The sequence below is a fragment of the Peromyscus eremicus genome, chromosome 1, assembly GCF_949786415.1.
Source record: "Peromyscus eremicus chromosome 1, PerEre_H2_v1, whole genome shotgun sequence".
Taxonomy (NCBI): domain Eukaryota; kingdom Metazoa; phylum Chordata; class Mammalia; order Rodentia; family Cricetidae; genus Peromyscus; species Peromyscus eremicus.
In genome coordinates this window covers 161945132-162017220 of record NC_081416.1, presented here as the reverse complement: position 1 = coordinate 162017220, position 72089 = coordinate 161945132, and the positions used below count along the sequence as shown (strand labels likewise).

General features: G+C 42.3%; 1 pseudogene; it reads right to left on the bottom strand.

Moving 5' to 3' along the window:
- Positions 1-12990: 12990 nt before the first annotated feature.
- LOC131926070 (small ribosomal subunit protein uS5-like) lies at positions 12991-68427 on the bottom strand (annotated as a pseudogene).
- Between the last annotated feature and the right edge of the window lie 3662 nt (positions 68428-72089).

Below are 72089 nucleotides of genomic sequence, written 5' to 3'. Positions count from 1 at the left end.
CAGAGACAGGCAGATCTCTGTGAGTTCGAGGCCAGCCTGGTCTATGGAGGAAAGGTGCAAAGCTACACAGAGAAACCCTGTCTCAAAAAAAAAAAAAAAAAAAAAAAAGTGAATACATACAATGTTTGTCCTTCTGAGTCTAGGTTACGTCACTTAGGATATTTTTCTAGTTCCATCCATTTGCTTGCAAATTTCATGATATCATTGTTTTTTACTGCTGAGTGGTACTCCATTGTATATATGTGACACATTTTCTTTATCCATTGAGGGGCATCTAGGTTGTTTCCAGGTTCTGGCTATTATGAATAATGCTGCTATGAACATAATTGAGAATATGTCCTCGTGGTATGATTGAGCATTCCTTGGGTGTATGCCCAAGAGGATCTTGAGGTAGATTGATTCCCAGTTTTCTGAGAAATCGCCATACTGATTTCCAAAATGGCTATACAAGTTTGCACTCCTACCAACAGTGGAGGAGTGTTTCCCTTGCTCTGCATCCTCGCCAACAGAAGCTATCTTCAGTGTTTTTGATCTTCATCATTCTGACAGGTGTAAGATGGTATCTCAGGGTCATTTTGATTTGCATTTCCCTGATGACTAAGGATGTTGAGCACTTTTTTAAATGTCTTTCAGCTATTTGAGATTCTTCTATTGAGAATTCTCTGTTTAGCTCTTTAGCCTATTGTTTAATTGGTTTGTTTGGTATTTTGATGTCTAGTTTGTTGAGTTCTTTATATATTTTGGAGACCAGCCCTCTGTCAGATATGGGGTTGGTTAAGATCTTTTCCTATTCTATAGGCTGTTCTTTTGTCTTGTTTTATTGACGGTGTTGTTTGCCCTACAAAAGCTTGTCAGTTTCAAGAGGTCCCATTTATTCATTGTTGCTCTTAGTGTCTATGCTACTGGTGTTATATTTAGGAAGTAGTCTCCTGTGCCAATGCATTCAAGACTACTTCCTACTTTCTCTTCTATCAAGTTCAGTATAACTGGATTTATGTTGAGGTCTTTGATCCACTTAGACTTGAGATTTGTGCATGGCAACAGATATGGATCCATTTGCAATCTTCTGCATGTTGACATCCAGTTATGCTAGCACCATTTGTTGAAGATGCCTTCTTTTTTCCTTTGTACAGTTTCAGCTTCTTTGTCAAAAATCAAGTGTTCATAGGTGTGCGGATTAATGTCAGGGTCTTCAATTCTATTCCTTTGGTCCACATGTCGGTTTTTATGCCAATACCAAGCTGTTTTTATTACTGTTGCTCTATAGTAGAGCTTGAAGTCAGGGATGGTGATGCCTCCAGAGGTTGCTTTATTGTACAGGATTCTTTTAGCTATCCTGGGTTTTTTGTTTTTCCAAATGAAGTTGAGTATTGTTTTTTCGAGGTCTATGAAGAATTGTGTTGGGATTTTGATGGGGATTGCATTGAATCTGTAGATTGCTTTTGGTAAGATTGCCATTTTTACTATGTTAACCCTACCTATCGATGAGCATGAGAGATCTATTTTCTGATATCTTCTTCAATTTCTTTAGAGACTTAAAGTTCTTATCATACAGGTCCTTCACTTGTTAAGTTAGTGTTACCCCAAGGTATTTTATATTATTTGTGGCTGTTGTAAAGAGTGATGTTTCTCTGATTTCTTTCTCAGCTCATTTATTATTTGTATATAGGAGGGCTACTGATTTTTTTGAGTTAATCTTATATCCTGCCACATTACTAAAGGAGTTTATCAGCTGTAGGAGTTCTCTAATAGAATTTTTGGGATCACTAATGTATACTAACATATTGTCTGTAAATAGTGAGAGTTTGACTTCTTCCTTTCCAGTTTCTGTCCTTTTGATCTCCTTTTGTTGTCTTATCGCTCTAGCTAGAACTTCAAGTGCTATATTGAATAAATATGGGGAGAATGGACATTCTTGTCTTGTTCCTGATTTTAGTGGAATTGCTTTGAGTTTCTCTCCATTTAATTTGATGTTGGCTGTCAGCTTGCTGTAAATTGCCTTTATTATGTTTAGGTATGTTCCTTGTATTCCTGATCTCTGTAGGACCTTTATCATGAAGGGATGTTGGATTTTGCCAAACACTTTTTCAGCATCTAATGAGATGATCATGTGTTTTTTTCCCTTTCAGTTTGTCTATATGGTGTATTACATTGACAGATTTTCTTATGTTGAACCATCCTTGCATCCCTGGGATGAAGCCTACTTGGTCATGGTGGATAATTTTTTGATGTGTTTTTGGATTCCGTTAGCCAGTATTTTATTGAGTATTTTTGCATCAGTGTTCATGAGAGAGATTGGTCTGTAATTCTATTTCTTTGTTGCATATTTGTGTTTTGTAATTATGAGGGTAATTGTAGCCTCATAAAAAGAGTTTGGTAATGTTCCTTCTGTTTTTATTGTGTGGATCAATTTGAAGAGTATTGGTATTAGCTCTTCTTTGAAAATCTGATAGAATTCTGAGCTAAAACCATCTGGTCCTGGGCTTTTTTTGGTTGGGAGACTTTTAATGACTGATTCTATTTCCTTAGGGATTATTGGTCTGTTTAAATAGTTTATCTGGTCTTGATTTAACTTTGGTATGTGGTACCTATCCGGAAAATAGTCCATTTCTTTCAGATTTTCCAATTTTGTGGAGTAAAGGTTTTTGAAATATGACCTGATGATTCTCTGGATTTCCTCATTGTCTGTTGTTTTATCTCCCTTTTCATTTCTGATTTTGTTAATTTGGATGCTCTCTTTCTCTGCCTTTTGGTTAATTTGGATAAGGGCTTTTCTATCTTGTTGATTTTCTCAAAGAACAAACTCTTTGTTTCATTGATTCTTTGTATTGTTCTCTGTTTCTATTTTATTGATTTCAGCTCTCAATTTGATTATTTCCTGGCATCTATTCCTCCTGGGTGACTTTCTTCTTGTTCTAGAGCTTTTAGGTGTGCTGTTAAGTCACTAGTGTGAAATTTCTCCATCTTATTTATGTGGGCATTTAGTGTTATGAATTTTCCTCTTAGCACTGCTTTCATAGTGTCCCATAAGTTTGGGTATTTTGTACTTTCATTTTCATTGAATTCTAGGAGGTCTTTAATTTCTTTCTTTATTTCTTCCTTGACCCATTGTTGCTTCAGTTGGGCATTATTGAGTTTCCATGTGATTGTAGGATTTCTGTAATTTTTGTTGTTGTTGAAATCTAACTTTAAGGCATGGTGGTTTGACAAAATACAGGAGGTTATTTCAATTTTTTGTATTTGATTTGCTTTGTGACCAAGCGTATGGTCAATTTTAGAGAAGGTTCTATAGGGTGCTGAGAAGAAGGTATATTCTTTTGTGTTAGGGTAGAATGTTCTATAGATATTATTAAGTCCATTTGAGTCATAATCTCTGTTAGTTCCCTTATTTCTCTGTTAAGTTTCTGTCTGGCAGACCTGTCCATTGGTGAGAGTGGGGTGTTAAAAATCTCCCACTACTAGTGTGTGAAGTTTGATGCGTGATTTAGGTAAGATTTAAACATTACTAAACATTAGTAATGTTTCTTTTACAAATGTGGGTGCTTTTGTATTGGGGTCATAAATGCTCAGAATTGAGACTTCATCCTATTGGATTTTTCCTGTGATAAATATGTAATGTCCTTCCCAATCTCTTTCGATTGATTTTAGTTTGAAGTCTATTTTATTAGATATTAGGATAGCTACACCAGCTTGCTTCTTAAGTCCATTTGATTGGAAAGTCTTTTCCCAGCCTTTTACTCTAAGGTAGTGTCTGTCTTTAAAGTTGAGGTGTGTTTCTTGCATGCAACAGAAGGATGGATCCTGTTTTCGTATTCATTCTGTCAGCCTGTGTCTTTTTATAGGCCAATTGAAACCATTGATATTAATGGATATTAATGACCAGTGATTGTTAATTCCTGTTTTTTTAGGTGGCAGTGTTGTGTGTTTTCCTTCTTTGGAATTTGTTGGTGTGTGATTGTCTATTGCCTGTGTTTTCATGGATGTATCTAACTTCCTTAGGTTGGATTTTTTTCTTCTAGTGCTTTCTGTAGGGCTGGATTTGTGGATAGGTATTGTTTAAATCTGGTTTTATCATGGAATATTTTGTTTACTCCGTCTATGTTGATTGAGAATTTTGCTGGGTATAATAGTCTGGGTTGGCATCCATGGTCTCTTAGTGTCTGCATAACGTCTGTTCAGGACCTTCTGGCTTTCATAGTCTCCATTAAGAAGTCAGGTGTTATTCTGATGGGTCTTCCTTTATATGTTACTTGACGTTTTTCCTTTGCAGCTCTTAATATTTTTTCTTATTTCTATATGTTTAGTTGTTCGATGATTATGTGGTGAGGGGACTTTTTCTTTGGAGCCAGTCTGTTTGATGTTTTGTAAGCTTCTTGTATCTTCATAGGCATTTCCTTCTTTAGGTTAGGAAAGTTTCCTTCTTTGTTTTTGTTGAATATATTTTCTGTGCCTTTGAGTTGTATCCCTCTTTCTTGTATCCCTGTTATTCTCAGGTTTTGTCTTTTCATGGTGTTCCAAATTTCCTGGATGTTTTGTGTTATGACTTTGTTGGCTTTAGTGTTTTCTTTGACTGATGAATTTATTTCCTCTATTATATCTTCAATGCCAGAGATTTTTTCTTCTATCTCTTGCATTCTGTTGGTTATGCTTGCATTTGAGTTCCTGTTTGTTTACTCAGATTTTCCATTTCCAGAATTCCCTCAGTTTGTGTCTTCTTTATTGCCTCTACTTTGGTTTTCAAAATTTGAACTGTTTCCTTCACTTGTTTGATTGCTTTTTCTTGTTTTTTTCTTTCTTTCTTTCTTTTTTTTTCTTTCTTTTTTTTTTTTTTTTTTTTGCTTTCTTTAATGAACTTACTGATTTCTTCCAATTTTTTGTTTGTCTTTTCCTCGATTTCTTTAAGGGAATTTTTCATTTCCTCTTTAAACACCTCTATCATCTTCTTAAAGTCATTTTTAAGGTCAATTTCTTCTGCATTTTCTGCGTTGGGCTGTTCAGGTTTTACTGATGTAGAACCATGAGGTTCTAATGGTGCCATATTGGTATTTATGGTGACTGTATTTTTGCACTGGCATCTACCCATTTCTTCCTCCACTCAGTGAAAGCCATGTCTGTGTCTGAGGGTGTCTCTCCTGTACCTATGGGGCACTTGGTCAAGTCAGTGCTGATGGACTCTGTGTCTCAGGGAGCAGCTCTTAGTCCAGTCGGCGCTGGTGGGCTCTGTCTCAGGGAGCAGCTATTCCCAATTGGTGCAGGGTGGGTTTATCTTGGGTGGTCACTGGTGCCACTGGGGATGGTTGGCTTGGCAAGGGAGCAGGGGAAGAGGCAGCTGTCAGGTCCCTGGGGCTCCTATGGCTGGGGGGAGGGGCTAGAGACCTGGTCTGCCTAGTCCGGAGATGGGGCCTACATGTTCCCAATTGGTGCAGGGTGGGCTTTTGGCCGTGAACTTTTTTTAAAAGTAAAGTTTGGAGGCTTGAGAAATGGCTCAGTTTGTATCTCCAAGGTACAGGTTAAAAAGCTGAGCAAAGTGATGTGCGCCTGTAATCTCAGTGTTTGGAATGGGCTGGGGAACCGGAGACAGTAGACTCCACAGAGCTTGTTATCACCCAGCCTAGTGAAATTGGTTGTTGCAGGTTTAGTGAGAAACTTTATCTCAAAAACTAGGGCATTGATCTGGAGAGATGGCTCAGCAGGTAGGTGTGCTTGCTGTTCTTTAGAGGTTATGAGTTCAGTTCCCAGCCCCAATGTCAGGTTGCTCACAACCACCTAAAACTTCAGTTCCAGGGTATGTGATGTCCTCTTCTGGTCTTCAGAAGCAAAAACACACATGTAGCATACATTCCACACAGAAACATACATGTATACATAAGTAATAAAAATAAATCTTTAAAAAAATAGGTTGTTTTAGCCTACTGGCTATGGGTGGGATAGGACCTCTGTCGGTCTTTTCTGTGTTGAACACACAGATTGCAAACCCAGTGCCACTTTGAGATCTTTGGCAGCAATTAACTCTGCAGCTCACACACGATTGAGCCTGTATGATAATGAGTATTCAGAGATGGGTAATGCCTGCTGGGCGCTCACCAACCTAAGACAGAGCACCTGTGTGGCCTGGGCAGGCATCTCCATGATGGATAAGGTGACCTGCTGACGTCCCACGCAACCTAAGTCAGAAGCTCATTTTCTAGTAAAAGGAGGACCTATAGGGCCCTGGCCTCCATTTTGGGTAACTGTTGCCTTGCTCGCTGACCTTGACCTTGATGTCCTCCCTATGCTAGTTCCTTGCCGGGTTCTACCCTCCTGAATGCTTAAGGGAAGTTCCTTGTCTGTGTATCCTGCATAATGGGTGTTAACAGCTTAGATGCAAGAATGTAAAACATTGGTAGCAAACTTCTGCCCTCAGGGGTTCTCCCAATGTGCTGTAAGCCTGTATTTAAGACCTCTTCCCTCCTTCAATAAACAGCATTTGATATTAAAAAAAAAAAAAAAAAAAAAAAAGAAGCCGGGCGGTGGTGGCGCACGCCTTTAATCCCAGCACTCGGGAGGCAGAGCCAGGTGGATCTCTGTGAGTTCGAGGCCAGCCTGGGCTACCAAGTGAGTTCCAGGAAAGGCGCAAAAAGCTACACAGAGAAACCCTGTCTCGAAAAACCAAAAAAAAAAAAAAAAGAAAAGAAAAAAAAATAGGTTGTAGTAGAATGAATAAGGAAGACACCATTGTTGGCCTGTAGCCTCCATGTACATGTGTACACATGAACACATACACACAACCACACAGGAAAAAAATAAAAATAAAAACGATTTTGTTTGATATAGTTACATTCGTTTGAATATATATCTAAGTTTAAAAAAAAGTGTTTTGTGGTGGTTTCAGGGAACATTGAGAGAGGTCAGGGGACAGGCCTCATCTAATCAAGAGTTCACAGTGGAAATGCACAGACCATGGGTTTCCAAGATTGCAGAGTTCTTGTTTTTCTGTCTCCAGCTAGCATCTAGGGTGTGCACCTGACTTCAGGTTCAGGCATGTGCTTGTTTCTTATATGGCCTCCCCAAACACCAGAGGGCAATCTTTCTCTTCTAGAAAGCTACATCTTCCTGGTGGTCCTGACCTCTGCCTGCACACTTTCTTCAGGGTATGATACTGTAACTTCTTTATTCTTTCCCCCCAAACCCACCGTCTTCTCTCCCTTTTGGTCTCTTGCTTTCATTTCTTCCTTTTTTTCCCAGCAGGAATCCAGTCATTTGCTTCTTTTGTGTGTTTAGTCATAGACTGAAGAATCTGGAGGGTGGATGGGACCTTAGCTTTGGAATTGATGGGTCTGAGGGACAAACAGGATTTTGGGGGCTTGTTCATAGCTTTGTGAAAATGTCTCTTAGCTTTACTGTCAAGAGGTGAGCCACTTGTCTGGTGTAAGGCCCTGAAGTCACGCTGAGAGGTCATGAATGTAACTGAGTTTCCCAGGGAACAGCTCCTATTATAATTGTGAAGAAAAGCCGAGACTTGAATCCTGCTGTTTGTGGTTACTCTCAGCTCATGCGCTCTGCTTTCTATTCCCCTACAACCTTCTGTTATGTGCAGTGAACTGTAGAGGGTCCAGCCTTCTGCAGATCAGAGAGACTGGAAAGGAGATAGAGAGTTGGTGGGGAAAACACACAGACTTCTTTTCTGAGGGGTAAAAACTGCTTCTACTTCTTTTTCAGACACTCTTTATTTCTCCATACCAAGTCCATCATAAGAAGAGGGTTTTTCCTATAATCAAAAGTTACATAGTTGCTACATAATCACCTTAAAAACATTTTTTCTGGAACAGGTCAACCCCATTACATTTCTTAACCACAACCTTACACATTTTCTTACAAACCCACACTCATTTAAACATTCTTCTTTTAGACTTCTCACAGATCAGGAGCCTTTCAGCCTGTTTACATAGGCACTAGTTTTTGTAATTGCCAGAAAAATAGGTTACTTGTTTCATTTTTTTATATTTTAGAGTTCCGTCCAATTATCTTAACTAACCAGCTAATTCTTTGTTTTTCAATTACATGAAGTCAGTTATTTTATCCTGTTTTAGCTATGACACACATGGAAACCCATGAACACATTTCCCAACATCAAAAAGAACTTGAGTTAGCCTGACTTCTGGGACTTCCTTAATCATTAACCTAAGCCATAGTATATATGACTCCTCAAATGAAGCTCATAAGTCCTAGCTATATGACACTTCCTTGTTCCTATTTTCTCTCCTCTGCAGTCCCTGCTTTATCATGGGCGGGGGCAGCACTATCCTACCTTTGCCTATATTAATTTTTCCACTAAATTAACTTCTATCATAATCCCTTACTACATTTGTTTAAAACCCTTAATAATCAAAATTCTATTTAGGCTAACACTATTGTATAAAATCATTACTCCAGCTAAACAGTACATCTTAAGAGGAAATCATCTTCATAATAATCCACAGGTAAAAATGCCCAGCAGAGGGAATATTTTCATGAGATAATCACACTACATTAAAGGCAGTGGGGATCCCCCATACCCATTCACACCGTGCCAGGTAACGGAGAAAAATGGCAGTGGTTAACAAGTAAAACAGCAGTAGCAAGAAACATGGAGCTGAAGCCTTCAGGACCTTGCCTATCAGAGGTTTACCCATCAAAGCCTTGCATTTTGGTGAGCAGAATTCCTGGAGCTCAATTCCCACCTGCTGATCCTCTGATGTGGCCACCGCCAGTGAACACCATGATAAATAGAGAATGTCATCTGATGTGATCTAAAAACACTTCATGGCTCCTATGCCCCCCAAACCTACCTGGCACACCCTTTGATAATGCTAAGAATTAAGCACAATGTAGTAATGGCATGGTCTCAGCCCCAGGATAATATTGGGAAACTATCCTCAGTTGTTAAATGGGGTGCAGACAAACATCCCTCCAAGAAAGCCCTGGTGGGGCATCCTAAAAAGGCAGAGAGAATTGGGAGCATGAGGCATTCAGATGACACCCTGGCTGGGATCTCCAGTGTTGATATGAAAAAACCACATCTCTCACCTTAAAGGGAATAGGACATAGTTTGTTTATTCTAGAGCGAAATTTGAGTGACTATGGCCTGGCAACACAGATTTAGGTTACACCAAATTCCTTGTTCCACTGTGGAAACAAGCTTCATGAAGTTTTATAGTTTTACAGAGCAAAGAAAGTCATTATCAAGGCACTTTTAAAATATATTGGTGGGTATATCAGAAAGGTGATCACAGCAAGGTGGAGGAGGCTCTCCTGTAAGTCTCAGATGCTATTTGATGACATTCTTAGCTTTTCAGTTGGTGAAAGCTAGTGATCTGCTAAATTAATAGGCTCCAAAGGTTTTTATTAGCCACAAGATGTTAGTTATGACAAAGGTGAGCAATGAATGGCTATTCAGGAGCCAAAGCTAGCCTGAGATGGGACTGGAGTGATGGCTCATCAGTTAAGAACACTGGCTGTGCTTTTTCAGAGGACCAGGTTCAACGTCCAGCACTCATGGGGCAGCTCATGGGCATTTCTAATTGCAGTTCCAAGGGGTCTGACACCCTCTTCTGGCTGTTGCATGTACATGGGGCCTGGACATGCATTTAGGCAAAACAATCATAAAATAATAAATTTGAAAACAAACTACTCCAAGATAAGGTGATTAGCCTACGGACCTGTAGTACTGCAGCTTCTCCACATCACTATAGTTCTAATTGGTCCTTGCAGACACTGCTTCTTTCCAGGAATTACACCAAGGATTATTTCCTGTTGAGCCTTGGATGCCCCTTTCCTTTACCACTTGATAGCCTTGCTGTGTTTACTCTGCTGACCTCTTCCCATAACCTTGAGATAGTACTTTCATTTCTCATTAGACTCTTACATGTCTCTCCTCAGACGGCTGTAACAACCTTTTGCCCACTCCTCCTTTATCAAGCAGGTCTTCAACCCTTCCTTTGAAATTCATCTCACTCATTTACACTTAACAGAGAAGTTTTTAGTTTTTTTCTCTGCTTGTAAGAGTCCCCCCCCCCCCCCCCCCCCCGCCCCAGGTCTGTTCTTAATTCATCCCAGGAATCATGCTCTAAAATCCTTACCCAATCATATTAATTAATGACAAGGCTTTGATAACATCAAAGAGGTTCTCTGTGTATGTATATGCAAGGGGTGTAGTAAAGAAACTGCCAACATGACCACTCCATTATTATCAGGGACAAAGAGGAGCAGACTGAAAGTTGCCAGGGCTATGGGGAGCAGAGAAGGTAGCAAATTGGTGGAAGAGTCTTGCCAGTTCTAAGGGGTTTTGTTGCAGCAGGAGGGGGTTAGCTGGAGCAGCCTGGGAATTAGTGTGGAGCTCTGATCTGCTGGAAGCCTGTTAATAGAGAACTAGATGTCCTGTCTGGAGATTGGGGAGGGGACTGTGGAGCACGTAAGAAAGTAATGGCTTTTTCCAGCAAACAGAAACCCACTTCACAAGGTTTTTGAGGAATGCTGAGCATTTACCAGGCCAAAGTCCTGCCTGAGCTGAGCTCAAATTGTCATTTTGGGGGATTGGGACTTGTAATGGCCACAGACATGTGAGGAAAAGATGTCATAGGTGTAGGGGTGGTGGGTATCTTGCATGTTACTCCAGAAATCCACACTGTGTAGCTTGTTCCCATTGGACAATTTTTTACCTGGAGTGGACATCAGTTTCCAGTGTGGCTCTCCCTAGCAAGTGGTATGCTGTTACCCCATTTGCTAGGTGGCTGCTTTAGCCTTTTCAAGGACCATACGCCTACCTAGAAAACCTCATTAGCGTGGTAAGATGAGGAACCTATGCTTGAAGATGCAGTTCAAAGGCAGTTTGACAACTGAGATTACACTTCATATAATCCTAAAGGGCTCAGTCCAGCCTGCTACATCCAGTCTTCTAATTGGCCTTGCATACACAACAACAGGGAAAGTCAGATTGAGAGGATGGCCCTGGAACACTGGATGCCATTCTCCTGTGGTGGCTGCCTTGGCCCTGTGCCCAGTGTCTTCCGCTTTGGTCATTCTAAACTCTCAGACACCAGCTGTGTTGCTTCTCTAGTGAGTAGCTTTGACATCTGTATGGGGATGACCTTGAATTTCTAATCTTGCCTTCACCTCTCAAGTGCTGGAAATATAGGTGTACCTTATCATACCTGGTTTATATGGTGCTGGGATGGATGGAATGAAGAACTTCATATGTGCTAGGTTGGCACTCTACCAACTGAGTTATTTCCCCAGCTCTAACTTGGACTTTGCTAATCTTGTGTCCTGATCAGTAAGTGGGGCTTCTATCTGGGTAAACTTTGAGGGTATGTAGGGCAAGGACTGTGTAGGTCAAGGTGTGTCACCAGCTCAGCATTGTTCTAAGACAAGGGCAGGTTCTCACATCTTCAGCATCTGGCATGGAAGGATCCCAGACCACTTGGACTCATTCTGGGTTGTCTTCCCCAGCTACCACATAGCCCCTAGTATCTTCTACAGCTCATTGGTATCCCTCTGCTGCTGTCTGTCCTGTATCATAACTGTTGCCAATCAGGTTAACAGTTTTCTGAGAAGGGCAGGGTTTAATACCCATTCATTTTCAGGTCCCATATTCTTTAAAAAAATGTATGAGTGTTTTATCTGTGTTATATAAGTGTACCACATGCATGCAGTGCTTGTAGAGGCCAGAAGAAAGTACCAGATCCCTGTGGAACTGGAGTTACAGATGGTTGTGAGCTGCTATATGGGTACTAGGAACTGAACCTGGGTCTTCTGAAAGAGCAGTCAGTGCTCTTAACCATGGAAAGATGAGTATGGACTAATGTTCTTCCCAAATGAACTGCTACTCATCCTTTATGAGCCATCATGTCTGTTCCTTATATGGGTAGGTGGTGTTTTCCAAGTCCTCAATTTTGGCTTCTTGTGGTCTCTGGGATCTTTGTTGTCACACTTCTGATCATCAGAAAGGCCTGATGTGGCCCTTGCCACCTGAAAGTCCTTTGAGAACAGGACTGTGCTGACTCACTTCTGGATCTCCTGCATCACTGTTTTAGTTAGATTTTCTATTGCTGTGAAGAGACACCATGACCACAGCAACTCTTATAAAGGAAAACATTTAACTGAGTTTGCAGCTTACAGTTTAGAGGTTCAGTCCATTATCATCATGGTGGGGAGCATGGTGGTGTGCAGGGAGACATGGTGCTGGCTACATCTTGATCAGAAGGCAACAGGAAGTCGACTGAGACATTGGATGGTATCTTGAGCATAGACCTCAAAGCCCACCTCCACAATGACACATTTCCTCCAATAAGATCACACCTACTCCAACAAAGCCACACCTCCTACTAGTGCCACTCCCTATGAGATTATGGGGGCCAATTACATTCAAAATACTATAATCACCCAGAACAGGGCTTATGTTGTATAGCATTATCCTTTGAGCATAACAACTGTCAACATCATCAGAACGGATCGGCTTGTTGACTAATGATGTTCCCTTATACATACAGGTACACAGGCAAGGTGACACATGCTTTTAATCCCAGCGCTTGGGAGGCAGAGGCATGAAGATCTCTGATAGTCTACATAGTTCCAGACCAAGGATACATAGTGAGATTGTCTCAAGACAAAACACAAAACAAGAAGAGGGGTGAGGGGAAGGTCATTGGACCTTTATCTGAGATTCCAGCTAGTCTGTCCCACACTTCCTGTCAAATTCTGTGTAATTCTTCCCTGATTGCATGTAGCTAGGTGTGGGAAGTTAACTGAAGGGAAGATACCATCTCTGCAGCTATGGAGAACTTGTCAACACTGCTGAGCTGAGATTCCCTATGGTCAGATACTTTGGATCACCCACACTCCTCAAAGTGCCCCTCCTCAGCTACTGAGTCCTCAGCTTCTCAGTGTGCAAATGGCTGTTGTTGGACTACCCAGCCTATGTTCAACTCATTCTAGTAAGTCTCTTTAATAATAATAATAATCTCTTTTATTCTGCTAGTTCTGTTCCCTTGAGAACTCTAATAGAAAAGACAGACAAGATAAGTTATTAGGTCATTTCAGGCAGGGCTAAAGATCTATAAATAAAAAGGGTAATAGGAGGCTTTTTTGTTTGTTTGTCTATTTGTTTGTTTTGTTTTTGGCTAGAGTGGACAGTAGGAGGGAGCATTTGACCAGGAACCTGGAGGGTGGAGAGGACATGGGAGGTGATCCTGACTGAGGGAACAAGTGTGAAAGACTCTGCAGTGGGAAGGGAGAGTATCGGAATGGTGATCAAGGTTAAATCTCTTTCTGGATCAGGCTGAGGGAGTGGGGCAGTGATAGTTTGACTCCTGTTTAAAATGCTACTCTAAAGCAACAGTTTCAAACCAGGAGAGATTTTTTTTTTTGTCTCCCGGAATGTATTTGGCAATGTCTAAAGACATTGTTTATAAGTCATTGGTGATGTGTGCTGGGGTGGGGTGGTGGCTCAGCAATTCCTTCTCAGAGAAAACATTCCATCTTGGAGGGAAGCTTATTAAGAGCAGGATGTGCTAAAGAGAAGGGAATCTTTTTATCCTAAAGGGAAGTTCATTAAAATTCAGGAAGTTGGCACCCAGCATACATGTCAGTTAGCAGTAACTCTAGCTTCATGGGATCCAATGATTCTGGTCTCTACAGCACCCATGTGCACATAATTTTATATTATCCCCCAACACACATAATTTTAAAATAAAATAAATCTTAGGAAAAACAAAAACCAAAACCTCAAGAAATAAACAACCCAAGAAGTCCCAGAAATGGACCAGATGCACCAAGCCTCTCCCTTCCCAAGTGTACAAGTAAGACACTGTGAGACAGGCATAGTTGCCTCAAAGAGGCAGAGACCAGCTGAGCTGTCTGTCACCCATGCTGAGGCCGACCTTGGTGATGCAGCTCCCTTTGAATCATTTCTGCTCTTGGGAGTAACCTCTTACCCTTTCTCCTGGAAGCAAACCCAATGAGTTTATTGATTCACCAAGTTGGACTTTGGTGGTTAATTTCCTATCTTGAGTGAATGGACATTCATTCAAACCTGCCCAGGAAAAGGCTGGGCACAAAACACTGCTTTTGCTTGTAGCCCAAGGTCGGTTACCAGCACTCATGTCAGGTAGCCTATAACCCCATTTCCAAGGGATCTGACATCCTCTTCTGTCTTTCACAGGCACTAGTGTACATGTTATATACAGACACACATACATAAGTAAAGTGTACATATTTAAAAATTGTAAATTATTATTACTGCTAGTTTTGGAACAGGGTTTCTCTTTTTTGTTGTTGTTGTTTTTTTGGTTTTTTTTCGAGACAGGGTTTCTCTGTGTAGCTTTGCACCTTTCCTGGAACTCACTCTGTAGCCCAGGCTGGCCTTGGATTCACAGAGATCCACCTGGCTCTGCCTCCCAAGTGCTGGGATTAAAGGTGTGTGTTACCACCGCCCGGCAGGGTTTCTCTTTTTATGCCCGATTGTCCAAGAACTTACTATGTAGACCAACTGGCCCCAAACTCACAGAGATCACATGCCTTTGCCTCCTGAGTGCTGGAATTAAAGGCATGCATGACCAGGCCCAGTTTACATTTACATAGTTTTGTTTTGTTTTTGAGATAGAATTTTTCTACATTTCTGTACTGGAACTCACTCTGTAGAGGCTGGCTTCTAACTCAGAGATTCCCCCTGCCTCTGCCTCCCAAATGTTGGTATTAAAGGTGTGTGCCACCATCACCTGGCTACTTTTTAATTGAAATTGTATTATCTTTAATTGTGTGTATATGTGTGTGTGTGTGTGTGTGTGTGTGTGTGTGTCTGTGTGTACAGGTGTCGGAGGAGGTCAGAAGAGGGCATTGGACACCCTCAAACTGGAGTTACAGATTGTTGTCAGGCACCCTGTGGGTCCTCTGCAAGAACAAGTTCTCTAGTCAACTGAGCCATCTCTCCAGCTCCCATTTATTTATTTACTTATTTGTCATGTGTGTATGTTTTGGGGCACATGTATGGAGATCAGAGGATAGAGAGCTCTTGGCTTTTACCATATGGGTTTCGTGATCAATCTCTAGTTGTCAGGGTTGACAGCAAGCACCCTTATCCCTTGAACCATCTCACTATCCCAAGACACTGCGGGTTGACTAGGGGACAGAGGTTGCTGCTGGTACCTGGTGGGTAGAAACTAGAGGTACTGGTGAACACTTCATTTTCACAAGATGTATTCTTCTACTCCAGCCCATAATGTCAGGGGTGCTCATGGTGAATAACTTTGCTGTGGGGGTTGGAGAGACATCTCAGAGGCTAAGAGGACATTTCAGTCTTTCTGAGGATCTAAGTGTGATTCCTAGTGCCTACATCAAGGTCGCTCACAATAACTTTAGTTTTAGAGGATTAGATGCTCTTTTCTGGTCTCCATGGGCATGCACATATCTGCTCACATGTGCATGCATGCACCTGCACACACACACACACACACACACACACACAGACACACGATCAATCGATCAGTCATGGGTGTCTGGAGAGACGCTCAATGCTTGAGAACGCTGGCTGTTCTTCCAGAGGATCCAGGTTTGATTCCTCTCAGCACCCACATGGCACTTCACAACCATCTGTAACTGCAGTTCCAGGGGGATTTGATGCTCTCTTCTGACCTCCACTGGCACCAGGTACACAAGTGGTGCACAGACATACATGCCGATAAAACACCCATACACATAAAATAAAAATTAAAATCTTGGTGGGCAGTGGTGGTGCACGCCTTTAATCCCAGCACTCTGGAGGCAGAGGCAGGTGGATTTCTGAGTCTGAGGCCAGCCTGGGCTACATAGCAAACTATAATCCCATGGCTTCCATTTTGCTGTTGGGGTGTTATACCTAGATCCAGGGGACCCCAAAAAGACCACCACAGAGACCAAATCTCATATGTAAAAGCCAAGAGCCTTTATTTTCAAGCTCTGGAGCTTGGTCTCTCTGTCTGTCCCACACAGTGGTGAAAGCAGAGAGCCCTGAGCCCAGGTGGGGTAGGGTTTTTATCATAGCAGAGGTTGGGGTGAGGGGATTTCCAGGGTCCAGGACCCTGATTGGCTGACAATTGTCTAGGGTTATCTGTAAAACAAAAGTAGGTGTGTGCTAGACTCAGGTACATCTAGCCACTGTGGAGGGCCCCAAAACAGCTTGACCACACAGCAGCCATAACAGGCTTAGGGGCCTAGACACAGCTTCTGTGACAGGCTTACGGTTAGGCAACACCAAGATTCAGGAAAAGCCTTAAACTGATACTACACAGGGGTGAGGAAGTACCTGACATCCCAAACATTCCAACCATTAGATAAGGTGGCCAGGTGTCCTTGAGTCTAGCACACACCTAGTCCTGTTTTACAGATATTCCTAGACAATTGTCAGCCAATCAGGGTCCTGGATGTAAGAATTTGGTGCTTAGTTCCATCACCATCCTTCAACGGCGTCCCAGCCTAAAAAGTGGGTGGGTCCTCTGTGTGCCCCCCTTCTCTTTCTGCTCTCTTCTGTCTGGCCCCCCCTCTCCCTCTCTATCTCCCCCGTCTCCCAATAAAGCTCTAAAAAGGTAACCATGGCTCGTGACTCTCCTCCAGCACTGCCCCTCGTTGGCACGGCCACCGCGGGCAGTGGCCAGCCACAAGCAGTGCGCCATTTAACCAACATTGGTGCCGTAACTCGGATACACCACTGAACACTGAGGACCTGCTGTGACTGTTGCTGCCTGCCGCCTCCTCCCCCATCCAGCGAGATTGCAAGCATGCGTGTGCATCCCTCACCTCCTCCGCTGGACCCCCACACAGCTACCGCTGCCATCACCACAGTGAGTCCGCCATTCTCACGGCTGTTGTCTGAGCTATATTCTTTGCGACAGACACCCCGGGGGTTGTCCTCGGGCTGTGCTGGCAAAGGGAGGCACATTTTCACTCCTGACGAGGGGTCAATGCTGTCTAGGGTCCATCAGTGGACCAACTGCAGTGCAGCCGCAGCCCTTCCCATCCCTTGACGAAGAGGATGGCAAACTTGAGCTGATTCTTAGATCTCTCTTCACTCTCGGGGATGCCCAAGATTGGAGTCTGATCCCGGTTTGTTATTTTAATTTTTTATTTTTCTCTCGGCTATAGCCATGGGACAAAGGGGTGGACACATTTACCACCTACATTGGCGGATGGGGCGGGCACCAGTAAACCTGGCCACATAACAGTGTCACGGGAACTTCTGCCAGCGAATGGGCAAATAAGAGTTACTTTATCTCCAAGCTTTCTGCTGAAGCTCTAAACCCTTCTCCCTCCCCACTTGTGCGTCTGCCACATGCAACCTTTTCTGTCTGACTTCCACTGGCAGTGGGCGGGCTCAAATGGGCGGGCTTGGGTGGCTTCTACGACTCGCCCTAACTCACCTTAACTCCACCCACTCATTCTCAAACTGCCTTGAGAAACACAGACAGGTCTGGTAGTGGCTAAGAGCCATACAAATAAGTTTACAGTAGTCAGGATGGCTCTTAAGCCAAAAATCAGCTTATAGCCTCAGACAAGTCTTCCAAAAGGATCAGTTTATAGTCTGCCTCCTGGCAGATCTAACAAAAGCTGTCCTTAAGCCATCAATCATCGGGGAAAAAAAATTCAGGACACGGAGTAAAATCCGTCTCTTGTTCCCCAGATCTCACCGACTAAAACTTAAGCATCTGGAGAGCAAGGCTCCTGACCCCACAGGCAAAGGAGTCATCTGTGGCATTTAAGGTGTGCCAGGGAGGAGATAAATGCCCGAAAACAAAACTGCCAAGTGCTGGCACTTGCTGACTCCCAAAAGCTGTTGGGTCCCTGTTTTAAGTGAGGAAAAGGCCATAAGCTAGCGAACTCCCTGCCAGGCCATCAATAGCCTTGTTAAAAGTGCCGCCTAGAAAGACAAAGAGTCAGCTGACTGCCCCCAGGTGCCAAGATGCACGGATACATCAAGCTAAGACCTCCAACAGACCTAGGCTTGGCTACAGACATGGCAGGGAACCCAGAATGCAGCAGGGAAGCCATCCGTTTCTTTCCTTCTGGACACCAGAGCCACTGACTCAGTCCTGGGAGTTTTGGGATGTACCTTTATTGTCAGGTACAGAGGACAGCCTTACCCACCTCACCAGATTTAATTGCACTTTCAGAGTTACTTAATGAAAAAAGATTTCCACCCATAAGAGCTCATTGCTTCACTCCAGATCCACTGCCTATGTTTCTCATATGCATACAGACAGGGCCCTGATCTTTGCCTTGTCCCTAGATCAAAAAAAAAAAAAAATTCTTATGCACCGCACAAGCTTTTCTCTTCTCAGTTCCCTGTTCTAACTCACTGTTCAGCTAATGGTTACAGGACCACCACAGAACTGGAGTCCAGAGATCATCAAGTAAAAACTGTAACAGCTAAAAGGTATTTACACCCCCAGACCCAAAAGCATCTGGGTGCTATAAAAAAGACTTTAATATAAACATCTATTACTGTGAGATGATTTTAACAATTGATCACCTGTTTCCTGGATGGCAAACTAATAAAGGAAACAAGTGCTTTAAAATAATCTGTCTCTGATAAAGCTTAACATGTTTCAAAATCCATCTGAACAGGCTGGATCTACCAACATAAAACAATAATGATTATTTTCTCTCTCTAAGCTTTTTTCTGTGTCACCAGCATCTTGTCAAACAGAAAGTTCCCAGCCACAGCCAAGAGGGATACATGTCCCCATAGCAAACAGATGACAGACAGCATCCCACAATGCCTGTCTACCTCGGAAGACTCCCCTAAGAGCCAACTGACGTCCAAAAGTCAGCTGGAAGCAGTTTTGAGAGGAACGATTCCTCTATTCCCATCTACCTGCTTTTTTTATAATAAGTGAAAGTCTGGGATGTAAAGATTCGGTCCTTAATTACGTCACCATCCTGCGACAGCATCCCAGCCTAAAAAGTGGATGGGCCCTCTGTGCACCCCCCCTCCTTTCTGCTCTCTTCTTCTGTCTGCCCCTCTCCCCCCCCAAATAAAGCTCTGAAAAGGTAACCATGGCTGTGATTCTTCCAATTAGCACTCTCCTTTGATGGCATGGCTGCCGCAGGCGGCGACCAGCTATGAGCAGTGCACCGTTTAACCAACACTGGACCCTGAAATCCCCTCACCCCAACCTCTGCTATGATAAAAACCCCACCCCACCTGAGCTCAGGGCTCTCTACTCTCATTGCTGCGTTGGACAGACAGAGAGACCAAGCTCAGAGCTTGAAGAGAATAAAGGCTCTTTGCTTTTACATGTGGGATTCCATCTCCATGGTGGGCTTTTGGGGGTCCCCACGATCTGGGCATAATAGCCACCTTATCTAATGGTTGGAACATTTGGGATGTCAGGTATTTCCCTTTAGATATAGGCCCTCCCTGAATGGGGTCAGCTTATGGCTTTTCCTGGGTCTGGGTGTTGCCTGCCAGTAAGCCTGTCACAGAAGCTCTATCTGAGCCTCTAAGCCTGTCATGGCAGCTGTGTGGTCAAGCTGTTTTGGGGTCCCAACACAGTAGAAAGGTAAACTATACATAGTAGATCTCCACTGTTTTAAAATTGTATTTTCCCATTTTGTAAGCTTTTTAGGAAAAAAGTCTTTAATGTATTAACAGAAACTTTCAAACTAGTAGAATGGTCTGAGCAGGGTGGTGCTCACCATTAATCCCAGCATTTAGGAGGCAGACTCAAGCAGATCTCTGTGAGCTTGAGGCCAACCTGATCTACACAGTGAATTCCAGGCTAGCCAGTTACATGGTGAAACTATCTCAAAAGACAAAGGAATAAAACAAATAAAAAAAAAACTAATAGAGTATACATCTATATTTTTTTCAAGACAGGGTGCATCTGGAAATATTTAAGGACTTTTTTTTAAATTTCTTAGGCTTGGTATGGCCATATACACCTGTAATCCCAGCACTCTGAAAGCAGAGGCAGTCAGATATCTGTGAGTTAAGACTAGCATCATACACACACACACACACACACACACACACACACACATATGCACACACACACGCACAAGGTTTCAGGTCAGCAGGGTTGCATGTTGAGACCTTGTCTTTATTCATTTTATTTTATTTTATTTTATTTTTTAAGGGCTGGAGAGATGGCTGAACAGTTAAGAAAGCTTGCTATTTATTTATTGTGAAGCAGTTTCCTCTGAAATAAAACTATCCATCTCAGAGGGGTTGGGACACAGGATGTACTAAAAGGAGGTGAAACATTCCACCCTGCTAGGAAGCTCATTAAAACTCAGGAAATGAGGATTTAGAGAGCTGGTTCAGCTGCTAAAGGAAGTTACTGCTTTTGGAGAGGAACCAAGTTCAGTTTTCCATTGACTGTAACTCCAGCTCTAGGGGATCCAGTGACTCTGGCTTCCCTGGCACTGGCACTCATGAGTATGTACCCACACAGTAAGTAAACAACTCAGAGTCTCCAGAAAGTCCTGGAAACTCACCAGATGCACCAGGTCTCTTCCTCCCCAAGCTTGTATAAGCATCAAGGCTGAGAGACACTCAGATCAGCCAAACTGCCCAGAAAAAACTCACTGTGGCTAGTTGAGCCAGGTTTTGTGAGCTGTGACCCATGCTGAGGTGGGCTTCTGGTGTTGGTTTGTAGAGAGGCCATGGCATGCATGTTCATGTCTTTGGGGCATGATGTGATGTGGGAGAGACTGGACTTCATGTTCCTTCCCAGCAGGTGTGACCCAACCTCAGATCTTCATTAGACCAAGGGAGCAAGTGGTGAGAGGCAGTATCCAGATCACTCTGTGACCCAATCCAGGCTTATGAGGGCCCTATTCAATGAACAGGGGGAGTCTGAGACAAAGGGAGTCTAAGCAATATACTACAGATAGTCCAAAGTCCACAGAAAATATAGAGCAAACTAAAGGGAAAGTATGAAACCTCTTCTTCAAAAGATACTGTACACCTAGAAATTCTGGGGTCTGAAGATTGTTGTGCCCAGATCGCAACCCCCAGAGAGACCACCAAAGACGAGCATGCCGGAATGCAAAAGCAAGGTTTAATTCTGGATATCCAAAAGCAATACAAGCCTAGGCAGGGACTTCGTCCAATACACCCAACGCAGTGGAGGCTGGAGGAAGCGCCCGCCTGTCTGCAAGCTCAGTTTTTAAAGGAAAAAATAACAAGGTTACATCATTTAGGGGTGCTAGTACGGGTACAATTCTGATTGGCTCGCTTCTAGGGACTTCTAGAAATTACTTCTAAGGGAGTGGTTGCCCGCCACCATTTCTCATTGGCTGCCCTCAGGTGGGGGCATTTTTATGGTCAGTTACCCTGGAAACCAGGGAGAGGACATTCCATAGTCCGGCAGGCATTACCTCATGACTACCTTGTGACTCTGTACTTTTACACTTCCTACTTTCTGGAAGCTGAACTGACTAGTTTCAGTAACTAATGGCCTATTCCCAAAAGGAGAAATTAGGCCTTAATTTTAGGGTGAAAGCATTTTGGTCTCACAAGATAAGGTTCAGTTGTATCAAAAGGAGATTTCTTCCTAAGGAGATTTCTCCCAGAGTCCTGGGAAAGACACTACCAGTGGCAGGGATACTAATCTGAGGAATATCAAATGAATCTACTTACACGAACCTCTTTAGTCCATTCACTTTATTCCTCTGAGACACAATTCTGTCCACACAGCTCCAGTTCTGCTCTCATGCTTAGCTCCTCTCTGTCCCATCTCCTCCTGTCCTCTCACAGTTCTAAGTTCTTTCCATGTTGTTCTCATCTTTGTCTCTGTTCCTCTCTCCATCTTCTTTCCTCTCTCCATCTTCGTTCCTCTCCTTCCTCTTCCCGTGAGCCATCTCAGTCCACCTGCAATCAGCAATCCTCTGGCTCTGCTGCTGTCTGGTTGGGCAGGGCAAGTGTACTCAGCAGCTAGGTAACATGCATCATAGCTTGAATGTACCTGGTATGTAAAAACTCTTTAGTTCTGAGTAAATTATTTGAGGGGAAGTCTAGAGATGCCACTTGGGCTGTTGAGAGAAAGGGGGTGTAAGCTTAATTTGCACAAGAAACAAAGCTATGTACCTAATATCCGCCTGGCCTAGGGTAATGTCTCCATATGGATAGTAACCTTAATTCAGGAGACTAGCAGGTGGTCTGGAATGCTTATTCTGTCTGCCATTTGTCCTTGGATGTTCGATATGTATCTCAAATAAAATGCTTTTGTCTAGAGCTGGCCCTGGCCTTGGATGTTTGATATGTATCTCAAATAAAATGCTTTTGTCTGGAGCTGGCCCTGGCCTTGGATGTTTGCTAAAGGAGATAATTACAGAAGGCAGACATCTGATTCTAATGGTAAAAGGAAGAAACAAAGAGCCTGGAAGAAGGAAGCCTTCCCTGTGTGAATGTTATCCAAATACCTTAATTGTATATTCCCAAAGAATGATCAATCCACACTGTTTAGAAGTTCTTAGGAAAAAGAATCAATTGGGGAAGCTATAATAGTGCATATGAACTTCATAGCAGAAAACAGCTGATATATTCAAAAGCCAAAATAACACAGATACTCCTTGAGCCTTGGCTTCCTCTGGAAAAATCCATGACATTTCCAGGTAACAGCTTTGCCATAGTCAGCCCAGTTTCTGCTTTATATTTCTGCAGCTCATAGCACAGTTGGTAGAATGCTTGCTTGCCTAGGATGCATGATACCTTGGGTTTGAGTCATAGCACTGCATAAAACTAGGTGCGGCCAGGCAGTGGTGGCACATGCCTTTAATCCCAGCACTCAAAGCAGAGACAGGCAGATATCTGTGAGTTCGAGGCCAGCCTGGTCTACAGAGTGAGTTCCAGGAAAGGCACAAAGATACACAGAGAAACTCTGTCTCAAAAAACCAACTAATCAACCAACCAACCAACCAACCAACCAACCAAACAAACAAACAAACAAAAAAACCTAGGTGTGGTGGCACACATTCATAATCCCAGCGCTAGGGACCCAGAGGCAGGAGGATTGAGAGTTCAAGGCTGAAAGGATGAATGGCGCTGGTGGGTCAGCCGGCGTGGCAGAAAAGTTATGAGCCATGGCTATGACTACCAGCGTTAGAAAGAGCTTTATTAGAAAGAAACCAGGCCTGGAGAGACAGAAAAATGGTGGGAAGAGAGCAGAGAGGAAACAGAAAGAGGAGCGCAGAGAGAGAGGGTGGGGGTCCATCCGTGTGAATGACCACACGGCGTTATGCAGTTGCCCACTGATGACATAAGGCGCCAGACAAGACCCCGTGCAGCATGTACAGAATCCTAACATTCCAGGTTTTGCTTATTATAAAAAAGCAAGTAAATAGGAATAGGGGCGTCGTTTCTCCCGGAAAATCTGCTTCCAGCTGGCTTAGTGGGCGTCCGTTGGCTTAGGGGAATAGGGAAGTGGGTCTTCCGAGGTAGACAGGTGTTGTGAAATGATGTGCTGACTGTCATCCATTGCTCTGGAGCCATGCATCCCTCTTGGCTTGGCACTCTGGCTGCTTTTGTATCTGATAGGATGCTGGTGAGCAGGAAAAGCCTGAAGTAGGTCCGACCTGTCCAGATGGATTTAAGCTGGTTTCTGGAGCTTGGGAAAAATTTTGAACATGTTAAGAAGCAGCCATGAGAAAATTAGTGACCATCTGTGGTGTTTAGTACTTTGCTTGTATTGGTTAGTGTTAATGAGAAAGACAGAGAGATTGGAACATGTTAAACTTTATCAGAGACAGATTATTTTAAGGCACCTGTTTCCTTTACTAGTTTAGCATCCAGGAGACAGGTGATCAATTGTTGAGAGCATTTAACAGTAATAGATGGTTATATTAAAGTCTATTTTTGTAGCGTCCAGATGCTTTTGGGTCTGGGGGTGTAAATACCTTTTAGCTGTTACAGTTTTTACTTGATGATCTCTGGACTCCAGTTCTGTGGTGGTCTGTACCATCAGCTGAGCAGTGAGTTAGAACAGGGAACTGGGAAGACAAAAGCTTGTGGTGTATGAGAACTTATTTCTTTGGAATTAGGGACAAGGCAGAGATCAGGGCCCTAAAAGCACAGGCGGGTGGGTCTGGAGTGAGGCACATGGAGGGAGCAATGAAATGAAAGCTCCCATCTTAGCTGGAAATCTTTTCCCATTAAGTAACCATGAAAGTGCAATTAAATCTGGTGAGGTGGGTAAGACTGTCCTCCCTACCCCGACAATAGGGAAAAGAGGAGAGGTGACATCCCATAACTCCCAGGACGGAGTCAGTGGCTCTGGTGTCCAGAAGGAAAGAAATGGATCTCTTCCCTGCTGTGTTCTGGGTTCCCTGCAAGCCTGTGGCCAAGCCTAGGTCTGCTGGAGGTCTTAGCTTGATGTTCCCATGCCATCTTGGTACCTGGGGGCAGTCAGCTGACCAGTTCTCTTTCTAGGCAGCACTTTCAACAAGGCTATTGATGGCCTTTTTCCTCCCTTAAAACAGGGACCCAACAGCTTTCAGGAGCCAAGCTATGCCAGCACTTGGCAACTTTGTCCTCAGGCTTTTTATCTCTTCCCTGACACACCTTGAATGCCACAGATGACACTTTCACCTGTGGGGTCAGGAGCCTTGCTCTCTAGATGGTTAAGTTTTAGTCAGGGATGTCTGGGGAACAAGAGGCAGATTTTACTCTGTCTTGAATTTTTTTTTCCTTGATGTTTGCTGGCTTGAGGACAGCTTATGGAAGACTTGCCTGAAGGCAGGCTGTAAACTGATCTCTGGCTCAAGAGCCATCCTGACTATTGTAAACTTATTTTTATGGATCTTAGCCCACTTCCAGACTCCTCTGTTCCTCTCATGGCAGTTTGAGAATGAGTGGGAGGAGTTAAGGTGAGTTAGGGTGAGAGTCAGCAGAAGCGGCCCACAACAGTAGAGAGCCTGCCCAGCTGTTCAGGAGTTAAGGTGAGGTGGACTAAAGCCCACCCACTGCCCAAGAGCGGAAAGGGAAGTCAGATAGACAGAAATGGTTGCACGTGGCAGAGAAAACATCAGAAATGGAAAGGGAGAAGGGTTCAGAGCTTTAGCAGAAAGCTTGGGGATAAAGTAACTTTTTATTTGCCTGTTCACTGGCAGACGTTCCCGTAAAGATGTTATGGGGCCAAATTTACTGGCATCCTCCAATTTTACTGGTATCCTCCATTTTGTCCCACTGCTGCAGCCAAGGGAGAAAAATAAAAAATTAAAATAACAAACCGGGATCCTAGGCTCCTATCTCAAGCATCCCTGAGGCAAGGAGAAGGATCTATGAATCAGCACAGGTTATCCAAAATGCCATCACATTATGAGTAAGGGCTGGGAGCATAGGCAGCACGTGGACTAACCTGTGGTCCAACAGCATCCTATACTTCGTCAAGATATAATGTGTCCTTGCCAGCGCAGCCCAAAGACCCACCCCAACCACGGGAGGTCTGGTGCAAAGAATATAGGTCAGGCTGCAGCCTCAGGAATGGTGGAGAACTCACATGTGGTGGAGAGACACAGAGGTGGTGGCGGGAGTGGTGTGCGGGTCCAGTGGCTGGGAAAAGTGGATCTGGCAGTCGCAGGTCCTTGGCTAGGTTTCTGACACTCAGCCCCAGATGCTGAGTGTGCAGAATTTCCTATCCGAGGTCACGGCACCAATGAAAGGGCCACCAATGAAAGGATGAACGGCACTTGTGGGTCGGCGGGCGTGGCAGAAAAGTTATGAGCCATGACTACCAGCATTAGAAAGAGCTTTATTAGAAAGAAACCAGGCCTGGAGAGACAGAAAGATGGTGGGAAGAGAGCAGAGAGCAAACAGAAAGAGGAGCACAGATAGAGAGGGTGGGGGTCTGTGTGTGGCTTTTTAAGGCAGAGATTGTGTGACCAATCTGTGGTACTCAGTCACCGGCTGATGACATAAGGCACCAGACAAGACCCCGAGCTGCACATGTACAGAATCCTAACAAAAGCCATCCTGGGATACATGAGATCCTATCTCAAAAACCAAAAAGTATGGGGGGTGGAGAGATAGGTCACTAGTAAAGAACACAGTGGTTCACAACTGTCTGTAACTTCAGTTCCAGGGGATCTGATGCCATTTGGCCTCTGTGGGCATCAGGCATACACATGGTGCATAGACATGCATACAGGCAACACACACACACACACACACACACACACACACACACACACGCACACACAATTAAAAAAATTAAAGTCTATAAACTTCACATCTTTTAAATATTCAACCATCACCTGGAAAGAGGGCTCCAGTGGGTAAGAACGCTTACTATGCAGGAGTGAGGCCTTGAGTTAGGATCCTCATACCCACATCAAATGATGGATGCCGTTTTGGTGGTTTGAATGAGAGTGGCCCCCATATGCTCATGTATTTGAATGTTTGGTGCCCATTATTGAAACTATTTGTGAAGGATTAGGAGGCATGGCTTTGTTGGAGTAGGTGTGGCATTCTTAGAGCAGGTGAGTCACTGGGGTGGGCTTTGAGGTTTCAAAAGTCCATGCCAAGTCCAGTCTTGCTCTCATTCTGTATGCAGCTTGAGGATAAGATGTGAGCTCTCAGCTACTGCTCCAGCGCCATGCCCGCCTTCCTGCCACCATGTTTCCCACCATGAGTTTCAGTGACCATGTGTAGTTGGACTTTCTTTTGGGCCCCTAGCTCACAAAAAAATGACTTGGAGACATATTAATTATGGAAGCTTGGCCTTAGCTTAGGCTTGTTTCTAACTAGCTCTTAGAACTTAAATGAACCCATTTCTATTAAATTACTTTCTGTCTCGTGGCTTTATTATCTCATCTCCACACTGTCCATCCTGCTTGCTCTGCATCTCTTGGCATCTCTGCCTTCTTCTCCCCAGCATCCTTTCTGCCCAGAAATCTTGCCTAGCTATTGGCTGTTCAGCTTTTTGTTAAACCAATCAGAGTGACACATCTTCACAGTGCACAAAAAAATTATTCCACAACTATGATTGGGAGAACACAGGCTTAGGTTACCCCAAATTCCATGTTCCAAAGTGGAAACAATTTCATGAAGTTTTATTGTTTTATAGAAAAAAGTCATAAATCAAGGTAAGTTTAAAGTACATTGGTGGGCACATCAGAAGGGCAGTTACGGTGAGATGAAGAAGATTCTGTAGGCCCAAGGTTCTATCTCTCTGATAACATTCTTAGCTTCTAGCTTGGTGGAAGCTAGCGGTCTGCTAAGTTATTAACTTCCTTTAAAAAATCTTTTTGAGGGAGCTAGAGAAATGGCTCAGAGGTTAAGAGCACTGGCTGCTCTTCCAGAGGTCCTGAGTTCAATTGTGAGCAAACACATGGTGGCTCATAACAATCTGTAAGGGGATCTGATGCCCTCTTCTGGTATGGATAAAAACAAAGTGCTCATATACATACAATAAACATCTTTAAAAAATCTTTTTGAGGCAGGTTCTCTCTATACTATCCTGGGCCTCACTAGGTAGATCAGGCTAGCCTCTAGCTAACAGAGACCTACTTGCCTCTTCCTCTTGAGAACTGGAATTAAAATGAGTGTCACTATACTCTGCAAGTCAATAGCTTCTAAAAGGTTTTTATCTATTTGTCATAAGACGTTGGTTATGCCAGAGATGGGCCTGGAATAGCTGTTCCAGAGGCCTAGAAGTAGCCCAAGATAAGGTAATTAGCCTCTGGACTTGCAATATTGCAATGTCTCCACACTGCTGATATTCTAACCAGTTTCTGCAGACACAGCTTCTTTTCAGGAAATATAGTTCACACAATCCAAAACCTTTAAAGATATTTCTACTCCCTATATTACTTTGGGTTAGACTTTACATTATCAATTGCCTCCTTTAAGACCCACACATTGGGGGCTAGAGATATGGCTTAGTGGCACTTGTTCTCTTCCAGAGGACCCAAGTTCGATTCCAGAGCCCACATGGTGGTTCACAATCATGTGTAACTCCAGTTGTGGGGAATCTGACATCCTCTTCTGGACCTGTGGATACTGAATGCAAATGGTGCACCCCACTTAAGTTCAAGCAAAACACCCACACACATGTAAAAACATTAAAAAAAAGCTACCACTGCTAACACAGTGACTTTAGATTCACACTAAGATCTTTTCTATGGGCTCTTGTAGAAACAATGAGATGTGTGACACCCACACCACGCTCTCCAGTGTGTCTTACTTCCTGGGCACATCTTTTCCTCCTAACATTATTTTTGGTGAGACAAGGTCTCACTATGTAGCCCTGGCTGTGCTGGAACTCGATATGTAGACCAGGCTGGACTTGTACTCACAGAGATCCACTGAGAGCTGGGATTAAGGGTGTGCACTACTGAAGTAAGTATCTTTGGTAAAATCTCAGTTTCACTCCCTAAACAGGCTAGTTCTGGAATTTTTTTTACTGTGCAAGCCATGGACGCTGGTACGGCCTGACTCGAGGTCCCTAAAACTCTAGTGGAATTCCTTAGGCTGCTGAGGGTGACAGTGGGGAGTGTGCACGCTTAACTTGTACACACCGCCCCCAACACACACTGACAAACTAATGGCAATCCCCAGCCTAGTTTGAGTGCCGTCACTCTCCTGCAATCCTGACTTCAGCCTTCAATTCCACCTAGCATGGATCATGTGCATAACCTTATCCTAACAGTTCATGGTGTTTAAATCTGGAGCTCCCAATACACCGGACCGCAGGTTCCTCTGCCTGGCCTGCTGCACCTGACCCAGGCCTGCAAAGGGTGAACAGACGCCCACTCAGCGCCACCTCGCGGTCCCGTCTGGAAATGCATTCAACGCCATCTCTTCTCATCACATGTTGCAAACTCTGACACCTCTAACAAGAGCATAAAATCTGAAATCTATTTATTGTTTTTGCAGTTCAGTGTACCACGAAACGCAGTGACATTGACCAACTAAACGCTGTAGATAATCAGGAACTAGCAGAGAAGGGAACCGACGGGCTGGCCTAGGGTATTCTGGGTGTGGGTGACAAAGCATGCCCCTTTCCCCACAATCTCCCCTGGGAGCTATAGAACTACCACACTCAAGAGTAGCAAGCTATTTGGGCCAATCTCTCCCTCGTGGGCACCTGGGAATTGTAGTTTGGTGACCCCACAGCTTTTGGGAGTGGTAGACTTTTCTCCAGCTTCTGCTTTCCTTGGCTTCCCACTCAGCCTGCGTGAGTTTGGCCCAAGTTGAGTGCCTGGTCCCTCCTTGTGTAGTGCTACTCTCCCGAGATTGAAGGTCTCTGTATTTCTTTCTTTTCTTTCCTTTTTTTGGAGACAAGATCTCATGGAGATCAGGGTAGCCATGAACTATGTGACAGAGGCTGGTTTTGAACTCCTCAAGGCATGTACTACCATGCCTGGCTTAGGTCTCTGTATTCTCTCCCAGCATTCTGGCAGGCTCCCTATGAGCAATGGCAGCTTCTACCCTGGTCCTGACCTAAACAGCTTGCTAACCTGCTGATTTGTTTTGAATAGTGCAGCTCAGGTTGATTCCTGTGCCCTTCCACCCTGGGAGGGTGCATGTGATTGCACCTTCTGTCCTGGCTACAACCCCACAGAGGTTGGGCTGGCCTTAGGGGTGCTCAGGCTTCTGTAAGAGTCTAGCCCATGAGCCAGAACCAGCCCAAGGTTCAGAAAAACTCCCTAGAATCAAGAACACTTTATTATGTCTAAGACTCCTTAGTCTTATCCTTCTCACCCATTTCCCACTTCTCAACTGGCCCCATTATCCTTCTGAGTGCAAATGTATTTGTGTCCGGTCCTCTGTTTCTCTCATCCAGGTCCTTCTTCCATGTTTTTAGTGAGTCCCATCTGCTCCATTTCCAGAGGAGATTCAGAATCTCCTAGTTTTTTCTACGGCTTCTGCTATGCTCTGAGCCACCTTTGATCATTGTAGGAAGCCACCTTGGTGCCCTGTTGTTTCTGTTCTTGCTGCTCTTTGCTCTACTCATACCCACACCAAGAGATCCCGTTAAAATATAGGTTAGGGGCTAACACTTGGTAGGGGCCTTGACTAGCATATATGAAGCCCTAAGTTCAGCTCTCTGTCTGTATTGCATGAACTAAGTATGGTGGTACATGCAAGTGGAGCAGAAGTTCAAGGTTCTGCTCGGCTATATAGTGAGTCTGAAGCCAGCCTGTGATATGAAAGACCTTATTTCAAAAAAAAAAAGTCTGGTCTTTTATGGAGGTCATGGGACAACACTTGGGACTGGAAGTCTGTCCTTCCATCCACCATATGGGTTCCAAGGCTTGAATTCAGGCTATTAAGATCAGCAGCAAGCACTTTTACCTGCTCATTCATCTCACCAGCCCCTCATATTGTGCTGTGGGATGGTCTGTATGTCAAGTGTGTTGCTGATTGGTCAATAAATAAATCACTGATTGGCCAGTGGCCAGGCAGGAAGTATAGGCGGGACAAGGAGGAGAATAAAGCAGGGAAGTAGAAGGCTGAGTCAGAGACACTGCCAGCTGCCACCATGACAAACAGCATGTGAAGATGCCGGTAAGCCATGAGCTATGTGGCAAGGTATAGATTTATAGAAATGGATTAATTTAAGATATAAGAACAGTTAGCAAGAAGCCTGCCACGGCCATACAGTTTGTAACCAATATAAGTCTCTGTGTTTGCTTGGTTGGGTCTGAGCGGCTGTGGGACTGGCAGGTGAGAGAGATTTGCCCTGACCGTGGGCCAGGCAGGAAAACTCTAGCTACAATATTGTCTTCATATTTGGAAAGCATTTGCACTATTTACTTTTCTGCCCACAACTTGGCTCGTCACCTAGAATGTTAGTTTCCAGTAAACTGCAACCTTTTCTGGCTTCCCTCTTGTGTGTCCCCATAACCACAGCATGTTGGGAACATAGGAGACACTCAATGGGGACCTGAATAAGTGAAAGGATTTTTATTTTTTTAAATTTTTTATTCATTTTTCATACCAACTACAGTTTCCACTCCCATCCCTCCTCCTGCTCCCCCTCTACCTACTCTCTCTGATCACCACCCATCCACTCCTCCAAAAGGGTAAGGCCTCCCATGGGGAGTCAACAAAGCCTGGTACATTCAGTTGAGGCAGGACCAAGCCCCTCCCCTCTGTATCAAGGCTTAGCAAGGCATTCCACTATAGGGATCAGCTCCAAAAAGCCAGCTCATGCACTGGGGATAGATCTTGATCCAATTGCCAGGGGTCCCTCAAACAGACCAAGCTACACAACAATCTCCCACATGCAGAAGGCCTAGTTTGGTCCCAGACAGGCTCTATAGCTGTTGTGCCCATGAGCTTGGTTCAGTTGTCTCTGTAGATTTCCCCATCATGATCTTGACCCCCCCTTGCTCATGTAATCCCTCTTTCCTCTTTTTGACTGGACTCCTGGAGCTTGGTTGTGGATCTCTGCATCTGCTTCCATCAGTTACTGGATAAAGGCTCTATTATGACAGGGTATTCACCAATCTGATTACAGGGTAAGCCAGTTCAAGCACCCTCTCCACTATTGCTAGTAGTCTTAGCTGCGGTCATCCTTGTGGATTTCTGGGAATTTCCCTAGCATCAGGTTTCTCCTTAACCCCATAACAACTCCCTCTATCAAGATATCTCTTTCATTGCTCTCCCACTCCATCCCTCCTGTAGGGGTGAGGTACCTATCCTCAGCTCCTACCCAGGGTCCTCCAAGAAATGCTTTCCAGGAGTGAGGGAAAAGTGAAAGATTTCTATAATAATTTCACACACATTGGCCAATGCTCTTCATTCTATGTGCTCTTTATTGTTGTGTTCTTTGTTTCTTCCATCTTTATTCTTCTACATCTTTATTCTGCTACATCTCTATTCTACTACCCATTACAAATCCCCCCCCCCCACAAATATGTATGTGGATATATATCCATTCATTAACAACTTATTAGTAAAAACTACAAAGTTAACTCCCAGGGACAAGTATTCTGATAAGAGTCGTACTTGGCAAAGACTTGGCCAGCTTAATTGGTGACTGACAACAACTGTAGGTTGTAAAAAGTTCTGGCTATTTCTTAAAGGGATAGCTACAAGGGTTACAGGGGAAGAAATGAAACCAATGAGAGATTTAAGGAAAAGGCAAGGAATATGTGTACTATTTTATGTGATTAATAATATCCAGATATGGTTAGTTAGTTATCAGCCTTCTTCTGTTAATCAGCTGAATCTCAGGACCTATACATAGTCTATTGAGCCTAAGATCTTGCATTAAAAATGGGTGTAGAAATAAATACAAAGTGTTAATTGTTTTTTTTTTTTTTTTGAATTAGAGTCGAGAGGTGCTGGTGGAGGAAGCTTAGGGCAACATAGGTGCTATTGATTTCTTGAAGGAATAAGATTATACTAAGGCCAGACACCTGCTCTATCATTTCTAGTTCACTATAATTCTTCTGAAGGGTTTTGATCCAACAAGGCCAGGCACCTGCAATTCTGCTCTGTGAAACTTCCTCAAGGACACTTTGTCTGGCCAATTTTGCCTTGTCAGTGGCTAAGGGTGGAGAACAAGACCTCTAAGTGTCTACAGTCCACATGGAACAAGAGACTTAGTTATGAAGCATATTTTAGTATGTTTCTATTTATTAAAATTGTGCAGTTAAATAAGAAACTATCTTCTGTTTTTTAATATGTTCAGAACTCTGCTTGTGGTTTATTTTTTATTTTTTATTTAATGCCGAATGCTGTTTATTGAAGGAGGGAAGAGGTCTTAAATACAGGCTTACAGCACACTGGGAGAACCCCGGAGGGCAGAAGTTCGCTACAGATGTTTTACAATCTTGCATCTAAGCTGTTAACGCCCATTATGCAGGATACACAGACAAGGAACTTCTCTTAAGCATTCAGGAGGGTGGAACCCAGCAGGGAATTAGCATAGGGAGGATATCAAGGTCAAGGTCAGCAAGCAAGGCAACAGTTACCCAAAACAGGGGCCAGGACCCTTCAGGTCCTACTTTTACTAAAAATTGAGCTTCTGACGTCAGCAGGTCACTTTACCCGTCATGGAGACACCTGCCCAGGCCACACAGGCGCTCTGTCTTAGTTTGGAGAGCGCCTCCCAGGCATTACCCGTCTCTGAATACTCATTATCATACAGGCTCAACTGAGTGTGAGCTGCAGAATTAACTGCTGCCAAAGATCTCAAAGTGGCACTGGGCTTGCAATCTGTGTGTTCAACACAGAAAAGACCAACAGAAGTCCTATCCCACCTATAGCCAGTAGGCTAAAGGCAACTGAGCCATTCCCTTCCTTAACGAGCCTTACTGCAAGTTGGAGTCCTTGTAAGATGGTATCCCAAAAGTAAATGGAACTTGAGTTTATAAATTTATAATTTTCAAAGCCAATCAAAATGTATATAACTATTGAATTAAATTTATCATGCCCAAAAGAATGGAAGATTAACTGTGGTAGCTACTTTTGCTGCCAGGGTCTCCACTGTGCTAGCTGTAGTAAGCAACTATGAAATGGTAATCCCAGAAACAGTAGCAGCAGTGGCCGCCACTGCTATAACAGCAACAATGGCAGCAGCAATGTCAAAATCTCTTCTGGAGCGTGTGGACATCCACTGGCATGGATACAACTCCAGGAATATGAACTGCCAAGGCCCATTTTTCTTGATCCCAGCACGACTTAAGCTGGCAGCTCTGTAAAAGAACAACTAAGAACCATAAAGATAAAACAGGCAGCTCATAAGGAGCATAATTAATGGTCTTACAATGGCTTCATTCAGGCTCATAAATTTTAAGGTATCTTAAAAGGGGGGCTAAATGAATTTCAGGAGGCCAATAAATGTTGCACAGAGCCACTCCTGAAAAGTAGGTACTACACCAGCTTGAGGAGGATTGGGAAAATGAAAAGGCTAAGCTGGCATGCTACTGTTAACAAATGGACGTCAGTGACCTTCAGGGTTATCCTTAATCTCCAAGGTGTCTAGGTGACACATTCTCAAACATCCTTGAAAAAGCAGTTACCATACATTACCTTCTGGAGAATCCAACCGCATGGCTACAGTTCCTAGGCTTATGTTAATGCTTGCCAAAGCTGGCCAAATTGGGCTCTCAATCCCCATTGGCATCAGAAGGGGAGAGTTTTTCATGAAGGCCCAATAGGTCTCTGTCATGTTGGGCTTCAGCAGCAGCCACAGGGCATACACAGTGCTCAGGAATCCAAAGAGGAACCTCATTGTCCTGAGGAAAGACATAAACAGAACCCTGGGCCCACACCAACCCCAGATCAGGTCTCCTCCAAGTGCCAGTAGAAAGATTCTTCCATCGCTCCAGAGGGTGATTTGCAACAGGAGCCCTCCAGTGCTTATCTGCAGTGGATACTCCAGTAGAATCCACTGATAAAAAATTTAAAATATATAAAACAAGGGAAAGAATAGAATGTGGAGAGAAATGATGAGTCCCTAGTTCCCCCTTTTTACTTTAGCAAAATATGTTTGTTTGGTTTTTATATTTTTAATAGTTCAAATTTTTCTTTTATTTTTTATTTTTAAAAATTAATTAATTAATTTATTTCCTATTATCAGCTTGATACAGTATGTATTCTTATCTTAATAGTGAAATGTCTCATTGAGGCTTGCTCAGTAATTGAGTAAAACCAAAACTTATTATAAGCCACAGTCGTCCAAGGGTGCCCCATGATATATACATATAGCCTCCATGGTTCTGTGGGTTGTAGTCTGATTGTTCTTTATTTTATATCTAGAATCCACTTATGAGTGAGTACATACCATGTTTGTCCTTCTGGGTTTGGGTTACCTCACTCAGGATGATTTTTATGAGTAGCAAAGGATGAGTTATCCTTTGCTTTACATATCGTATCCACTTATGAGTAAGTACACACTGTGTTTGTATTTCTGAGTCTAGGTTACCTCACCCAGAATGATATTTTCTAGTTCCATCCATTTGCCTGCAAATTTCATGATGTCATTGTTTTTTACAGCTGAGTAATACTCCATTGTGTAAATGTACCACAGTTTCTTTACCCATTCTTTGGTTGAGGGGCATCTAGGTTGTTTCCAGGTATGAATAATACTGCTATGAACATAGTTGAGTCAGTGTCCTTGTGGTATGATTAAGCATCCCCTGGATATATGCCCAAGAGTGATATCATTGGATCTTGAGGTAGATTAATTCTCAATTTTCTGAGAAGTTGCCATACTGATTTTCAGAGTGGCTGTACAAGTTTGCACTCCCACCAACAGTGGAAGAGTGTTCCCCTTACTCCACATCCTCTCCAACATAAGCTGTTCTCACTATTTTTGATCTTAGCCATTCTAACAGATGGTATCTCAGCGTTATTTTGATTTGCATTTTCCTGATGACTAAGGATGTTGAAGACTTCCTTAAGTGTCTTTCAGCCATTTGATATTCTTCTGTTGAGGATTCTCTGTTTAGATCTATACCCCTTTTTTTTTTTCCGAGACAGGGTTTCTCTGTGTAGCTTTGCGCTTTTCCTGGAACTTGCTTAGTAGCCCAGGCTGGCCTTGAACTCACAGAGATCCGCCTGGCTCTGCCTCCTGAGTGCTGGAATTAAAGGCGTATGCCACCATCGCCCAGCTTATACCCCATTTTTTAATTGGATTATTTGGTATTTTGATGTCTAGTTTCTTGGGTTCTTTATATATTTTGGAGTTCAGCCCTCTGTCAGATGTGGGGTTGGTGAAAATCTTTTTCCATTCTGTAGGCTGTCATTTTGTTTTATTTACCATATCCTTTGCCTTAGAGAAGCTTCTCAGTTTGAGGAGGTCCCATTTATTGATTGTTGCTCTCAGTGTCTGTGCTACTGGTGTTATATTTAGGAAATAGTTTCCTATGCCAGTGCACTCAAGGCTACTTCCAACTTCCTCTTCTATTAGCTTCAGTGAAACTGAATTTATGTTGAGGTCTTTGATCCACTTGGACTTGAGTTTTGTGCAGGGTGATAGATATGGATCTATTTGCAATCTTTTATATGTAGACATTCAGTTATGCCAGCACCATTTGTTGAAGATGCTTTCTTTTTTCTATTGTGCAGTTTTGGCTTCTTTGTCAAAAATCAGGTGTTCATAGGTGTGTGGATATTAATCAGGGTCTTCAATTTGATTTCATTGGTCTATGTGTCTGTTTTTATGCCAATACCAAGGTATTTTTATTACTATAGCTCTGTAGTAGAGCTTGAAGTCAGGGATGGTGATGCCTCCAGAAGTTCCTTTACTGTGCAGGATTGTTATAGCTATCCTGGGATTTTGTTTTTCCATATGAAGTTGAGTATCGTTCTTTCAAGGTCTGTGAAGAATTGTGTTGGGATTTTGATGGGGATTGCATTGAATTTGAATTTAGTAAGATTGCCATTTTTATTTTTATGTTAATTCTACCTATCCATGAGCATGGGAGATCTTTCCATTTTCTGATATCTTCTTTGATTTCTTCAAAGACTTAAATTCTTGTCATACAGTGCTGGGGATGGCATATAAGATGGCTGACGTGCTGCCAGCAGAGACTGGAGAAAAGGGGACCCGAGATTGTAGACCACTAACCCTCCGTGTGTTCCCCTCTGGATCTTTTGCTTAGCATAGGCCAAGGCAGAAATGCCTATGTGTCCCAAGGTCATGCTTTATGGTGTACACATGTCATGTCCTCCTCCATATAAATACTTCTTGTAATACTAGTCTTCTTCTTCTATCTGATCTTCATGTTCTGTGTTTTTAGACCAATGGTGATTTCTGTGATACAGGAAAGGAGTGAAGTAAATTTCACAGGAAATTATACAGAGATAATCACTCAGGCTGGGGTTAAGGCAGTTATGTAGTTCATGGAAAAGAACCTGCAGCCTGGGGAAGCTTTTTAGGCTTGGATAAACTGTACCTAATGTGTGGTCAACTATTGCACATGGTATGATGTGTATCAACACACTGGACTTAAATTGGCCATGATGAATAATTCAGTTTCTGAGGATATTCCAAGGACATTGTGTAAAACTTGAGACCCTAAGGGGTATTGGCTGAAGACTGTGGATGGAGTAACATATAGATGGGATGACAAACTAAAAGTGTGGGAACCGAGAATAGGAGGAGAATAGTGGCCTCCACCAAGAAAGGGAGATGGCAACTTTATTTTTTTTCTTTTCTTTTTTCGAGACAGAGTTTCTCTGTGTAGCTTCAGAGCCTTTCCTGGATCTCATTTTGTAGACCAGGCCGGACTCAAACTCACAAAGATTCGCCTGGCTCTGCCTCCCGAGTGCTGGGATTAAAGGTATGCACCACCACCGCCAGGCGAGATGGCAACTTTAATTCAGATACTTTTTATTCCTCCTGAAGGAGTGTGGAGATAATGTGACAATTGATGGAGTGATTGCTACAAGCTTTATTGGATTCCTAGATTGAAAAGAGCTGCCAAGAAAGGTGAGCTTCCTTTCATAGAATCTCTGAAAATTAGATCAAGTCTTCCTTGGAATTGTTGGATATAGAAGGACAGAAGTTGCTGACTTGCAGGGACAGATTTCTTGTCTGAGGTCATTGTAGCCCACCAGTCATGGGGCTTAGTGTTTGCAGAGGGCTGAGGAGGAACTTAGGCAGCTACAGGGGTCTTGAGGTTGGAGCAGGCTGTGTGAGAAGGAAATGACTGTCTGGTACATTGACCACTATTCTTATTTTTACCTTTTTTGTGAAATTGCATATTGCTAGCCTTTGGGTCAAGTACTCAAAAGATTGTATAATCATTAATAATAAAAATAGATTAGCCGGGCGGTGGTGGCGCATGCCTTTAATCCCAGCACTCGGGAGGCAGAGGCAGGCAGATCTCTGTGAGTTTGAGGCCAGCCTGGTCTACAAGGTGAGTTCCAGGAAAGGCGCAAAGCTACACAGAGAAACCCTGTCTCGAAAAACAAACAAACAAAAAAACCCAAAAAACAAAACAACAAAAAAAATAGATTATGCTTGCTTTGGTGTTAAGTCTGGGATAGTTCCTGTGTTTAGTAAAAGATGATGAAGAATATTGGTGATTTTCTAAGAATAACCTTTGGAATCATGAGAACATTTTGTTTTGGGTGATTTCCCCTTTTCTTTCTGTTCCCCCTTTACTTATCATAATAAAAGACTGAGGTCACCAGGACAAAAGCAGAAGCTAAAGTTAGAGAAGCTAAGAGAAGTTAGAGAAGCTAAGAGAAACTGAGAAAAACTAAGAGAAACTAAGAGAAACTAAGAGAAGCTAAGAGAAGCTAAGAGAAGCCAGGGAAGAATAAGAAACTTAGCAACTGCAGAAGCCCGAAGTGACCTGTCAGCTTGCATGAACATTGTCTCTGAGTCATTATTGCGCCTTCCAGGTATCCCATCCTTTAGACCCCCGAAACTGCTGAGGCTGGTCCCCGGCAATACAGGTCTTTTCCTTATTTGTATTTCTGAGTCTAGGTTACCTCACCCAGAATGATATTTTCTAGTTCCATCCATTTGCCTGCAAATTTCGTGATGTCATTGTTTTTTACAGCTGAGTAATACTCCATTGTGTAAATGTACTACAGTTTCTTTACCCATTCTTAGAGGTATTTTATATTATTTGTGGCTATTGTAAAGGATGATGTTTCTCTGATTTCTTTCTCAGCCCATTTGTCATTTGTATATAGGAGGGCTACTGATTTTTTTGAGTTAATCTTGTATCCTGCCACATTACTGAAGGTGTTTATCAGCTGTAGGAGTTCCCTGGTAGAATTTTTGGGGTCACTTATGTATACTATCGTATCATCTGTAAATAGTGAAAATTTGACTGTTTCCTTTCCAATTTCTATCCCCTTGATCTCCTTTTGTTGTTTTATTGCTCTAGCTATAATTTCAAGTACTATATTGAATAAATATGGGGAGAATGGACATCCTTGTCTTCTTCCTGATTTTAGTGGAACTGCTTTGAGTTTCTCTCCATTTAATTTGATGTTGGCTGTTGGCTTGCTGTAAATTGCCTTTATTATGTTTAGGTATGTTCTTTGTATTCCTGATTGCTCTAGGACGTTTATCATGAAGGGATGTTGGATTTTGTGGAAGGATTTTTTGGCATCTCATGAGATGATCATGTGTTTTTTTTTTCAGTTTGTTTATATGGTGGATTACATTGACAGATTTTCATATGTTGAACCATCCCTGCATCTCTGGGATGAAGCCTACTTGATCATGGGGAATGATTTTTAATGTATTCTTGGATTCAGTTTGCCAATATTTTATTGAGTATTTTTGCATCAATGTTCATGAGCGAGATTGGTCTGTTATTCTGTTTCTTTGTTGCATCTTTGTGTGGTTTGGGTATCAGGGTAACTATAGCCTCATAAAAGTTTCTATTGTGTGGAACTGTTTGATGAATATTGGTATTAGCTCTTCTTTGAAATTCTGATAGAGTTCTGTGCTGAAACCATCTGGCCCTGGGATTTTTTGGTTGGGAGACTTTTAATGACTGTTTCTATTTCCTTAGTGATTATTGGTCTATTTAAATTGTTTATCTGGTCATGATTTAATTTTGGTATGTGGTTCTTATCCAGAAAATTTTCCATTTCTTTTAGATTATCCAATATTGTGGAGTACAGGTTTTTGAAGTATGACCTGATGATTCTCTGAATTTCCTCATTGTCTGTTGTTATGTTCTCCTTTTCATTTCTGATTTTGTTAATTTGGATATTCTCTCTCTGCCTTTTGGTTAACTTGGATAAGGGGTTGTCTGTTTTGTTGATTTTTCTCAAAGAACCAACTCTTTGTTTCATTAATTCTTTGTATTATTCTCTTTGTTTCAATTTTATTTGAATTTTATTTCATTTCAGTCCTCAATTTGATTATTTCCTTGCATGCCACAAGCTGCAGATATATGAAGCAGAAATTCAGCTGACATTAGCAAAGCTAATACCTGGAAGAGCCTAGGACTCTTCCAGAGGATAAAGCCAAAACTTAAGGAGCATTGGTGATACTGACTTTTGAATGTATTAGCTGTATCCTGCAGCAAATTTCTTGTGTGCTATTGTAGCTTTCCCATTTGATTATTTTCTAAGGTCTTCTAACAGTGTGGTTGATCATCCATTGGGCACAATTTCCCCTATACTATTTGGGTATTTGGATAACATCCCCCAACTGTGTTAACAACAGTCACACAGTCAAGAACCCCTTTTTCAGGCCTTTGTTCTCCCTTTTAGCATTAGACTCAGAGAAGTTTGCCTTTCTGTAATTATCTTCATTAGCAAACATCTGGCCAGGCCATCTCTGGACAAAAGTATTTTATCTGAGATACTTCTCAAATATCTAAGGACAGACTGCAGATGTGTAAGCATTCAGACTATCTGCTAGTTCCTGAGATAAGGTAAACTTTTACACTAAGACAACAGTCAAGGCCAGGCAGATGTTCGGTACAAAGCTTTGTTTCTTGTGCAAATTAAGCTTAAATTCTTCCTTTTTCCCATGGCCCAAATCTTATCCTTAGTTCTAAAGATTCCCCCTTTAGCATTAACTCAGAGCAAAAGGGCTTTTACAAACCAGGTGCATCATGCTGTGATGCAGGTTGCCTAGCAACCCAGAACACTTCCCCTGCTAGCAGATAGGAAAGTGCTGCCCAAAGATAACCTTGAACTAACACATTCTTAACTCCTTTTACTTTCACCTTGGTTTACTAATCAGCTTATTACATATGGATCCCCCCTTTTTCCTTCTTGCATTTTTCCTAATTGATTCTAGGTCTCTCTCCACCTCATTTGACCTTTTCCCTTTAAGAGTTCATCCTTGAGTCACAAAGAAAGCCTGACGGTCACTGCCTGGTATAAACTCTTATCTGCTTTTATGACCCTGGAAGAATTCAAGCCTTGTAACCTTGCTTTGGCCAGAGAATTGCTGATTATATGGGTATATAAACTGGAAACTTCAGAGACTGGGGGAATGAAGTGAGAAAGAAGTAGGATAGAGAAATGAGAGAGAAAAGAAGTAAGATAGGATGATGAGAGAACAGCGGAAAAAGGGAGAGAGAATCAGGCAAAAGAGGAGCTCAGTATGAGAGTAGAAAAGACCCTGAAAAGTAGAGAGAATTGACTGAGAAGAATGAAGTGAATAGACTGAAGAGCTCAGTGTATTTAGATTCATTTGATATCCCTCAGATTAATTCTCTGCCACTGGTAGCATTTCTTCTGCAACTCTGGGAGAAATCCCCTCAGGGCAGGTGCTTGGGGAGAATTCTATACTTGCATCTTTTCCTCCTGGGTGACTCTGCTTCTTTTTGTTCAAGAGCTTTCAGATGTGCTGTGAAGTTGCTAATGTGAGATTTCTCCATCTTCTTTATGTAGGCATTTAGTGCTATGAACTTTCCTCTTAGTACTGTTTTCCATAGTATCCGATAAATTTGGGTATGTTGTACATTCATTTTCACTGAATTTAGAAGTTTTTAATTTCTTTATTTCTTCCTTGACCCATTGGTGATTCAGTCGAGTATTATTCAGTTTCCATGAGTTTGTAGGCTTTCTGTAATTTGTGTTGTTGTTGAATTCTAACTTTAATCAATGGTGATCTGAAAAGATACAGGGAGTTACTCCAATTTTTTATAACTGTTGAGATTTGCATTGTGACCAAGTATGTGGTCAGTTTTAGAGAAGGTTCCATGTGGTGCTGAGAAGAAAGTATATTTTTTTGTGTTTGTGTGGAATGTTTTATAGATGTCTGTTAAGCCCATTTGAGTCATAACATCTGTTAGTTCCCTTATTTCTCTGTTAAGTTTTTGTCTGGCAGATCTGTCCATTGGTGAGAGTGGGGTGTTGAAGTCTCCCACTATTAGTGTGTGGGGTTTGATGGGTGATTTAAGCTTTAGTAATTTTTTTTAACATATGCAGGTGCCCTTGTATTTGGGGGCATAGATGTTCAGAATTGAGACTTCATCTTGATGGATTTATTCTGTGATGAATATGAAATGTCCTTCATTATCTATTTTAATTAATTTTAGTTTGAAGTCTATTTTATTAGATATTAGGATAGCTACACCAGCTTACTTCTTTTTTTTTTTTTTTTGGTTTTTCGAGACAAGGTTTCTCTGTGTAGCTTTGCGCCTTTCCTGGAACTCACTTGGTAGCCCAGGCTGGCCTTGAACTCACAGAGATCCGCCTGGCTCTGCCTCCCGAGTGCTGGGATTAAAGGCGTGCGCCACCACCGCCCGGCTACCAGCTTACTTCTTAAGTCTATTCAGCTGGAAAGACTTTTCCCAACCCTTTACCTGAGGTGGAGTCTGTCTTTGAAATTGAGGTGTGTGTCTTGTATGCAGCAGAAGGATGGATCCTATTTTCACATCCATTCTGTTAGCCTGTGTCTTTTTATAGGTGAATTGAGACTATTGATTTTAAAGGATATTAATGACCAGTGATTGTTAATTACTATTCTTTTTTGGTGGCAGTGTTATATGTTTCCCTTCTTTGGGATTTGCTATTGTGGGTTTATCTATTGCCTGTGTTTTTATAGGTGCAGCTAACTTCCTAGGGTTGGAATTTTCCTTCTAGTGCTTTCTGTAGGGCTGAATTTGTGGATAAGTATTGTTTAAATCTGGTTTTGTCATGGAATACTTGTTTACTCCAACTATGGTGATTGAAAGTTTTGCTGGGTGTAGCAGTCTGGGCTGGCAACCATGGCCTTTTAGTGTCTGCATAACATCTGCCTAAGGCCTTCTGGCTTTCAGAGTCTCCATTGAGAAGTTGGGTGTAATTCTGATGGGTTTGACTTTATATATTACTTGGCCTTTTCCCTTTGCTGCTCTTAATATTCTTTCTGTTGTATGCTTAGTTGCTTGCTTATTATGTGGCAAGAGGACTTTCCCTCCCTTTTTTTTATTAAGAAAATTTTTTCATTCATTTAACACACCAATCAAAGATCCCCTCTTCCCTCCTCCTACCCCCTCCAGTCTCCCCCTCTCAACCCCACTCCCTTTTCCCACCCACAAGAAGGCAAGGCCTCCCATGGGGAGGCACATCTAGTAGAGGCAAATCCAAGCCCTTCTCCTTGCCTCAAGGCTGCACAAGGTGTCCCATCATAGGTAGTGGGCTCTAAAAAGCCCACTCATGCACCAGAGATGGAGTCTGATCCTACTGCCAGGGAGCCCCCCAAGCAGATCAAGCTACACAACTGTCTTACCATACAGAGAGCCTAATCCAGTCCCATGTAGGCTCCACAGCCATTGATCCAACTTTTATGAGTTCTCTCTAGTTTGGTTTAGTCGTCCCTGCATATTTCCCCATCATGATCCTGATGCACTTGCTCATAGAATCCCTCTTCTCTCTCTTTGACTGACTCCTAGAACTCTGCCTGGTGATTGGCTGTGGATCTCTGCACCTACTTCCATCGGTCATTAGAGAAAAGCTCTGTTAGGGTATTCATCGATCTTCTCACTGGGGTAAGCCAGTTCAGTTCAGGCACCCTCTCCACTATTGCTAGTAGTCTAGGCTGGAGTCATCCTTGGGGATTCTTGGGAACTTCCCTAGCACCGAGTTTCTCTGTATTCCCATGATGTCTGTCTCTATTATGATACCTCTTTCATTGCTTTCCCCTCCCTCCCTCCCTGTTCCAGCTCAACCATCCCATTCCCTTATATTCTCATCCCCTATCCCCTACCCTCCATTGCCCTCCCCTCATCCCCAGTTTACTCATGGAAATCTCATCTATTTCCCCTTCCCAAGGCGGTCCATGTGTCCCTCTTTGGGTCTTCCCTGTTAGTTAGCTTCTCTAGAGTTGTGGGTTGTTGCCTGATTAACCTTTGCTTTATGTCTAGTATCCACTTATGAGTGGGTACATACCATGTTTGTCCTTCTGAGTCTGGGTTACCTCACTCAGGATGACATTTTCTAGTTCCATCCGTTTGCTTGCAAATTTCATGATGTCATTGTTTTTCTTTGCTGAGTAGTACTCCATTGTGTATATATACCATATTTTCTTAATCCATTCTTCAGTTGACAGGCATCTAGGTTGTTTCTAGCTTCTGGCTATTAAGAATAATGCTGCTATGAGCATAGTTGAGCATGTGTCCTTGTGCTATGATTGAGCATTCCTTGGATATATACCCAAGAGTGGTATAGCTGGGTCTTGAGGTAGATTGATACCCAATTTTCTGAGAAACCACCATACTCATTTCCAAAGTGGCTATACCAGTTTGCAATCTCACCAACAGTGGAGGAATGTTCCCCTTGCTCCACATTCTCTCCAGCATAAGCTGTCTACAGTGCTTTTGATCTTAGCCATTCTGACAGGTGTAAGATAGTATCTCAGAGTCATTTTGATTTGCATCTCCCTGTTAATTAAAGATGCTGAGCAATTCCTTAAATGTCTTTTGGCCATCTAACATTCTTCCTTTGAGAATTCTCTGTTTAGCTGTACAGCCCACTTTTTAATTGGAATGTTTGTTATTTTGATGTCTAGTTTCTCGAGTTCTTTATATATTTTGGAGATCAGCCCTTTGTCAGATGTGGGGTTGGTGAAGATCTTTTCCCATTCTGTAGGCTGTCATTTTGTCTTATTTATTGTGTCTTTTGCCTTACAGAAGCTTCTTAGTTTCAGGAGGTCCCATTTATTGATCGTTTCTCTCAGTGTCTGTGCTACTGGTGTTATATTTAGGAAGTGGTCTCCTGTGCCAATGTGTTCAAGACTGCTTCCTACTTTCTCTTCTATCAGCATCAGTGTAACTGGATTTATGTTGAGGTCTTTGATCCACTTGGACTTGAGATTTGTGCATGGTGATAGATATGGATCTATTTGCAATCTTCTACATGTTGACATCCAGTTATGCCAGCACCATTTTTGAGGATGCTTTTCTTTTTCTATTGTACAGTTTTGGCTTCTTTGTCAAAAATCAGGTGTTCATAGGTGTGTGGGTTAATGTCAGCATCTTTAATTTGATTCCATTGGTCCACATGTCGGTTTTTATGCCAATACTAAGATTTCTTTTAATGGTTTTTCGAGACAGGGTTTCTCTGTGTAGCTTTGTGCCTTTCCTCGCTCTGTAGACAATGCTGGCCTTGAACTCACAAAGATCCACCTGGGTCTGCCTCTACTATAGCTCTATAGTAGAGCTTTATGTCAGGGATGTTGATGCCTCCAGAGGTGGCTTTGTTGTACAGGATTCTTTTAGCTTTCTTAGGTTTTCTGTTTTTCCAAATGAAGTTGAGTATTGTTCTTTCCAGGTCTGTGAAGAATTGTGTTGGGATTTTAATGGGGATTACATTGAATCTGTAGATTGCTTTTGGCAAGATTGCCATTTTCACTATGTTAATCCTACCTATCCATGAGCATGGGAGATCTTTCCATTTTCTGATAACTTCTTCAATTTCTTTCTTCAGACTTAAAGTTCTTATCATACAGATCTTTCACTTGCTTAGTTAGAGTTACCCCAAGATATTTTATATTATTTGTGGCTATTGTAAAGGGTGATGTTTCTCTGATTTCTTTTTCAGCCCTTTTATCATTTGTATATAGGAGAGCTACTGATTTTTTTTTTGCATTGATCTTGTGTCCTGCCACATTACTAAAGATGTTCAGGAGCTGTAGGAGTTCCCTTGTAGAATTTTTGGGGTCATTTATGTATACTATCATATCATCTGCAAATAGTGAAAGTTTGACCTGTTCCTTTCCAATTTTTATCTGGCAATGGGACTCTTTTTTGGGAGTCCAGTCTATGTGGTATTGTTTAAGCTTCTTATATCTTCATAGTCATTTCCTTCTTTAGGTTGGCAAAGTTTTCTTCTATGATTTTGTTGAATATATTATCTGTGCCTTTGAACTGGTATTCTCCTTCTTCTTTCCCTATTATTCTTAGATTTGGTCTTTTTATGGTGTCTTAGATTTCTTGGATGTTTTGTGCTATGACATTGTTTGTTTTAATGTTCTCTTTGACTGTTGAATCTATTCCTTCTATTGTATCTTCAACACTCAAGATTCTCTCTTCCATCCTGTTGGTTATGCTTGCATTGATAGTTCCTGTTTGTTTACCTAGATTTTCCGTTTCCAGTATTTCCTCAGTTTGTGTTTTCTTTATTGCCTCTATTTCAATTTTCAAGTCTTGAACTGTTTCCTTCACCTGTTTGATTGCTTTTTCTTGGTTTTCTTTAAGGGATTTATTGATTTCTTCCAATTTTTTGTTTGTCTTTTCCTCCACTTCTGTAAGGGAATTTTTAATTTCTTCTTTAAAGGCCTCTATCATCTTCATAGAGTTATTTTTCAAGTGATTTTTTTCTGCTTTTTCTATGTTGAGATGTTCAGGTCTTGTTGTTGTAGGACCTCTAGGTTCTGATGGTGCCATTGCTTTTTATGTTGCTGAATGTATTCTTGCCTTTACCCATCTCTTCCTTCAATTGGTGTATGTGGTGTCAGTGCCTCAGGGGGCCACTCTTTGTGGGATTAATGCAGGTGGTGTCTGTCCCTTAGGGAGCTGCTGAGGTCATGGGGGAGGGGTGGATTGAGTGTTCAGAGTGGGACTTGTAGATTACAGGGTGGGATGTGGGGGGTGGTAGATTGGCCTGCCCATAGGAGCTTTGCCTGCTGGCCAGCTACTGGGGTTGCAATGTTTGGGGGTGTTTGATGAGGTGTGGCTGGCCTACGGTCTAGAGGCTGGGTTGTCCAGCTGGGAGAACAGTCACTCATCTCTAGGTCCAGTAGGTACTGGTAGTGTCTTGTCTCAGGGAACTGCCATGGTCACAGGGAATGGGTGCATTTGGGGGGTGGAGTGGGACCCACAAAGAATTCTGGGAAGTGGAAGGCTGAGTCAGAGGGACACTGCCAGCTACCGCCATGACAAGCAGCATGTAAAGATGCCGGTAAGGCATGAGCCACGTGGCAAAGTATAGATTTATAGAAATGGGTTAATTTAAGATATAAAAACAGTTAACAAGAAGCTTTTGTCCATGAGTTTGTAGGTGCAAACAAGAAGCCTGAGCCATTAGGTCAAACAGTTTAAATAATATAAGCATCTGTGTGTTTATTTTATAAGTGGGCTGTTGGACTGCCAGGGCTTGGCGGGATCCAAAGAAAAAACTCTCCAGCTACAGACAGTCTTGTCTTGTTCCTGATTTTGGTGGAATTGCTTTCAGTTTCTCTCCATTTAATTTGATGTTGGCTGTTGGCTTGCTGTAAATTGCCTTTATTATGTTTAGGTATGTTCCTTGTATTTCTGATCTCTCTAAGACCTTTATCAGGAAGGGGTGTTGGATTTTGTCAAAGGCTTTTTCAGCATCTATTGAGATGATCATGTGGTTTTTTTTCTTTCAGTTTGTTTTTTATATTGTGTTTTACATTGACAGATTTTTCATATGCTGAGCTGTCCTTGCATCCCTTGGATGAAGCCTACTGGATCATGGTGGATAATTGTTTTGATGTGTTCTTGGATTCGGTTTGCCAATATTTTATTCAGTATTTTTTGTTTGTTTGTTTGTTTTTCAAGACAGGGTTTCTCTGTGTAGCTTTGTGCCTTTCCTGGGACTCACTCTGTAGTCCAGGCTGGCCTTGAATTCAGAGATCTGCCTGCCTCTGCCTCTCGAGTGCTGGGATTAAAGGTGTGCACCACCACCGCCCAGTCTTATTCAGTATTTTTGTGTCAATGTTCATGAGGGGGATTGGTCTGTAATTCTCTTTCTTTGTTGCATCTTTGTGTTTTGGTATCAGGGTAACTATAGCCTCATAAAAAGAGTTTGGTAATGTTCCTTCTGTTTTTATTGTGTGGAACAATTTGGAGAGTATTGGTATTAACTTTTCTTTGAAAATCTGGTAGAATTCTGTGCTGAAACCATCTGGTCCTGGGCTTTTTTTGGTTGGGAGACTTTTAATGACTGTTTCTATTTCCTTAGGGATTATTAGTCTATCTAAATTGTTTACCTGGTCTTGATTTAACTTTGGTATGTGGTACCTATCCAGAAAATTGTCCATTTCTTTTAGATTTTCCAATTTTGACTTCATCTTGTTGGATTTTCCCTGTCATAAATATGTAATGTCCTTCCCGATCCCTTTTGATTGATTTTACTTTGAAGTCTATTTTATTAGATATTAGGATAGCGACACCAGCTTGCTTCTTAATTCTATTTGATTGGAACATCTTTTCCCAGCTTATTACTCTGAGGTAGTGCCTGTCTTTAAAGTTGAGGTGTGTTTCTTGTATACAGAAGAAGGATAGGTCCTATTTTCATATCCATTCTGTTAGCCTGTGTCTTTTTATAGGTGAGTTGAGACCATCGATATTAATGGATATTAATGACAAGTGATTGTTAATTTCTGTTATTTTCTTGTTGGTAGTATTGTGTATTTCTCTTCTTTGGTATTTGTTGGTGTGGGATTATCTATTGCCTGAATTTTCATGGGTGTATCTGACTTCCTTAGGTTGGATTTTTTCCTTCTAGTGCTTTCTGTAGGGCTCGATTTGTGGATAGGTATTGTTTAAATCTGGTTTTATCATGGGATATTTTGTTTACTCCATCTATGGTGATTGAAAGTTTTGCTGGGTATAATAATTTGGGTTGGCATCCATGGTCTCTTAGTGTCTGCATAATGTTTGTCCAGGACCTTCTGGCTTTCAAATTCTCTATAGAGAAGTTGGGTGTTATTCTGATGGGTCTGTCTTTATAAGTCAGTTGGCCTTTTTACTTTGCTACTCTTAATATTCTTTATTTTGTATGTTTAGTTGTTTGATTATTATGTGGTGGGAGGACTTTTTTTTGGGGTCCAGTCTATTTGGTGTTCTGTAAGCTTCTTATATCTTCATAGGTATTTCCTTCTTTAAGTTAGGAAAGTTTTCTTCCATGACTTTGTTGAATATATTTTCTGTGCCTTTGAATTGGTATTCTTCTGCTTCTTCTATCCCTATTATTCTTAGGTGTGGCTTTTTCATGATCTCCCAGATTTCCTGGACATTTTGTGTTATGACTCTTTTTGCTTTGGTGTTTTCTTTGACTGATGAATCTATTTCCTCTATTGTATCCTCTACACCAAAGATTCTCTCTTCCATCTCTTGTATTCTGTTGGTTATACTTGCATCTGTGTTTCCTGTTTGTTTACTCAGATTTTCTATTTCTAGCATTCCATTTGTTTGTGTCTTCTTCATTGTTTCTATTTCAATTTTCAGGTCTTGAACTGTTTCCTTCATGTGTTTAATTGCTTTTTCATGGTTTTCTTGGCTTTCTTGAAGGGATTTATTAATTTTTTCTATTTTTTTGTTTGTCTTGTCCTCAATTTCTTTATTGATTTCTTCCAATTTTTTGTTTGTCTTTTCCTCGATTTCTTTAAGGGAATTTTTCATTTCCTCTTTAAAGGCCTCTAGCATCTTCATGAAGTTATTTTTAAGGTCACTTTCTTCTGCTTCTTCTACATTGTGATGTTCAGGTCTTGTGGTTGTAGAAGAGCTAGGTTCTGGTGATGTCATGTTGCTCTTCATGATGTTGTATGTATTTTTGCACTGATGTGTACCCATGTCTTCCTCTGATAGGTGCAAGAGGTGCCTTTGTCTGAGTGAGCTGCACTCCTCGCCCTCTGCCACCCCCCCCACACCCAGTCCACTCAGGTAGATCTCATCCACTTCTCCTTCATAGGGTCATCCATGTGTACCTCCTAGGGTCTTTCCCTGTTAGGTATCCTCTCTGGAGTTGTGGGTTGCAATCTGGTCATCCCTTCCCTCACATTTAGTATCCACTTATGAGTGAGTACATACTATGTTTGTCCTTCTGAGTCTGCATTACCTCATTCAAGATGGTATTTTCTAGTTCCATCCATTTGCCTGCAAATTTCATGATATCATTGTTTTTCACTGCTGAATAGTACTCCATTGTGTATATGTGCCATATTTTCTTTATCCATTCTTCAGTTGAGGGGCATCTAGGTTGTTTCCAGGTTCTTGCTATCACAAATAATGCTGATATGAACATAGTTGAGCATGTGTCCTTGTGGTAAGATTGAGCATTCCTTGGGTGTATGCCCAATATACCCAAGTGGTATAACTGGGTCTTGAGGAAGACTTTTTCCCAATTTTCTGAGAAACCGCCATACTGATTTCCAGAGTGGATGTACAAATTTGCATTCCTACCAACAGTGAATGAGTGTTCCCCTTGCTCCACATCCTCTCCAACACAATCTGTCTTCAGTGTTTTTGGTCTTAGCCATTCTGACAGGTGTAAGATGGTATCTTAGAGTTGTTTTGATTTGCATTTCCCTGATGATTAAGGATGTTGAGCAATTCCTTAAATGCCTTTCAGCCATTTGAGATTCTTCTGTTGAGAATTCTCTGTTTAGCTCTGTAGCCCATTTTTTAATTAGATTGTTCAATATTTTGATGTCTTGCTTTTTGAGTTCTTTATATATTTTGGAGATCAGCCCTTTTCTCAGATGTGCGGATGGTGAAGATCTTTTCCCATTCTGTAGGCTGTCATTTAGTCTTATTGACCATGTCCTTTGCTCTACAAAAGTTTCTCAGTTTCAGGAGGTCCCATTTATTAATTGTGGCTCTCAGTGTCTGTGCTACTGGTGTTATATTTAGGAAGTGGTCTCCTGTGCCAATTCGTTCCAGACTACTTCCTTCTTTTTCTTCTATCAAGTTCAGTGTAACTGGATTTATGTTGAAGTCTTTGATCCACTTGGACTTGAGGTTTGTGCATGGCAACAGATATGGATCTATTTGCAATTTTCTGCATGTTGACATCCAGTTATGCCAGCACCATTTGTTGAAGATGCTTTCTTTTTTCCATGTAACAGTTTTGGCTTCTTTGTCAAAAATCTTACGTTCATAGGTATGTGGATTAATGTCTTCAATTCGATTCCATTGGTCCACATGTCGGTTTTTATGCCACTACCAAGCTATTTTTATTACTATAGCTCTATAGTAGAGCTTGAGGTCATGGATCATGATGGCTCCAGAGGTTGCTTTATTTTACAGAATTCTTTTAGCTATCCTAGGTTTTTCATTTTTCCATATAAAGTTGAGTATTGTTCTTTCCAAGTCTGTGAAGAATTGTGTTGGGATTTTGATGGGGATTGCATTGAATCTGTAGATTGCTTTTGGTAAGATTGCCATTTTTACTATGTTAATCCTACCTATCCATGAGCATGGAAGGACCTTCCATTTTCTGATATCTTCTCAATTTCTTTTTTCAGAGAATTAAAGTTCTTATCATACAGGTCCTTCACTTGCTTAGTTAGAGTTACCCCAAGATATTTTATATTATTTGTGGCTATTTTAAAGGGTGATGGTTCTTTGATTTCTTTCTCAGCCCCTTTTTCATTTGTATATAGGAGGGCTACTGATTTTTTTGAGTTAATCTTGTATCCTGCCACCTTACTGAAGGAGTTTATCAGTTGTAGGAGTTTCCTGGTAGAATTTTTGGGGTCACTTATGTATACTATTATATCATCTGCAAATAATGACAGTTTGACTTCTTCCTTTCCAATTTGTATCCCTTTGATCTCCTTTTGTTGTCTTATTGCTCTAGCTAGAACTTCCAGTACTATATTGAATAAGTATGGGGAGAGTGGACAGCCTTGTCTTGTTCCTGATTTTAGTGGAATCATTTTGAGTTTATCTTCATTTAATTTGATGTTCACTGTCAGCTTGCTGTAAATTGCCTTTATTATGTTTAGGTATGTTCCTTGTATTCCTGATCTGTCTAAGATCTTTATCATGAAGGGGTATTGGATTTTCTCAAAGGCTTTTTCAGCATCCAATGACATGATCATGTGTTTTTTTTCTTTCAGTTTGTTTATATGGTGTATTACACTGACAGATTTTCGTATGTTGTACCATCCTTGCATCCCTGGAATGAAGCCTACTTGGTCATGGTGGATAATTTTCTTTATGTGTTCCTCGATTCCATTAGCCAGTATTTTATTGAGTATTTTTGCATCAATGTTCATGAGGGAGATTGGTCTGTAATTCTCTTTCTTTGTTGCATCTTTGTGTGGTTTGAGTATCAGGGTAACTATAGCCTCATAAAAAGAATTTGGTAATGTTCCTTCTGTTTCTATGGTGTGGAACAATTTAGAGAGTATTGGTTTTAGCTCTTCTTTGAAAATCTGGTAGAATTCTGTGCTGAAACCATCTGGTCCTGGGCTTTTTTTGGTTGGGAGACTTTTAATGACTGATTCTATTTCCTTAGGGGTTATTGGACTATTTAAATAGTTTATCTGGTCTTGATTTAACTTAGGTATGTGGTACCTATCCAGAAAGTTATCCATTTTTTTTTAGGTTTTCCAGTTTTGTAGAGTAGAGGTTTTTGAAGTATGACCTGATGATTCTCTGGATTTCCTCATTGTCTGTTATGTTTCCCTTTTCATTTCTGATTTTGTTAATTTGGATGCACTCTCTCTGCTTTTTGGTTAATTTGGATAAGGGCTTATCTATCTTGTTGATTTTCTTAAAGAATCAACTCTTTGTTTCATTGATTCTTTGAACTGTTCTCTTTGTTTCTATTTTATTGATTTCAGCTCTCAATTTAATTATTTTCTGGCATCTGTTTCTCCTGGGTGAATTTGCTTCTTGTTCTAGAGCTTTCAGTTGTGCTGTTAAGTCACTAGTGTAAGATTTCTCCAACTTCTTTATGTGGGCATTTAGAGCTATAAATTTTCCTCTTAGCGCTGCTTTAATGGTGTCCCATTAGTTTGGGTATGTTGTACATTTGTTTTCATTGAATTCTAGGAAGTTTTTAATTTCTTTATTTCTTTCTTGACCCATTGGTATTCAATTGGGCATTATTCAGTTTCTATGAGATAGTAGGTTTTCTGTAATTTTTGTTGTTGTTGAAATCTAACTTTAAGCCATGGTGGTATGATAAGACACAGGAGGTTATTTCAATTTTTTTTTTTTTGTATCTGTGAGATTTGCTTTGTGACCAAGCATGTGGTCGATTTTGGAGAAGGTTCCATGGTCTGCTGATAAAGAAGGTATATTCTTTTGTGTTAGGGTGGAATATTCTGTAGCTATGTATTAAGTCCATTTGAGCCATAATGTCTATTAATTCCCTTATTTCTCTGTTAAGTTTCTGTCTGGCAGACCTGTCCATTTATGAGAGTGGGTGTTGAAGTCTCCCACTACTAGTGTATGGGGTTTGATGTGCGATTTAAGCTTTAGTAATGTTTCTTTTATGAATGTTGGTGCCCTTGTATTTGGGGCATAAATATTCAGAATTGAGACTTCATCTTGTCAGATTTTCCTTGTGATAAATATGTAGTGTCCTTCTTGATCTCTGTCAATTGATTTTAGTTTGAAGTCTATTTTATTAGATATTAGGATAGTTACACCAGCTTGCTTCTTAAATCCATTTGATTGGAAAGTCTTTTCCCAGCCTTTTATTCTGAAGTGGTGTCTGTCTTTGAAGTTGAGGTGTGTTTCTTGTATGCAGCAAATGGATGGATCTTGTTTTCGTATCCATTCTGTTAGCCTGTGTCTTTTATAGGTGAATTGAGACCATTGATATTGATGGATATTAATGACCAGTTTTTGTTAATTCCTGTTTTTTTTGGTGGTCGTGCTGTATGTTTCCCTTCTTTGTTATTTGTTGGTATGGGACTATCTATTGCCTGTGTTTTCATGGGTGTATCTCACTTGCTTAGGTTGGATTTTTCCTTCAAGTGCTTTCTGTAGGGCTGGATTTGTGGAGAGATATTGTTTAAATCTGGTTTTATAATGGAATATTTTGTTTACTCTCTCTGTGTTGATTGAGAGTTTCACTGAGTATAATAGTCTGGGTTGGCATCCATGGTCTCTTAGTATCTGCATAATGTCTGTCCAGGACTTTCTGGCTTTTAGAGTCTCCATTGAGAAGTAAGGTGTTATTCTTATAGGTCTGCCTTTATATGTTACTTGGCCTTTTTCCTTTGCAGCTCTTAATATTTTTTCTTTATTCTGTATGTTTAGTGGTTTGATTATTATGTGGTGAGGGGACTTTTTTTTTTCAATCCAGTCTATTTGGTGTTCTGTAACCTTCTTGTATTTTTATAGGAATTTCCTTCTTTAGGTTGGGAAAGTTTTCTTCTGCCATTTTGTTGAATATATTTTCTGTGCCTTTGAGTTGGTTTTCTTCTCCTTCTTCTATCCCTATTATTCTTAGGTTTGGTCTTTTCATAGTGTCCCAAATTTCGTGGACATTCTGGGTCATGACTTTTTTGTCTTTGTGTTTTCTTTGACTGATGAATCTATTTCTTCTACTGTATCTTCAACGCCAGCGATCTGCTCGTCCATCTCTTGCATTCTGTTGGTTATACTAGCATGTGTAGTTCCTGTTCATTTACTCAGATTTTCCACTTCCAGAATTACCTGAGTTTGTGTCTTCTTTATTGACTCCATTTCAGTTTTGAAATCTTGAACTGTTTCCCTCACTTGTTTAATTGCTTTCTCTTGGCTTTCATGGGATTTACTGATTTCTTCCCAGTTTTGGTTTGACTTTTCCTCGATTTCTTTAAGGCAATTTTTCATTTCCTCTTTTATGATCTCTAATATCTTCTTAAAGTCATTTTATGGTAAATATCTTCTGTTTCTTCTGTGTTGGGATGTTCAGATCTTGCTGATATAGGTTCTGATGGAGCCATATTGGTTTTTATGTTGTTGACTGTATTTTTGCACTGGCATCTACCCATCTCTTTCTTCACTTGGTGCAAGCACTGTCTGTGTCTGAGGGAGCCTCTCTTGGTCTGATCGATGCTCTTGGTTCAGTGGGAGCTCTTAGTCTAGTCAATGCTGATGGACTTTTTCCCTTAGGGAGTAGTTCTTAGTCTAACTGGTGCTAGTGGACTCTGTCTCAGGGAGTAGCTGTAGTCTTAGCATGTGGTAGATGGTGGTAGTCTGACCTGTCTGCAGGAGGTCTGCCTGCCAACTAGCCTCTTAGTCCAGTTGGATGCTGGCAGGCTCTGTCTCAGGGAACAGTTGCAGTCTTGGAGGGTGGGTGGGATTTGAAGGAGGTGGGGCTTGGGTTACAGGGTCTGATGGGGGATGGTGGTAGTTGGTCCTGTGTGCAGGAGGTCTGCCTGCCAACTGGCCTGAAACTGGAACTGCAGTGGGTGGTGGTGTAGGGGTGCAGGGTTGTGCCCCTGGGCCCAAAGCCTAGGGGCTGGGGTATTCAAGTATGAGAATAAAGACTCACCTCTTAGTCCACTTGGGTGCTGGCAGGGACTAAGTGTATTTTTAATCTTAGCCTTAGTAAAAGATGTCTGCCAGCCATGTGGCCATCTGCATCATGATGAGGTCACCAGTCAAGATGGAGGAGAGCCATGTGGTTGCTGCTCAAAACATGCTTTCCCCCCTTTCCAAATAGGTAAATCATAAGGAAGAGAGAAGGAAGAAAGTGGAGATTTTTTTTCTTGTTTCCCCAATTGTCTGGCCCAAGAAATACTGAGGCTAGTCTCACAACCAGGTCCATGGTCAAAGGCAGGTGCATCTGCCAGAGACCCCAGTGGCAGTATGGGATGGAAAGCAAAGCCACTGGTGAAGGAGAAAGCAGACTTGTTACAGTGGGAAGGAACAGCTCTGCTGTGAGTGGAGGCAAGTAAGTGGGTACACTTGGTGGGCCCTGCCAAGGTATGTCACCAAGTAAACACCCTGAACACAGCAGAATTAGTGGAAGAGGTTTGAGGGAGGAGGAAAGGAAAAGAGTGAAAGACAGAGTCAGAGTGAGGGCTTGGGAGGGGCAGACCCTGATCACTCACCTTAGCCATAAATATAAAAATGTAGCACAGGCACAGTTCCCATGGATAAGAGGGGAAAAAGGACTCACTACTGCCTGTAGCCATGGACATCCCCAGGGATAAAGGGAGGACAAACAAGGACCAAGCAGGCAAAGAGAGCAATCATCACACTCAACGGGGGTTGGCTTAACCAGAGGAGTCTCAGCACCTCATACTAGGATTTTTGAGGAGGCCAGCAAGAATGAAAACCAAGCTCTGAGAGCTGGGCAGGTCCCCAAGGGGAGGGTCAGAATACTAACAAAGTCTCCATGTCATTATTTGGGAACTGGCTGGTGGGACAGAGAATGACTTGTTACAATGAGATAACTGCAGAGGCGTCACTTGGAGTGACCAGTGCTTTGGGTACATCACATACCTTTCCAGAATACTTTTTGGGGTCCAGTTTCTGTTGACTGCAGTAACCATCTTGACAGCACCTCCTTCTTCTCTCACCTCATCTCTATAATTGATATGACAAAACAGTCTGTCCAAAAGCAACTTAAAGAGGAAAGGATTTATTTGCCTTACATATCTAGGTCACAGTCCAATACTGAGGGTGGTCATGGCAGGAACTCCAACAGGAGGTTGAAGCAGAAATCATGGAGGAATGCTGCTTGCTGTATCACTCACAGGCTCTCCCTTAGCTAGAGTTCTTATACAACACAGGGTCACACACTTAGGGACGGTATTGCCCACAGTAGGCTGGGCCCTCCTCCACTAATTGATAGTCAAGACAATCCCCTACAGATATGCCCATAGGCCAAAGTGATCTAGGCAATTTCTCAATTGAAGCATTCCTCTCAGATGCCTCTAGTCTGTGTCAAACTGACAATTAAATTAAAGTTAACTAGGACCATGTCCCAGGCCCTTGTCTGGCACTATTGAAAAAGAGATATCTTTTACCCTGGGAAGCTGAGCTGGTCAAAATGGAGACAAATGCTTCCCAGGATCAATTGGAAAGAAATCCCAACTAAGATAAAAATGTAGTTGAGCTAGGCATGGTGGTTCACATCTGTGATTCCAGCCCTAGGGAGTCTGAGGGAGGAGGATCATGAGTTCTAGGCCAGGCTGGGATACAGAGAAAGAGATTGTCTTAAAAAGCAAAGCAAAACAAAAATAAATAAAATAAAATAAAATAAAAGGAAAATATAATTAAGACATAGAAAGGTAGATTCCTAACTTTTCCATTAAAATTTCCTTAGAATTATGGCTGCTTCTATCATTTTCACTTATATGAATGAACTCTTATACTACTGTTTTTAAAGCAATTTAAAAGGTCAATTTTGAGTTTGTTTTTGGTACTTCCATCTGGCTGATCCATCCTCAGTCTCGACAGTGTTCTGATCAGGAGGAGGGATGTGCTCTCCTGGCTGAGGCTTTGCACTTGAGTGTATAGTTTCTTCTTAGTAAGTTGGGAAACTATTACCTCCAATCGTTGTTGAGGAATAAACTATGGTGATATTTTATTTGTACTGAAATGTGATTTTATTTGTATGTTAATAAATAAAGTTGCCTGGGGGTCAGAGCTAATAGCAAGCCATAGCCAAGCAGGGTGTTGGTGGCACATGCCTTTAATCCCAGCTCTTGGGAGGCAGAGCTAGGCTGATCTCTGTGTGTTCAAGGATACAGCCAGCATGGAGACACACACCTTTAATCAATACCAACATAGAAGACCTGGAGGTCTGTACAGATGGGCAGTGACAAGGAGGTCATGTGGTTGGATTTACAACCAATGAGAAGGCAGAACAGAAAGTCTTTATAAAGACAAATGCACAGGAAGTAGGTCTCTTGGCTGAAGAGGATAGTTGCAGAGTTAAGGGTAAGGCTCTTAGCTCTGACCTCTTGGGCTTTCATCTTTGCATTGGCTCTGTGTTTCTTATTTAATAAGACAGTTACTTCTACATGAAACATGTTCACACTCATTCATCAGTTTGGATGTTTTCAGCCACAAGTAGCAGAAATTCTAAGTTAAACTGGCTTAAGTAAATGGAAACTTTAATTACAAGTGTGGTGCCATAAGTTTATAATCCCACAGAGGAGACAGCAGTGGGGGGATCATAAGTTTGAGGCCAGTTTGAGATGCATAGTGTGTAAAAAAGAGAAATAATTTATTTCACACAACAGGGAGTTGAGAAGTTAGAGCAGTTTAGAGCTGGCTGATATAATGGTTTGGCTACACCCTGAAAAATTCCACTTCTGTTCTTTTTAGATGTATTTATTTTGTTTTATGTGTATGAGCATTTGTCTGCATGTATGTATGTTGTATGTATATATGTATGTGCACCATGAGTGTGTCTTGTGCCCATAGAGGACAGAAGGGGGTATTAGATCCCTTGGGACTCGAATTAAGGATGGTTGGGAGCTTCCATGTGGGTGTTGGGAGCTGAACAAAGGACTTATGCAAGTGAAAGACCCTAACCCTTCAGGCTCACCCCCCCAAGCCCCAGGAGAATGAGGAACTAAAAAGCTAGTTCCAAGGGCAGACTGACTCAGCCATTACTCAACCACCCTTACCACAATGTATGGAGATTTCTGTTAAGATATGTTGCTCAACTGTGACTAGGATAATTGCAAGTGTTCCAGGAAAGACCACTGTAACCTTTGTGTAACCTTCACTCCCGCCATGATACACCCCCCTTTGAGGTTCTAGGAAAAATGTGCATGTGGACGTGATTGTACCTACCCTGTGATTAGGCCATGATCTTGTGAAATTAGCCCCTAGACATGAACCAATCGGAATGAAATTGTATGGCAATTGTAATCTTACAGCTTTTGTGGTTTTTTCCTTTAAAAGTACCTAGGTGGCGGAAGTAGGGCACGATTCTTGCTCTTAGGAGGAGGGGAGCCCTACTGTACAGCCGCATCAATAAACCTCTTGCTGTTTGCATCAACTGGACCGGAGTCTGGGTTCTTGGGGCGCCCACCTGAGAAGGTAGTACCCTGGGTCTGGGGTCTATCACAAGAACAAGTGCCCTTAACTGTTGAGACATCTTTCCAGTCCCCAAGATTACACTTCCCTCAGTCTTGCTGCCATTTTTTGTCTGTGGTTTCCTTGGGTAGTGGATTTTCTTCATACTAGCTTCTGATTTTGAGGTAGGGGCTGAGCCCCAGTGTTTTACCTACTTTTCCATTGCTGTGAAGAGCCATCATGACCAGGGCAAGGTATAAGAGAAAGCATTTAATTGGAGGCTTGTTTCCAGTTTCAGGAGGTAAGTCAATGATGACCACAGCAAGGAGCATGGCAGCAGCTAGGCAGGCACAGTGCTGGAGTAGTGTCTGAGCACTTACATCTCACCAAAAGCATGAGGTGTAGAGAGAATTGGGAATGGTGTTGGCTTTTAAAGACTCAAAACCCATACCCTGTGACACAACCACTTCACCAAGACCATGCCTCCTAATCCTTCCCAAATAGTTCTGCCAACTGGGGACTAAGTATTGAAAGATATGAGCCTATGGGGGTCATTTTCATTAAAAATATCACCACCAGGGTTCTCGTCCTGATATGACACTCCTTAGAGGAAGACAAGGAACTTATTTACATGCTCTTATTTTATATTTTACTCTTAGAAACAAAGGAACTACTCTATTGCCCTACTGGTTTGTGATAGTCTGGATAAACTAGGTTATATATCAGTAACAAAACATCCTAAAACCTCAGTGACCAAATAAGTCTGTTTTTCTCTGTTGTGTGTAATGGTAGGACAGTAAAGGGGCTGTTTTAGTCCTTTTTCCTGCTGCTATGATAAAATACTCTGTAAGAACTTAAGGCAAAAAAGATTGATTTTGGCTCACAATTCAAGGGGACAGTCCATCACAGTATGAAGCCATGGCAGCAGGAGCTTGAGACAGGTAGTCACACTGCATCTCCAAGCAAGAAATGGAGTGATGAATGCTTGTGCAGCTAGCTTTCTCATTTTTATACAGTCCTGTACCCAAGGCCAGAAAATGGAGCTGCCCACTTTAAGTGTGAGTCTTCCCAATTCAATGAAGCTAATCAATACAATTCTTCACAATCCTTCCCAGAGGTTAAATAATCCCTCACATGCATGACTGCAGGCTCATCTCCTAGAGGATCCCAGACCCTGTCAGGTTGACAATGAACACTAATAATCACAGGGACTCATTCTCCCTCAGGTCACTCAGGGACCCTATGAAGGAACAGTGCCATCTAGAACACTGTCAGTGGATGAGCAGAGGGAACATAGCCCTGGAGAGTCTCCCATTGGCCTCCAAATGCGGCAGTTTTGAAATGACACACATGGTTTCTGCTCATGCATCAGATAGGATGTTATGACCCCACTCAAACACAAAGGGACCAGAAAATTTTGGCTAACAGTGCTAAAAAGTGCTATAGCTGTTCTCATTGTCACGTGTCCATTTTAAACCTAATCCCTGGCAGGCAGTCTAGGATAGCCAGGACTGGTTTACAGCAACATTTGGAAGGTGTGAGTGGTGACTGAGGTAGCATAGAAACCTCCACAGCCTGTGAATGGAGCTGAGATAGTGGGACACTGTGGGAATTCTCTGACAGTCTTATGCCACTAGGAGACTCTGAGTCAGGTTTGCTTTGCCTCTCTTTCCATTCTTCCTTCTTTCATTCCCCCCTCTCTCCTTTTTTCTTTTCTTCTTCTTCTTCTTTTTTAAAAAACAGACTTAATTCACTTTATTTTTCTTGTATAAAAACCCTGGTATGGTAGCCACAGCTGGAGCCTGGGACCTCTGAACAGAGACTCTGGTATGGGTTTTCACAAGATGGTCAGTGAATTCCTGATAAGGAGACTTGGTGAACACAGTCTCTTTCCAGAGATTGGAGGTCAGGTAGCTGTGGTTCTTAGAGACAGCATCAATGGTGGCTTTGGAAAAGTTTCCCAGGGTGGCAGTGCAGACCCTGGTTGACGTGTAGTCATCAATACTGGGCATCATCAGTAGCTGCTTGGGCACAGGGGCAGAGACGATGCCAGTGCATTGCGGGCAGGGATAAGATGCACCAATACAGAGCCACAGTGGCCTGTCACTTTGCACAGAACAGTGTGGGGCTTGCCAATCTTGTTCCCCTAGTAGCCTCTCCACACAGGGACAATGGAGGCTTGGCCAAGATGATGGCCCCTTGATGGCAATAGCTACTTCCTTGGAACACTCAACACCTAGACCAACATGACCATTTGTGGTCCTCAATAGTGACAAGCCTTGAAGCTGATCTGCTGCCCAGCCGGAGTCTGCTTCTGCACTGGCATGAACTTTAGAACCTCATCCTTTAGGGATGCACCCAGGAAAAAATCAATAATCTCAGATTCCTTAATGAGAAGGGAGAACAGGTAGATCTCCTCCAGGGACTTGATCTTCATGTCCTTAGCCAGGCAGCCCAGCTTGGTGGATCCACTCCTTGTCTTTGGTTTTACCTCCACAAGCCCCGAGGCCTCAACCATAGCCACAGTCTCGACCACTGTGCGGTGGGGGGCAAAACAGCTTTACTGTATAACTGCCATGACAGGCTTAGGCCCAGACACAGTTTCTATAACAGGCTTACTGGCAGGTAACACCGGGATCCAGAAAAAGTCATGAGCTGACCCCACCCAGGGAGTGTCTGCATCTAAGGGGAAATACCTGACATTCCAAATATTCCCTATACTTCTAGACAAATGTCAGTCAATCAGGGTCCTGAACTCTGGAAATCCCCTCACCCCAACCTCTGTTATGATAAAAACCCCACCCTGTCTGGGCTCGGGGCTCTCTGCTCTCTGCTGTGATGGACAGGGAGTCCGAGCTTGAAATAAAGGTTCTTTGCTTTTACATATGGGATTTGGTCTCCATGGTGGTCTTTTGGGGGTCCCTGCTATCTGGGCATAACATTTGGGGGCTCATCCCAGGATCCCCCAAGCCCAGAAGGACCACCACCCATAGAGCCTGAATGTTTTCTGTATGTCTGTGTTTATGTTTGTGTTTTCTATGTTTACTTTCACTTGGATATCCTTTTGTAAATGGGCTTTTGGGATATCCTTTTTGTAAGCGAGCCCAAAATTTGTTAGTATCTGCAGAAGCTTCTTTGGATGGGTTTGGATCCCTTTGATTTGTATTTGAATTTGATTTGTATAGATGGAGATGGCATGAGGCCAGTGTCTTCCCTTTTGGTTTTGTCTCCAGGTGCCAGGAGAGCTGTTTTGTCTTGTGAGTTGTAATTTTGTTCTATTCCTGACTTGACTTACAAAAATTGTAGACTCTTATTTTAAATTTTTGAGCTGATCAGCTGACACTGTTTCCCTGGGAAAATTGTTTACCCTTTTGTTGGGTATATGTTCTGCCTATATGAATGTGTGAATGTGTGAGAAATGTGGTCATAAGTATGCATGTTTTATGCCTGGGCTTATGTATGTGTTGTGACTCCAGATAAGAAACTACATGGACAGCCTTTGAGGCCAGATAGCCAGCAGAAGGGACAGAGGATCCCTTTGGATGAACTGGGACAGACTAAGATTACTCCTACCCCCCATTGTTTCCTTGCTCTCTGACCCAGAACACTCGCAGCAGTGGGCAGGAGAGCTCCTGGGGCAGGGACTCCTGGTCACAGTGGAGGAGCGGCCCTCTGCCAAAGGGCCCAGCTGGGGCAGGGAGTCACTTCCAGTCTGCCACTCTCAAGCACTTTAGAATCTGGGGTTAACTGTGGTAAAACATTGTGTCCCCCAATATATTGTACACCCTAATAAACTTTTCTAGGGGTCAGAGAACAGAGCCAGCCACTAAATTAGACATAGAAGCCAAGCAGTGGTGGCACACACCCTTAATCCTAACACCTGAGATCTCATGCCTTTGCTTGGGAAACACACATGCCTTTAATCCCAGGAAGTGATGGCAGGAAGCAGAAAGGTATATAAGGAGTGAGGACAGGAACTAGAGGCTTTTTGAGGCAGTTCAGCTAAGACCCTTTTGGGTGAGGACTCAGAGGCTCTCAGTCTGAGGAAACAGGATCAGCTAAGGAGTTGGTAGGGTGAGGTTGACTATGGCTTGTTCTGTCTCTCTGATCTTTTAGAATTTACCCCAATATCTGGCTCTCACTTTTTTCTATTAATAATACCTTTTAAGATTTGTGCTACAGTTAAAAACAATCTTTTGTCCGCATGCTGCATGCTGTCCTCTCCCATGCTGATGGGTGAAGCTCCCAAGACTACCCTGGGAGCTGCCCATCAAACCTGACTGAGGCTTGACTCCGAGGGAGGAGTCACTGCCTATGGTTACTAAGCTGTGGTGGCTATGTTATAATGCTGTAGGCAGGGCTGCTTTGATCATTGAGATCCAATAGATTATAAATACTTGTCATCATTTAGAGGAGTTGATCACACAATGTTATTGGTTAAAAAAAGAGGAAAAAACCCTACTGCTAGGTTCAGATGCTTTACATTCATATAGTATTGATGCAAATTTAGTTATTCTTGTTATGGTATATGTACATCTTTCTGTTATTGTTTAAAATATTGTAGCCATACAATATATTCTAGACTACTGAGCTGAACCAGAAGAAAGACAAAGTTTCTGTGTTTAAAAAATAACAAAGAAAGCAGGAGACTGGATTAATAAAGAGAAGGAAAGAAAAAGAGGAATTTGTCTGAAGTAAATGTCTGAGGAATCAAAGGTACATAGAAGGTTGTAGAAGGCCAGAGGGGATATGAACTATGTTGTGGTTTCTCATATCTGCAAATACTGAATTTAAAATTTGACTATATTAGGTTAATTCTGGCTGGTTTTCATTTTACAAATAGCTGATGATTTTTCATTGCAAAATATTTATGTTAAAAATGGAGATATATTCATGTGTATATATGTGGACATGTATGTGATGTAGATTTAACTCTTTATGTGTGAATGTAACTACTAGCTTTTAACTCTGTATGTGTATGATACTTGTATCCAACTATGTGTATATGTGCATTTAATTATTGTTTAGAAAAATATGTTTTAAATGCAACCACATGGCTTTTGACAGCCATCTTTTACTAAAGTTATAAAGATCTATTCAGATTAACAAAAGCTAACTTAGAGATTTTATACCTAAGTACTCATGTCTTTGCCAAGTGTTCAACAGCAAGCTTCTAGAAAATTTAAATAGATGGCTACATATGTTTAATAAATAAGTTATTTGATAAATATTAAAGCTGTACCCCAATGCTTTTGTACACAAGAATGTACCTTCCTCTGGCAGCTAAACTTTGTAATTTCAAGTCACCCAGGTAATAGCCACCAGAAACAGATGTTCATTCCTTGTGATGCAGCAAGACCATGACCTAAGCAAAGGGCTTGGGACAGATTCTGACTCCATGAGTCTCAACCCTTTGGGGATTGAAAAACTTTTTACAGGGGTAGCCTAGGACCATCTGTATGTCAGATGTTTGCATTAAGATTCATAACAATTGCAAAACTGCAGTTATTTAATAACATTGGGAAAGTTGAAAACCAGTGGCTTGGAGAATGTTTCTCCTTACTCAAGGTCTATTCAGGCTTAAGAATGTATGTCTAGCCTCTTTGTCTTTGCTAACTTCGTTAAGCTTAAGTTATTTGGATAATCTGAGCCATATAAATGTTTTATATTGATACTAAAAGGAGTTCGATTGAGAAATTTTTTTTAAGGCTCATACTTAACAAAGATAAAACTACAAAGTCTCCTTCCCATGGTCAGACATTAAATAAAGCTCCCATTCCCTCAGGGGCTTGGAGAAAGTTCCTGCTTGATAAAAAGGGAGTCACCCTCCTTATCTCTGGTAAAAGGAACTTATGGCCCTTCCATTAACATATGGCTATTCTGTTTTGGTTTCTCGACTGAACCCATATTTGATACTAGAAGAGATTCAATTCAAAATCATTGTTTTTAAGGCTATTTATTGTAGACTGTTAGAGAACACAAATAAATAGTCATCTTATAAATAAAGATGTTCTTTAATTGTAGTACTGTAAGTACTGATGCAATTAATTACAGGGATAAGCTTTACTTTTACTTATGTTTTCAGGGTTGAGCTTAAAAAAATAAGTAGAAACAAAGTTTATCAATTCAGATATACCTGAAAAGCCCTCATACTTTAGAGATCTGCAGAATATGGCATTCAAAATGTTGATCTAAAAGCTTATTATATCAGACAGACTCCCAGATCCTAGCAGTGACCCAAGGTCTCCAAAGAAGATTACAGGGTACCATGATGTCTGCAGCTGGATTATGGCTATGATGACCACAAGATGATATGCCTCAATGCAACATCTGCTGCCAGGACCTGACCCAGACTGTGGACAAGCAACAGGACACTGGAGATTTGATTTCACCCCTTTTTCCTAGACAAAGTACCATCAGTCTTCCCCATGTCCCTCTTCCACAGGAAAAATTCTCCCCTTATGGGCCTGGTGGCTGAAGAAGATTGATGCTGTTCTGATACTTGTGCCTCCAATGCAATGGAGACCTGGGTATGGGTTGGTCCCTATAGAATTGGAAGCTGTTGGCTTGTACTCACGTATGATTTATGCTTTTTAGATCTCTGAAAGTATTGACAGCTAGGCTAGCTATACTTTTGTCAGCTTGGCAGCATTAGACAACCAGATCCTACCGCAAGAATATAGCCAACTTGTTAGCTCATTTTTAATAAAATGTTCTAAGATATAAAAGTTTGAATAAGTCATAAAGGTTTAAATATAGGTTTGAACAAATCTGAGGTCTGAGGATATGAAAGTCTGCAAGTTTTGAGGATCTAAGAATGTTTTCAGATATATAAAGGTCTGAGGATATGAAAGCGCATAAGCTTTGAGGATCTCAGAAAATGATTTAAGATATAAATGCAAGTTGTGAAGATATCAATGAATAATTAAATTATGAAAAATGTTCTAGTTTGCTGTCCCCTTCTACAATATAAAAGTTCCAAGCTTAACATTTAATAGAGTTCAGATAAGCTGCTAGAGCAGTGATTACTGTTCAGTCACAAGCTCAAGATTTTAGATTTATTTTGGTTGTCATTTAAATGTAAACTAAAAAATGCTTCTTATCATGCCAAAAAAATGTCTGTCCAATTTATACCTGACTATCTGGACAGAAGGAAAATGCACACACTTTTAACCTAAATCTGTAGTTCTTGCCAGGACTCAAAGGTATGAGTCTACTTCTGCTGTTTTACAGATACCCATCACCTGCTTCATCTATGATATGGATTTCAGTACAGATTGATAATATTAACGTAACTGAAACTTTTATGTCATTTTGTAAAATAATTCATATAGGCCTCAGAGGATTAAAAGAGTCATAAAACTTGGATCCACTTCACAGAGGTCGGAAGGACTCCAGATAAGTACAGCTTAAATTTTCCCCACTTGTCTATTCCTAAGGATGGTATTTTTTCTCTTTCCTGGTCTTGGGACTCCTGCCCTTCCCAATTACTAGGACTACAGACCTAAAAGTTCCAATTACGGTCATAAATTTTAACTTCTGTTCCTAGTTTAAAATGGTCTCACCAGGTTTCTTCTTGGCTGACAGACACCTCCAAGCTTCAGTTGCTAACTACACTGCTCTGGATGACTACAAGCTCTGGACTTGCTAAAAGTTGATGTGGACCAGCCCAGCCAATATTATTGTTTCCTGTCTCTACATCTAGGTCAAATATCCACATGTTTCTGACAGATGCTCCATTGCCCAGACTTTCACTAGACTTTCAGCCATTCTAGGGCCCTAACAACAATGCCCCAATGTCAGCTTGAAGCAGTTCCAGAAGAGAATGTCATCCAATGTTCCCTGCTCAAAATAAGTTGAAATGCTGGTTCAAAAGGAAACTCTCTGGCATAGGGGACAAAATGGCTAACTATAATGTCCATTGACACACCAGGAAAATAGGTTCAGAGTTGTCAATTGATAAATTTATTAACTAAAATGGTTCTTCAAAAGACAAGATGCTTGACCTTCTTTGTACAGAACCAAAGAGGTATTATATGGCCTTAAAATTATTATTCAAGATTATAATCTGGTTATACTCAAAGATCAGAACTACAGGGCCTTAAGAATGGCATTAGATACAGATGTTGCTGACTTAGAAAAATCTGTTAGCTAATGGTTTTTAGGTCCCAATACCCTTGAACCCCTGGGCAGATAGGACTCATGATTGAGTCCTGTCATTGGTACTTGTGAAGGGGTGTGTGTTGGGGGGCAAAAAAGCTTGACCACACAACTGCCATGACAGGCTTAGAGGTCCAGACACAGCTTCTATAACAGGCTTACTGGCAGGTAACACCGGGATCCAGAGAAAGCCATGAGCTGACCCCACCCAGGGAGGGCCTGCATCTAAGGGGAAATACCTGATGTTCTAAACATTGCCTATACCTCTAGACAAATCTTAGCCAATCAGGGTCCTGAACTCTGGAAATCCCCTCACCCCAACTTCTGCTATGATTAAAAACCCCACCCTGCCTGAGCTCAGGGGTCTCTGCTCTCACCACTGTGTTGGACAGAGTCCAAGCTCTGAGCTCGAAATAAAGACTTTTTGCTTTTATATATGGGATTTGGTCTCCATTGGTGGTCTTTTGGAGGTCTCTGTAATCTGGGCATAACAATCACGACTGCATAATCCTGGGCCCCTGGGTCCTCTGGGCCTTCCCCCTGCACTGATGTCGTCCACCATTTGGTATTTTCCCAAAGAAGAAGCTCTCCTTAATCTTTTTTTTTTTTTTTTTCGAGACAGGGTTTCTCTGTGTAGCTTTAGTGCCTGTCCTGGATCTCACTCTGTAGGCTATGCTAGTCTTGAACTCACAGAGATCCACCTGGCTCTGCCTCCTGAGTGCTGGGATTAAAGCATGCACTACCACCACCTGGCTTTTCTTTTCTTTTTCTTTTTTTGTTTGTTTTTTGAGACAGGGTTTGTAACAGTAGAACAGGCTGTCCTCTAACCCACAGAGATTGGCCTACCTCTGCCTCCTAAGTGCTCGGATTAAAGGCGTGCACAAACACTGCCTGGCCCCACTCTGATACTGTATCACATAGTCAATCTCATTTCTTTAAAAATGTGTTGTTGTCTCTGCTAACTTTTTTAAAAGTTTATTATTTGTGTTTTGCATGTATGGCTGCATGCATTTATGTGTGCCATGTACATAGAGGTCAGAAAAGGGTGTCAGATCTCCTGGTACTGGAATTACATACAGTTGTAACCCACTCAGCATGGGTGTTGAAAACTGAACTTGGATCTAGTTGGGACCAGAGCAAGTTTTCTTAACCATGGAGTGATCTCTCCAGCTTCTACCTCTGTTATCTTAATGACAAGACATGGTGAAGTCATGATACCTAGTTTGGAGGCATTAGCCCATGGCACTCTCACTTCAAGGCATGCTGAGACAGACACAACCTGGTTGGGTGGTCAGTGAAACTTCTGTAAAGGACAGGTTGGCCAATTGATAGCACCTGAAGTGACCCACTAGTGCCTGATCACACCAGCTTTGTGGACTTTCTCCAAACACCTACACAGAGCTAGCCTCTGTGCTAAGCCCTAAGACTCTTGTAGATTCTCAGAGTTCAAGTCTATAACATATCATGGACGGTCATGACACATCTAAAACCCTGCTATCTGGGCTTTGGTTGGAGGGGCCTCTGGTCTTGTATATGCCCCCAGTGTGTGGCTGTGGTTATCTTGGGACTTAGGGGACACTCTTAGGATGGCAAGGCACAACTGTTCTCAGAAAAAAAGAATAAAATCAGAAAATTTAATGAGTACTTACTTGGGCTTGACCCTGTTCCTTCCTCTTTGTCATAGTCTTCCTCTCCTTCTTCTGTGCTGGGGGTGGAACCCATAATCTTGCCACATTCCTGCCTTTGGTTTTCAGAAATAGCATCTCACTATGTAGCCCAGGCTGGCCTTGAATGCATGCTCTTCCTGTCTCAGTCTGTCAAGCTTTGGGATTACAAGCATGCCCCACACCACAGGCTCACAGAGGTGAATGGTTTATGAAAGCTGTGTTAATTGAAAGAATGTAGATGTTAGGGTCCATGCCCCAGCAATTTTAATTTTGGAGATGCAGTAATGCCTGGAATTTGGCATTGTTCTGGGCACTCCCCAGTGATTCCAACTACAGGTTTGAGCTGGACACGGGTTCTTCCTGAGAGGCCAGCCCCACACTTTCCTGTGAGCACCATATGAGAATAGGGGGGTGGAGTGGGACAGTTGCTGCAAGGCCCACCCTTCGCCCATGGATGAGAATAGATTGGCCATCAAATGTCAGTTTCCAAGAGAAAGGGACAGGTGAGTCAGAGGGGATGGCAAGGGCTCCCTAAAATGTGACACCCAGCATCCATTCCTCTGAGGCACTGACAGAAGCTAGACAGACTGCTGAACACTGAATACTTGTGTTCCCTCAAAAGTCACATGTCAAAGCCAATCCCCAAATGTGACAATTGATTGGTTACTTTTATATGATTGTGACCAGGATACCTGACAGAAACACTTGAAGGGAGGGATGGTTTGTTTCAGCTCATGATTCACATTTATTTCACAGCAATGTAGTGGGGAGAAGGGGCAGCTTGGTGTGTGTGGTGGGAGCTTGTGGCTGTTACTTCACATGGTGTAGACCTGGATACAAACAGCACAAGATGGAAGCAAAGCCAGGTTTTAAAGCTCAGATCTCCCAAAATAGCAGCTCCACCTGGGAACTGGTAATCAAACACAAGAGTCCACGGGTGAATTGCAAGACGCAAACTGACAGATGGTGTTAGGAGACTTGGTTGTTTGTGATGCTTCATGCCTGGATACTCAGCTGAGGCAGGAGTATTTGTAGTGGGAAGCCATTCCAGCTTTGATCTGGAAGTTCCAACCCCCATTGAGACTTCGGCAACCGTCACGCCTACAAGGCGGGGCCAAGGGAGGCGCCTGGAGACCTGAGATCTGGATGGGCGGTGCACTCACTTGGTTCTGGGACCTTGGACGGTGAAGGTGGACCAAGCAGAGCTCCAGAGAACACCGCTGGACTGCGATACACCTTCCCCAGACCCCGTGACCTATCTATCCCTTAACTTCTAGGTTACGCCATTAAATAAATCTCCTTTTAACTACGTGGAGTGGCCATAATAATTACACCAATAAGTATTGACACTAGTTTCAGGCCATTTTGGATTGCATAGCAAGTTACAAGTCCAGTCAGAGTTCCATTGCAAATCCCTCTCTCAAAAATAAACAACAAATGAGGGGGTAGTGCTTTTAGGAGTGACTGGGCTGTGACTGGTGAGCACTGTGTCCTTTTGGAAGAGTTCTCAGAGACCACATCGGCCCTTGGCCATGTGAGATCTCAGCCAGACAGCTGTCTTAAAGAATGGGGCCCTACTCAACATCAAATCTTTCAAAACTTTGACCTTGGATATGCCAGCATCCAGAGCCATGCAAAAGTCTTTTATAAGCTACCTGATCTGTGATTCTTTTGTGACAGCATCCTGAAGAGATGAAGACATAGGCCCACGGCAGGAAGAAATCCCTGGCTCATCTTTGGAACCAAGCTGAAGCTGGTGTCGCTGAACCAGTCACCCTGGTTGGTTCAGGACTCTGGCAACCCTGATCACTTCGGCAGCTTCACCTGAGCCAAAGGACAAAAGGAAGCCTGGCATGAGGAAGGGAGAGAAGGCACTGAGCCAGATGTGCAGACCTGTGGGATTTGGGGGAGAAGCACTTTCGTTGTTTGCCCCAAAGGGGAACATGGCCACATGTGTTTTGAGGGGCAGCTCAGACCTCTTCAGAAAGAAAAGAGCCAGCATAGGACTGAGCTGCCATGAGATTCCGACTCAGCTTGAGATGCCCTACTCCACGAGCCTGAGTCCCTCTGTCTTCATTATTCAAGGCTATGCTATGTCTTACTCAATACAGCTAAGGAGGGGCTGCCACTATAAAAAGCTCCTGGAATGGGGCCCAGTCAGCTGTCAGGGCCTCCACAGAGTCACATAAGTGTCAGTGAGTGGATTGTAACTGTCTGTTACACTAATTAGGCTGCGGGATAATAGAGTTTTCGATGGTTATTGCAGTCTGTAAATCCTGTAGCAAACACAGGTAGGAGCCTGGAGCTGGCAGGGGTTCCTGCCTTGCAGAAAATAGTCTTGGTTCTTTCTTGTCAATGGGGGTTTAAACTCAGGGTGAGTTTAAGTTCTAGAGACACAGATGATCTGGGGGAGAGAGGTCCAGCCATGGGACCCACCCACTGTTACACTGGTTCTAGGTAGATGCATCTGTGTCCTCAGCTAGCAAATGGGCCACCAGTGTGGTCTTCTTAGGGCCAGTTGGAGTTTGCTGTGACAGGGACAGCTTTGGAAAGTGCCTGGTCCCTGGTTTGGAAGACAGTGCTATAGATCCACAACTCTGGGGTGAAGCCACACACAAGAACTTTATCCCTTACACACTTCACTCATAGTTTTTATTTTAAAAATGATGCTGACATAGCAGGAGGACCATGGTGGCTTGCCTAAAGTCACAAAAACAAGACAGGCAAGGACCCACTTTTCTGGTACCACTCAGCTGGGCCCACCTTGATTCTGATCTTTGGGACCTAACAGGCTTCTCCTGCCTCCCTTCTCACTCCCCTTTTCTCTGAGCCCTTAGTTGCAGGCCTGTCCCCACCCCTTCAGGCCTGATGGCAATAGGGCTTCTCCATCCACCAGCCTATAATGCATGTCTGCCCTAGTAAGCCTGTCCTCCTTTGGGCCACCTCATTGTGGGTACACGGAGGTTCAAAGAGGCAGAGATTGCTTCTGAAACCTTGCTCATGGGTATTAATTTCATGCCTCATAACTGTTTCTGAGATGGCTGTGATGGAATACACCTATACTATGCCTATAATCCTAGCATTTGGGAGGCTAAGGCAGGGAGATCTGGCATTCCCCAGCCAGCCTGATCTAGATAGTATTTTTCAGGCCAGCCTGGCTACCTATTTAAAGAAAAAAATCAAAGCCAATTAACCAACCAAACAAGCAAAAAATCAAAAAAAGGCTGGGATTATAGGTCATGGGTACAGTGTTTGCCTTGCAGGTTCAAGGCTGTGGGTTTAGTCTCCAGCACTGCAGACAAACAACAAAGAAAACCACGCTTCTGTGTGCCTCTGTACTGGCTGGTTTGTGTGTCAACTTGACACAAGTTAGTCATTGGAGAGGAAGAGGCTTTGGCTGAGGAAACGCCTCCATGAAATCTGATGTAAGGAACTTTCTCAACTAGTGATCAGTGTGGAATGACCCAGGCCATTGTGGGTAGTGCCATCCCTGGGCAAGGTGCCATCCCTGGGCAAGGTGCCATAAGAAAACAGGCTGAATACGCCAGAAGAAGCAAGCCAGTAAGCAGCACTCCTCCATGACCTCTGCATCAGCTGCTGCCTCCAGGTCTCCTCCCCTGTTATGACTTCCTTTGGTGTTGAACAGCAAAGTGGAAGTGTAAGCCAAATTAACCCTTTCTTCCCCAACTTGCCTTTGGTCATGGTGTTCTGTTGCAG